This window comes from Rhipicephalus sanguineus, chromosome 7, assembly GCF_013339695.2.
Source record: "Rhipicephalus sanguineus isolate Rsan-2018 chromosome 7, BIME_Rsan_1.4, whole genome shotgun sequence".
NCBI classification, from domain to species: Eukaryota; Metazoa; Arthropoda; class Arachnida; order Ixodida; family Ixodidae; genus Rhipicephalus; species Rhipicephalus sanguineus.
The window spans coordinates 92422205-92494293 of NC_051182.1; the positions used below are offsets into that span (position 1 = coordinate 92422205).

Genomic DNA, 72089 nt, shown 5'->3' on the forward strand with positions numbered 1-72089 from the left:
CGATTCGAGCCTAGTTAAGTTAAATTAAGTCTACTTTGTGCTAATTAAGAACAAGTTTAATTAAGAATAGTTAGGTTGTGTGGGATGGAACCATGCCTACCCGAGATACTTGAGTTTTATGTGACCTGATTAAGCCTAATTAAGCCTAATTGAGATTGAGCCAAGCCGTGACTAGCTAGGAGACCACCAGCACCACTGTGACTCGGCTCTTCCCCTCTAGGGCAAGCAGCCCACATTTTTTGACGTTGGCGCTCAATTTGCGCTTTTTAGATGCGAAGCGTCTCTTGCACGGGGGTATGTCCCGCGGCATGGTAGTCCGCACTCACACTACGCATGCGCAACTCTCCTCCTTCTCTCTCTCCAAGAGCTGCGCGTTACTCTCTCCACTTCTCTAACAGCACCTGCTTGCGCTTCTTCTGCGTTCTCGCTTCTGCTTTCGCGGCGCATGCGCTGCTCTCCTTCTCTATTCTCCTCTCCTTCAAGTGGAAGAGCGCTGCGCGCGTTCAGTCCAGCGCTTGCTTCGGTTGGCTCCTCTGAAATGCGGGCTCGACATGCCGAAATTCTCTCCTTCGCAGCGCCCGATGAGCATCAGCGCATGCGCGTCCCCTCCCCCTGTCGACCGCGTTCCCCGCTCGCCCTGTGAGAATTAACGGCCAGGCTAGAGGGAAGACTCGACGCGTGTAGTGCTACTCTTCGCGTTCTACGACGCGAGGTTGGTAGCATGCCCGAGGTCTGTAGCATGCCCGACGAACGCCAACAGAACGCGATCGTGCAAGTGCTCCGGCTTCGCATCGCCTCATGATCCCCTTTAGCGGGAGATGGTGTAAATTTCTGTTCATGTCTTTTAAGAAATACCAGAATATCGCAGACTGTTGAGTCGACAAGACTTAAAGGGCTTTCTACGTAGTACGGTAATTAGACCATCCGCTAATAAGAGGAACTGCTGATTAGTGATGAGCTAAGCTACTTTTAAATGTGTGCATGAGATGACACGAACATGAACAAATAATTGTGCCACATTATTCCCTTGTCGAAATTCGCTAAACTTAGTGCTATTTCTTCCAGAAAAAACTACTTCGTAACGGCTACCATTTCACGAGGAGATCTTGCCGACAGTGCCCCGATTCTGCATGCTACAGCGCAAGAGCGTAAGATACAATAATTAAAACTTTTTTCTGTGCTAAATTACCCATATCATTCGCAGGACTGTTTTATCCTATTCCTTACGCAAGAAAACCCACGCTAGCTCTCATTTGACCTAACTTGTGTGAACTGCAAAATTGATGACACTGCTTGCCGAAACTGTTGGCGGTCTCACTAGACTAACATTTCTTAGAAGGCATTTTGCGTATGAGTGAAGCATACCTGTCGGTAACAGCCCATCATTTGTTTTTGTTTTCGCGAATTGTAATTGTAAGCACAATAATATTCTTTGCGTTGAGGTGATGCGCTCATTAGTTCAAACGACGCGTCATTTTACATTTATAAAATGTCTGCTAAAACTTAGACGAAATAAACTCTTCAGTTCACCGGTTGAAACCTTCAGCACGCTTTAGTGCAGTGTATAACTTAAGTTTAGCGAACAGTATTTTGAGGTAGTATGGAATGTCTTTGCCAATGATACAAGTTGACGTACAAAATAGCGCTGATGTAACAAAAAGGAGGCCCCTAAAGAACTACATTACCAAGTGTAAAACGCGAAAGAAGTCACCTCAGGGATACAGACGAAGAACAATTATGAATAACTCATACGCAGGAACGCTAGTTTACGTCACTGACTTTTCACGTGCCTAGCACTTCTTTTAATGCCAGAATGATGCGCACGGCATAGGTCGTAAAAGGCGGCGCATGCCCTTTCTTGTGTTGCAAGCGACATTTAAATCCGCCAAATCTTGAGTCAGCATCTCTGTACGTATAATGCTGACTCGCTTTACTTGAAAAAAGAAAACGATAGAAGCAACTCAATACATTTCGCAGTCCTTCAAGCGCGGTCCATCACACCAGCGCTGCAAAGCTAGTATTCGTGGTCATTGAATGAGATATTGCCGATGGAGGTGCGGTTGCTGAACGGCGAAATGCTGAAGATCCTCCGCTGTCGACGACGACACCACGACGAAGTTCCGAGCACCCGCCGCACGCCGAACGACGTCGACGTCCCGAGGACGAAACTTTGCGACCGGAAGCAGACCTGACGACGCAACGCGGAAGCAGCGGCGCAAACCGACGTAGCCGTGACCCGACGCCGCGACGTAACCGCAACGCAAGACGGCGGACTAGCGACCTCGACGTTCTGATCGACGGCCACAACGTCACCGCTCTCGTCGATACTGGAGCCGACTATTCCATCATCAGTGAGCCGTTCGCAGCAAAGTTGAAGAAAGTTAGGACTGCTTGGGAAGGCCCCGAGATCCGGACCGCTGGAGGCCATCTAATAACGCCGATTGGTGTCTGCACGGCGAGAGTCACTATCAACAACCGGACTTATCCTGCGAGCTTTGTAATCCTACAAAACTGCTCCAGGGATGTGATACTTGGAATGGACTTCCTAAGTGACCACGGCGCCGTCATCGACTTAAGAACCAAGTCGATAACCCTATCGTCGGAGAAAGCGACACCACCGGATACGAACCCATGTCAACATGCCCTGAACGTGCTCGAGGATCAAGTCACCATTCCTCCTAGATCCAGCATCATAATTCCCGTCGGCACCGAAACGGCTTAATGCATCGAAGGTGTCATCGAGAGTGATCAGGGTTTGCTGCTAGACCGTGACATTTGCGTCGCAAGAGGCATTGCTCGGCTGTATGAAGGGAAAGGAAGCGTGATGCTAACGAATTTCAGCCAGGAATACAGACACCTGAGCAGGGGCACGACGATTGCATACATCGAAGAAATCTTGGCCGTCAGCGATGCGTTTGCCTTTTCAGATTCTGACGAAGCTACGACGACGATCCCTGAGCCACCCTTCGACGTAAACCCAAGTCTTCCCGCTCGCCAACAACAACAGCTTAGACGCCTTCTGCAGGAATACAGGGACTGTGTCTCGTCCTCGTCGCGGGTCCGACAAACGCCCCTTGCTAAGCACCGCATCATAACAGAAGAAAATGCTCGACCACTCCGTCAGAGTCCCTAGCGGGTTTCGACGCGGGAACGGGAGGCCGTTAAGAAACAAGTCGATGGCTACGCGACGACATCATCCAGCCGTCCAACAGCCCGTGGGCGTCTCCCGTGGTGTTAGTGAAGAAGAAGGATGGGACCCTACGTTTCTGCGTCGATTATCGTCGCCTGAACAAAATCACAAAGAAGGACGTATACCCTCTCCCACGGATAGACGACACCCTGGATCGACTCCACAACGCGAATTACTTTTCGTCGATGGACCTCAAGACCGGCTACTGGCAAATTGAAGTCGACGAGAGAGACCGAGAAAAGACCGCCTTTATAACGCCGGACGGCCTGTTCGAGTTCAAGGTCATGCCCTTCGGTCTTTGCTCGGCACCTGCGACTTTCCAACGAGTCATGGATACTGTATTAGCTGGCTTGAAGTGGCAGACTTGCCTTGTTTACTTGGACGACGTCGTTGTGTATTCCTCAAACTTCGACGAACACCTCCAGCGACTTCAATCCGTACTTCAAGCAATCAAGAACTCCGGGCTCACCCTGAAGCCAGAAAAGTGCCGCTTCGCGTACGAGGAGCTCTTGTTTCTGGGTCACGTGATCAGCAAGACTGGAGTGCTCCCAGACCCGCAGAAAACAGCTGCCATCGCCGCTTTCCCGCCACCCACCGACAAGAAGGCCGTGCGCCGATTTCTCGGCTTGTGCGCCTATTACAGACGCTTTGTCAAAGACTTTTCACGGATCGCCGAGCCACTAACGCAGCTCACGAAGACCGACGTCGAATTCAGGTGGCAAACAGCGCAAGTCGAAGCATTTCATGAACTGAAACGACGCCTGCAGACACCTCCGATACTTGCGCATTTCGACGAATACGCCGATACGGAGATTCACACCGATGCAAGCAGCATAGGACTCGGCGCCGTCCTTGTGCAGCGGGCGGGTGGACTGGAAAGGGTTATCAGTTATGCTAGCCGGTCGCTGTCTAAAGCAGAGGTCAACTATTCCACAACAGAAAAGGAGTGCCTCGCCATCATCTGGGCTACGTCAAAGTTTCGCCCCTATCTCTACGGCAGGCCCTTCAAAGTTGTGAGCGACCATCACGCCTTGTGTTGGCTAGCTAACTTGAAGGACCCTTCAGGTCGCCTCGCACGGTGGAGCCTGAGGCTTCAAGAATTTGACATTACTGTCGTGTTCAAGTCCGGAAGGAAACACTCCGACGCCGACTGCTTGTCTCGTGCCCCCGTCGACCGACCAACGCCCGACGACCAGGATGATGACAGCTTCTTGGGAGCCATAAGTACCGAAGACTTCGCCGAACGACAGCGAGCCGACCCTCAACTGAAGGGTCTAGTGGAATACCTTGAGGGTCCCATCGTTGTCCCAAAAGTATTCAGGCGAGGATTGGCATCATTTTCTTTGAAAAACAACGTCCTCGTAAAGAAGAACTTCTCTCCGGCCCGAGCCAGCTACCTTATCGTTGTACCTTCGGGACTGCGACCAGAAATTTTGCATGCCCTGCACGACGACCCGACGGCTGGACACCTCGGACTTTCCCGAACGCTCGCACGAGTACACGAAAAGTACTACTGGCCGCGCCTTGCCGCCGACGTCACTCGCTACGTAGGGACGTGCCGAGACTGTCAGCGACGGAAGACACCGCCCACAAGACCAGCAGGCTTCCTGCAGCCGATCGAGCCTCCTCGGCGACCATTCCAGCAGATCGGGATGGACCTCCTGGGGCCGTTCCCAACGTCAACTTGCGGAAATAAATGGATCGTCGTGGCTACCGACTACCTAACCCGCTACGCCGAAACAAAAGCCCTGCCCAAAGGCAGTGCCGCTGAGGTAGCCAAGTTCTTCGTTGAGAGCATCGTCCTTCGACACGGCGCCCCAGAGGTTCTCATCACCGACAGAGGTACGGCGTTCACGGCTGACCTAACTCAGGCAATCTTGGAATACAGCCACACAAGCCATCGCCGCACCACCGCGTACCACCCACAGACCAACGGCCTCACCGAGCGTCTAAATAAGACCATCGCCGACATGCTGGCCATGTACGTCGACGTCGAACACAAGACGTGGGACGCCATCCTTCCGTACGTGACCTTCGCGTACAATACGGCCGTACAGGAAACGACGCAGATGACGCCATACAAGTTGGTCTACGGACGGAGCCCGGCAACGACGCTTGACGCCATGCTACCAAACGTGACCGACGAGGAAAACATCGACGTGACCACCTACCTACAGCGCGCCGAAGAAGCACGACAGCTCGCCCGCCTACGGATAAAGAACAAGCAGACGACTGACAGCCGCCGCTACAACCTTCGACGACGCCACATGGAATACCAACCCGGTGACCGTGTATGGGTATGGACGCCAATACGCCGACGAGGACTTAGTGAGAAGCTTCTTCGACGATACTGCGGACCCTACAGGGTACTTCGACGCCTCGGCGCACTCGACTATGAGGTTGCCCCTGACGGCATTACGAACTCTCAGCGGCGCCGTGCGCGACCTGAAGTCGTCCATGTCGTGCGCCTTAAGCCGTTTTTTGCGCGTTAGCGAGCCTGGGGACTCTATTTTTTCCTTCGTTATTGTAATTTATTTGTGTAAGCACTTGTTTTGTTTTGTTTTTTTTCTCTTCTATGTTCTTTCATAAGCATCGGGACGATGCTTTTTCAGAGGGGGGCAATGCCACGCCCACTTCTTGTCTTGTTTTGATGTATTCGGGTTTGACCGGCAGGGACGGTTATCAACACTCGACGCTGTCCGCGAAGTAGTGTTCTAGAAGCGTCGCGACTGTAGTAGATCGGTTTGTTAAGATTGCGCCCCGCACGCGAATGTTCCAGTTTTGTCTAGAGATAACGCCGCCACCAGCGATATTGCTGGAAAGTTCGATAGCGCCTGTATAAAAGCTGACGCGCTTGACCGCTTGTCAGTTGATCGACGGACGACGCCCGGTTCGCCGCTATCATTGTACAGCGTGCATTGCTGTAGTTCTAGTTCTCATTTTCCGGCCACAAGTTCGGCCAAATAAACAGTTTCATCCTACAAACGCAGACTGCTGTGCTCGTCGACGTCACGACCACGTGACAATATTCTAAGCCCGGAGCACTATGAGGGCCCGCGCTGCCGTGTTATGTCATCGCTTGGCATCACGCTAAAAGTACCAACACAGGTAGAAGTGGATGTTACAGGTTAAGCCAATACCGAAATAGCAGAAGACAGGGCGCAACTGCATGTCAAAATAAGGTTTTGACTCCCGCCATGGACGCTGAGCAGGATGCCCGTTTGGAACGCCAGTGCTTGCTTGCCCGTTAGCGCCAACGTCCCCTAAGGCTAATTCGTCTGTCCGAGCCGGCGAAGCGATAGCGAAACGCCAGCGCCAGGAGTTAGAGGCAGACAGAAGATAGAAGCGGAGGTGAAACGGCAGCGAATGCGAGGAAACCCTCAGCTTCAGTAGACTCAGGCGCAAGCCGAGCCCTAAGAAAGACAGGCGAATCCGCAGCTTCGACTGAGACAAACAGGAGCCAAGCGTCAACAGAGGCAAGAAAATCCCGAGCTCTGATCCGCAGTTAGTACAATTTTCACGGCGTGGTGGTGGCGCGAAATTTCATAGTTTACTTGTACGGGCAGTCACCACGCTGATTAGTTTAATTTGTAAGTGAATGCTCGCTTCAATATTCGCAATGCCCACGAACTATAGGTGGCGCGCCGTGCTTTTCAAGATGGCGCCAGGAGGAGGGTCAACCCGTTTGTTAGCATAGGAACAGATAGGACGTGCGGACGTACGGACCGTGCCACTTTCACCGGATGAAGTCATGAGCTGCGCTGAAATGGATATGAGACTAAAATACTTTCCCAAACCATGGAAAGTGCTAAGTACTCGCCACCTAATTATTTGCTGCGAAGTGAAAGGTTATATTTCAGCTCCGTTACCGTGCATAACGATGCTTTGCGAAATCCTGTGCGTGCTACATAAACCTGTATGAACTAGAATTGACGTATGAGCTGAACGGCACTCCGAGGTAGTACGTACCGAGCCTGCCTGATGGTTTTGCCGCAGTAGTAGGCCGCCAGCGAGTAGCGCCATCGCTGCTGCGCGTGATGATGGCTTGCAAACATAAAAAGTGTTCTGTGATAATACCCCGTCGTCATTACTTGCGCAGTCGAAAACGCGGAGTTACGTCTTCAACGGAACACAAGCATTTAACATGCCATTCAGTAGCGCTTGTGTCGCAGCCATGCTGAGACTCTAGCCGTGTGTACTTCACTCGCATGTTGCAGGTTCGATCAGCACGATCGAAACATGAATATCGAAAAGAATAAACACGTATGCTTTTCGCAACGTCGAAGAAGTTCGCCGAGAGGCGTGGATTGTGGCCGTGACTGCACGTTCCATCGCTCTAACCATTTCGCTTCGTTGGTCGAGCTCGAGCGTGTTGGCGGCATGCGGCGCTCCGTAATATCCACAATAATTGTGATACATGCAATGCACAAGAGGAACTATGCTTTTATTTTGATCTCGCTCAAGGATATTATACATTAAATACAATCAAACTGACTTACGAGCGTGAAAGAACATTAACGCACGGGGGGGACGTGAAGTGCAACTCGCTCCTCGTGAGTTAGCAGCTGATCGTTCACCGTCGCTGTCACTCTCGGTGCCTTCACAGTCTTCTACGTCCGGAAAAAAATCCTCGTCGTCAAGACGGTTTCTTTCAACATCACTGCTGAAAGCAATCTGAATAATTTCCGCCGCCGAACAACTTCGACCACTCCGCGTCACCACGTTTACAATTACAGAGGCGTCTGGGCGCGGAGAACATTTCGCTCTCAGATCGGTCAACGAGCAAATCGCTTGCAGTGTGCTGCCACCTATGAACAAACGTACAAAAACAAGCGGCGCAGCGGTGGCTATGAAACCCAACACACTGGCGAAGGACGGCGTGGATGGAAAGCGTTCGCTCCACGAAAGGCGTCGAGCAGACGCGTCCTCGAATGATTGAAACGTCGCTCGCACGATTCGTAACAGCGCTTCGCTGACAAGGGATAGAGGCCCTATTTTAATGCATCGCCAACTTGAGATCGCTCAGTTATACATGAGCACATCGCGAGCCCGCGCGACCTCCCTCCCGCGTGCAGTGTTATGGGACTCATGCACTACAAGAAACACGGACCAATTATATATGCAAGTAAAACAGGGTGAGCTTCAACTGAATATGTCAGACGATAACATTTAACTTACCTACGTGGCTACAGAAAGCCTCGCGAAGCTTTTGAAAGCGCGAGTTGCCACGTATTTTCACGAAAACTTCGCGTCTCGCAAGAACGAATCAGATTTCTCGTGTCACGGAGGGCCCGGTTTGTTCACTGATGCAGGGAACATGCAAAGTCGCAGTGTTCCTTTCTTGCCAACGCGTTAACAATGAGGCTAGCATAGCCGAACAAGGGAGCGACTGCATAGTGCCGCCATTTTGTCGTCTACTAACCCTCCTCGAGAGGACGTTCCTGAATTCCGCTCGGTGGCGCGACAGTCTATGGGCATTGCGAATACAGGGCCCATAAAATTACTAACATTTTTACACGAAAGCGTTTTATACCGGGCTCCACCAATACTTTCGCGACCTATTTCCGTCACGGAAATACGTCAGCAAAATGAACGCCACGAAATGGCAAAGAAAAAAAAGTGTAAGAAAAAGTTCACTTGGCAGGGGTTCAACCTATAACCTCTCGGTCCTCGACGATGGTTGACGGGTGTTTAGCGCAGGCACCTACCGCCAAACACATAATGGAGGCTACGTGAACGCGCTTTTTATCTTTCACACTTTCCTCTCACTGTGCTCTTGGATGTATGGATGCTATTAGCGTCCCCTTTTAATGGCGCGGTGACATGTGTGCCACCAGGCTCGAAAAAAAAATCACGCCATATACACGATGTGAATGATGATTGAAGAGCTGGCTCGAATAAGATCGGGAAAACCGGTGAATCTTCCGTACAAGTCATCTACCATCATATCAAGACGTGAGACACGTTGTTATATGTAGATATATACACAATGTTTCATTTATTTACAATTTAGATGAACTATATAAAAAATTTACAATTATACACACATTGATGAAGCATATATACAAGAAATATATAAGAGCGTCTGATTCTCCATTGTCGACACTTGCAGACGCAACGCTCCTAATGTTTTTTCACTTGAAAACTGCCCTCGAGACGCGCACGAAAAAGTGGCCCTAAAATAGCGGTCCGACGTTCGCCTCGTTGTCGACCGCGTTCTCCGCTCGCCCTGTGACAATTAACGGCCAGGCTCGAGGGAAGACACGACGCGCATAGCGTTCCTCTTCGCGTTCCATGACGCTTTGAATGGATGTATGCTGGTTACGGCGTGGGACTTCGCCCCAGCACCAACGCGCCCCAACTTAAGAACCTGGCGAGCCAGCTCCTAAAAAACACGGCATTGCTGCGATCGCCCCATTCGGTGCGTTTCCAATAGATGTGTAATTTCGTCAAAGCTTTAACACACCGCGAGGTGGTGGCTTTCGTTCAAGCCTCGCTCAGCACCCATCCATATAGAAAAATAGCTCTCCGAAGCTCGCCTGCCTGTCGCACCGCGTTCCCCGCTCGCCCTGTGAGAAAACGGCCAGGCTAGAGGGAAGACACGACGCGCGTAGCGTTTCTCTTCACGTTCCGCGAGGCTCTGAAGGAGTGCATATCGAGTATCAGTGTTTATTATGTGCTTGTTGATGCCATATTTGCTGGGCATTCACCATATGATGTGTCCACGCTTATATTAAGAACTTCGGCTACCGCAATAGTTAAATCACGATCCCGGGCGTTAGTCGTCGGTACGAAGACGTGTCGCTAAGCGTCAACTTGAGTGCGGCCACATCAAGCGGTGCTATGTCTGCCCAACAAAAGCAGACATTGTACGAGCTCTCATTAAATGCACTATAAACAATCAGCTACTTCTGTGACGATGCGTTCTACTTTCGTGTTATACCAATTCCTATGACAGAGGGATCAGCCATCTTTTTGTAAGTGTTAAGGCTTTGCTATTGTTATCAGCATTTCCGTTTGGGGCAAATATGTGTCATTCTTCACATGAGTCACAGCAGCCTGCCTGAGCTACTATGAATCTTACAAATGTCAATTTTCAGAAAGAGCTTTGCAAAGATACTTCAATTTTTTGTGAACACGTGTGGATACCTAAATATTATATATATATATATATATATATATATATATATATATATATGCAACATGCGCTCCACAAAACACATTTGTAGGTGTGTTTAATTCTATTTTACAGAATACAAGAGGGACTATTATTTTCAGTACTTCGATGGCAGTAGAAAGTGCGCAGTTATTTCATTTGACCATGAACAAGGTACGTTTAACTCCACAACAGCATTACGATCTACATGCGAGGTAGCTATGGGCACCGTGCATACGTTAGGAGCCGCCACAGTCGCGCGCTGCCTCCAGCACCAAAGCGGCCACGGCAGCAGATTTGGCGGGATAAGGGATCAGACGACGCAGGCGGTGGAGGGCCACTGCGCCGTGATTTGGTGCTTTGCTTGAGGCGTTTTCTTTCCCGTTTGCTTCCAAAATACGTCAAATTATTAGCGGCGATCAGATAACGTAGCGTTTGCGCGTGTGCTTCTTTTCGCCAGACCTCGTGTATCCTCAGGCGAACGCGGCAACATAAAATGCATGAGCTGGGGGAAGATAACGGAGGTGACGAGCCTGTTGAGCGAAACTGCGCACGTGTAACGCGGGCCGTCTCGCTCAATGAACAATCGCAGCTTATCACCCTCGTGCAAACGCGGCAGCGAACTCAGCGGCAGCTTGAAACTGGCGATACGAGCAATTCCAGTGTCACGGCCGCAGAATGAAAAATCGCTTTCCATCGAACAGCCATGGCACTGCATTCGCTGCGCCGACTTAACCAGTGCAGCCGAGTTCATCGTCGCGGATTGTGTTTTGCTGCCATGGCAGTGCAAAGCGTGCCAATTATTATTACGTTTGGATTCGGAGACCTACGTGACATAGATAGTTTCTTCCGAGGAGCTAACCTGAAAAAGGGCAAAGACCTCCTCGAAGCGGGGCACGTTCACGGCGTCGTGGAAGAGGTGTTGCTAGGCAGATCAACAATCACGGGCAAGTGCAAACCCAGAAAAAAAATATCCCATCTATTCACAAAACTTACTTTTGTCGTCGAACGAGTGCGATCCACCGTACACGCCGATGCTTTCATATCCCTCTCCTTGTTTTGCCGGATCATTCAATAAAGTTGTTCACTCACTCACTCTAAATGGAAACCGATCTTGCGGGTGTCATTGCACGCAACAACGCAGCAATTATTCCCGGAGTTCGGCATTCCTACGAACAGCGCAACCGACACAAAACGAACTGCCCGCGAAAACACCTCGCGCTGTCACAGCGGGAGCGTGGAGCGAGCAGGGGTGTCATCGCGGAGCGATGTTTTATGCCATATTATTTTTATCGTCCACCGCCTGCGGCTGAATGATCGCGTTGATAACGCGGACGGACCGTCGCTCTGGTCACTGGCCAAGCGCGCACAGCACGAAAAGTATGGTCATCGTAAAAGGCATCGTTCCTCGATTTCACCCCATTGCGAGCGCGTGAGAGCATCCCGCCAAATCTGCGCTTCTTCCCGCAGGGGACGCCTTCGCTCGGGCAGCAGAGTTACGTCTGCACGGAGCCTATAGAGACCCATGCAGTATGACATTCAAGCAACACAAATATATGCAAAAATGCACCTGATGCCCAATTGTATTAGACTAAAAGGCGTGCTTGGGCTAGTTGTTGCATGGTCGCAAAAAAATTCAGAGGCACAAAAGAACGAAGACAAGAAATGACAGCACTGGTGCCAAAAAACAACTGTTAGTTGGCACCAGTCCTGTCAATGGTTCTCCTTTTTCATTTGTTCATCCACATTTTCGCCAACCCAATAATAGGCACCAGGCATTATCATGTCGAATGTAATATTCAGGGTCGATGAATTTTTGCCCCAAGAGATTTTCTTGTCAGCCACCACGGCCTTCGAGCAGAAAAGTGTCAAGGTTTTTAAAAATTAATAGGCGCTGGCGTACCATAAAATTGCAGCATGCTATAGTTCGCCAAGAATGGATTATATCATGCGTACCACCCAGATAGAGGTATCACGTAGTACCCTTCGCTGACATCGACTACCATGCTCTGTCCTACCAGTCATACCCCTTTTTACAAAGGTCATTTGCACTCGTTATTTTATAAGGCATTCTCTTTCCACCTGGCAAAATTAACTTTTGCTTGAACAGCAATGAATCAATAAAGCTGTATTTGACAATGCATGTAAGATTTAGAAATGTGGCTTTAGAATACGGTGCGGCACGAATAACTTTATTTAAAGATCCGGAGAAGTGCTTTAGAATCAATGCAAACAATTGGTCTTCAATATAATCTGTGTAGGTGGTTGGGCAGCGTTCTGTAGACGAAACCTTGAACGGTTACCGACTGCGACGCAGCTTGAAATTATTCGCATGACGTAATTTACATGAATTGTATATAATTGTTCGCCAAAGACGTGTGAATGGTTCGAACGAGCATGAACGCTTGTTTAAACGAAATCTATATCTGCGCCGAGAGATTTATTCCTGAATTTCAAATTTACACTTCTAAACCGATGCTTGCGTTGTACCTTTGTAGTTTGGCCGCGCTTTCGGCTTCACAAATTTCATCGTTATTGAGCCGTTCCTGGCGCATGAGCTGAGCCTCCTCTTCATCCACGGCATCAGCACGATGCCATAGTTCCCATCTTCGTCGATTTTCTTTGGCGTTCCTTGCATATAGGCCGCTGCTCAGGTGTCCTCACAACACGCCTAACCCTCTCGCAGCACGAATCATTTTTTAGCTAAGTTAGATACGGAAGTGTACTTACGTCACTACCCGCTTCGTATACTGGAGATGCTGTTTCCCGGCAAGTGCTACTTACATAGCCGATACATTTACCGGGTAACACTCCCCGAACTCCTGCGCGAGCAGGAGTATGGCGAGCGGTGTCACCAGGGACCCTAGCCAACACGGGGGGGGGGGGGGGTTGACCCCCTCCCAAGCCTAGCCGTACATGACTTACCCGTGTCCGGGAAAAAGGGGATCCTGGAGGTTCAGGCGACGCCAGATGATTAGACTTTTAAGGCACCGCTGGCCCAGACAACTCACATCTTTCGCCGCGGCTTCACGTAGACGGCACCCCAGGGCTCACCCACCCAGGGAAAATAGGTGGTTGCATTTTTCCCTCCCCCTCTCTTATCCTTGTGTTGCATATCTTCTTTCCTTGCTGTATATCTCCGATTCCCTTCATTTGCTTCCTGGTTTTCGTAGGTGGCCTGGGTTAACCTTGTGTTCTATATCTAGCCTTGGATATAGTAAATTTGGTTAGAGGAGCTATGCATAGCTGGCGTGTTCATGTGTTACCCAAGCCTTGTACCGTCCCCTTGTTGGGCTCGATGGTGGGTGGCTACAGTAGCTGCTGAATAAGGAGACATTTAATGGGCACTCCTTTCCCCCACTTTCTGATCGCCCTCTCAAAAGAGTGCGTACTGAAGTGACAGCAAGCTTCCTCCAGCGGCACGAACATACTTTTCCTCGGTACCACGCGGTCCACACTGACTAAACGGACATACAAGCGAGAGGCGTTTCGCCTTGTCTGGTGGCTAGATGCCTTGAACAGCAGGTAGGACCGGGGTATAAAATCACTAAAATGTCAAGCGGAGATGTACCTCTTGAAATTCCCTACATGCGAAACTCCCTACGCTTGCGAGATTTGAAGGAATTTTCATAACTGTGACTGAACACAAATCAATGAATATCTTCCGTGGAGTAGTGACAGATTATGACTTGATTACGCTGAATGATGCAGAGCTATTGGGTGGATGTAAGGAACAAAATATGATCGATGTGAAATTGATCAAGATACGTAGAGATGACAAAGAAATACCTACTTAACACCTGATTTTAACATTTGGCTCAAGCAGCCTCCCATAACACATTGAAACAGCTTACATGAAAATCTATGTCAGAGCATAGATACCCAATACCAGACGGCCAACATGTGCAAAGTGTGGTGAGAACGATCACTGTCCTGATGACACCAACAACACTCCCACTGCCCGACCGTGATGATGGGCACCGTTGTAACTCTCGTTCATGTCATGCATGCAAAAAGAAAACTCACACCGCAATGTACGTGAAGCTTACATACGGAAAGATGGCGTCGCAAGTCTTGAGTTAATTGACGACCTACATTGCCAGCACGTCGGCGCGGGTTTTATTCAGGCACTCGGTGAAACCATTCGTCTGCGGGTGGTAGGCAGTTGTCAGTCGGTGACTTGTCTGGTGGTATACCAAGATCGGTTGCTTTAGGTGCGCCGTAAAATCCGTACGCCTATCGGGGATAAGAGCTTCCGAGGTGTTGTGGCGCACTAGGACGCTCTCGAACACAAATTTTGCCGCCTCGGCGGCACTACATGTAGGCAGGCCCTTGTATAGGTAGAGCGAGTGAGGTAGTCCGTGGCTACTAAGATCTGTAGCGAAGCGTTGGAAGCCTGTAATGGGTCGCCCTCTCGAGCGCTTACTAGTGGGTCGTCCTCTTCCGCTCTTCTCGGACAGCTCGCTCCTCGCGCTCAGATTTGGCACCCCGCCTTGACTGTCGCAGTCGTGTATCATCGCTGAGTGCCCGCTAATAAACGTCTTTATAATTTGGTGGAGGTGCTGGGCTTTCCCATCAACTTCGGCTCTCATGCGATGCCCCTGGCTCTTCGATCCCGTACCCTGACGCCTACGATTCCTCAAGACGCCTCCCAGCAAACGCCCCCGCCTACACCGACCTCATGTCCAGGTGTCCCTCGTATTCGCGACCCTCCGGTCTTCACTGGCGCAAATGGCACCGACGTGGAGGACTGGCTCGCAGTCGTGTATCCCGCCGAGTGCCTGCTAATAAACGTCTTTATAGATCCATTTGCTGCCGGGCGTGGATGTTGGAAATGGCCCCAGCAAGTCCATCCCGATTCGTTGGGGACGGTCAACCAGGTGAATCGATTGGCTGAACGAATCCAGCTGGCCCTGCCGGTGATGTGTTGTGTCGCTAACAGTCCCCGCATGTCCTCATGTAACGAGCGACCTCGGCTGTAAGGCGTGGCCAGTAGTACTTTTCTTGTATGCTCGCCAACGTGCAGGAAAAACCGAGGTGACCAGCGTCGGGTCATCGTGCAGGGCCTGCAGAACTTCTCATCGCAGTGTCGAAGGTACAAGAACAAGGTATTTGGCTCAGGCCTGAGAGAAGTTCTTCCTTACGAGGATGTCGTTTTGCAAGAAAAATGACACGAATCCTCACCAAGATACTATGGGAACAATGGTGGTCTCACCGTCCAAGTACTCGGCCAGGCTCGTCTGTTCGGGATCGCTTCGCTGTGGTTCGTTGAAGTCGTCCGTACTTATGGGCACCAAGAAGCTGCCAACGTCGCGATCTTCATGCGGCGGATCAAGCAGTGTGCGGGACGAGCAGTCGGCGTCAGAGTGCTTTTGTCCGGACTTGTAAGGGATAATGTAAAACCCTTGAAGTCTCAGATTCTACCATGTGAGACGCCCTCAAGGATCCTACAGGCTGCTAGCGCACACAAAGCGTGGTTGTCGCTCACGACATTGAAAGGTATGCCGTAACGATAGGGGCGAAAGTTTGATGTAGCTCAAGTGAGAGCAAGACACGTTTTTTTTGTCGACAAAAAGATTGATTCCACATTTGACAGCGAAAAGCTAGCGTAAGCGATGACCCTTTCTCTGCCTTCCGTCGACTGTACAAATTTGACGCCAAGTCCTACACAGCTAGCGTCGGTTTGAATTTCTGTGTCCGCGATTTCATCGAAGTCTGCGGAGTCTGGTGGATACTGTAGTTGTGGTTTCAGTTCTCGGAATGGTTTTTCCTGCTGGCTTTCCCACTTAAGCTCGAGGTCGCCCTTGGTCAGTTCAGTTAGTGGTTGGGCGTCGCAGGCAAAATATTTGACAAACCGCATGTATAGGCACACAGGCCGAGAAATCGACACACGGCCTTCTTGTCGACGGGTGGCGGGAATGCAGTAATGGCGGCTTTCTGCGGGCCAAGGCGTATTCCGGAGTTGCTGATGATGTGTGCTAGGAAGAGGAGCTCTTCGTACACGAATCGGTACTTCTCCTGTTTAAGTTCGCCAAATCAGGCCAGATGGCCTGTGTGGCGTCGGAGGTGTTCGTCAATGCTAGGAGCGATAACGACGACGTCATCCAGGTAGACAAGACAAGTCTGCCACTTTAGTTAAGCCACCACTGTGTCTATAACGCGGTGGAACGTTGCAGGTTCCCAGCAAAGACCAACTGAGATGACCTTAAACCCAAAGAGGCCCTCCTATGTTATAAAGGTAGTCTTCTCGCGGTCTTTCTCATCGATCTCAATTTGGCAATAGCTCGTCTTGTGGTCCATCGAATAAAAGTAAATTGCGTTACAGTTAAGTCAAGGCGTGGTCTATCATTGGGAGTGGATAAAAGTCGTTTTCATTATATGAGTTTTAGGAGATGTTGGCGCTTTTGTACAGCACCAGCTGCTCCTTTTCATGGAGAAGGGGATATGTGAAACTCACAGCAATTAAAAGATAAAAGTAGATAAAACAGCAGTGATACAGAGTTCATACACGTCCAGTCATCCCTCTTCGTGTTCTTTTTCAGGCGACGGTAAATGACTCAGATAAGCAGAGTGACATCCTTCTTGATAAATACTACTGGTGATGCCCGCGGACTCCTCGAAGGCTGTCTTATGTCGTCCTGGAGCATTTTGTCGAATTGCCCCTTTATAACTTCTTCTCGTGTCGCAACCCGGCAGGGACTCTAACGAAGTTGTCGAGCAGTTTCTTCCGTTATGATAGGGTGCTGATAAAGGCCAATTTGTTAAAACCTGGATGACAACGAGGAGCAGTCCTTATATTACAGCAGAATGCATCAGAGCTATTGCTGTTGCCGAGCTGGAATACTTGGTTTGATGTCGAAGGATGGCTGAGGTATTGCGGTCGTCGTTGTAGCGTCTTGATAATCTGAAAAGGCAAACGGACCACTGAAGGCCATGATTTCTTTGTTGTATGCGATCGTCGAACCACACGCTCAGATGACTATATTATAAAGACGATAGTCTTTCTTGGGATACTTAAACGGAGAAATTTTGGTCTGTCTGTCCGTCTTTCTGTTCGTCGGCACGTCTCTGGATTCAGCCACCCAGCCAAAGTTTAAGCCCGCGCCTAAAGACCGCCTAACTTGAACTGGTGTATGCGATCACACTTACAGCGTGGTCGATTAAAAACAAATCTTACGCATATCTCTGGCACAACACCATTACCTAGGTATTATGCAGTGTGTTCCTTTTTTACAAAATCTATAGATATGTAATTTAAAGATCCCAGTGCTCAAAGACGTGAGACGCAGTGCACAAAAAAAACCTCTTCCAACCGATTTCACTACGACGCTATGGTGCTGCCACCTGGTAGCATATGCCGGGTGTTCTGAAGCCGATGTGTCCCGGTAGCGCGACAGATGGCGTCCATATCTCACGCAGCGCCTCCTCTGTTTTATCAATGCGATGCGGCCAATTCAACGTAGAGGAGGCGCTGTCTGACGCAAGGCAAAAGGTAAATGGCCGCTTGGTGAAGTACAACCCACTCTGCTAGACATGCCCAGACAACGCACGAAAAGACCGACGACCAAATCGCAGCGGAGAAGCGCCGTCGTGCCGACGCCCGTCGTCTGAAGCGTGCCCAGGAAACGTTCGAGCAACGAGCCCAGTGGCTAGCGAAAGATCGTGTGTCGAGGCGTGCCCGGAAGCAACAGGCTACAGACCAGTTGCGCGACGCGCGAATCGTCAGCGACCGAGAGGCTAAGCGAGCGTAGCGGGCGGCAGAAGAGACGCCCGAAGCTCGTGCCGAACGGGTAACCAAGGAACGCCTGGCACAGCGGAAACGCCGGGAAGCGGAAACTCCAAAAGATGGCTCCCAAAGGCGTAAAAAAAACCGTGAAGCCAAGCGAGCCCGCCTTGAGACAGAGGAAACACCAGAAGAGCATGCGGCGAGAAGCGCCAAATACCGGGAGGCCAAGCAAGCCTACCGGATGAGACCAGGACTCATGTAGTACGGCCGGCCAAAGACTATCGTCTTTCGACGACATTTGCAGCGAAGCACGTAGATACGCGGCCAATTTTTGGCTGCAGTTCGTTAGCAGCAAGCGTCCTTTTCCTTCAAGCAACCGTCAAATGCCTCTTGCGAGGCAAATTTCACGGTCTAGCAACGCTGATCCCACTCGATGACATGTTCGATGTCATACAACTTATCGGTGCCAGCGGGCATTATGATGCTGGAGTTATCCTACAGAGTTATCAACTTGGTTTTGAAGTCGATGATGGCGCCGTGATTGTTTAAGAAGTCAATGCCAAATATGACATCCCTGGAGCAGTGTTGCAGGGTTACGAAGCTCGCAGGATATGTCCGATTAATGACTGACTCTTGCTGCGCAGTTTCAAGCGGTCCGGATTTCGAGGCCTTCCCAAGCAGTCTTAACTTCCTTCAACTACGCGGCGAAAGGCTCCTTGACGAAATAGTCTGCTCCAATGTCGGCGAACGCGGTGTAGTTGTGGCCATTGATGAGATTGTCGACGTGTCTAGTTCGTCATCTTGCGTTGCGGTTAGGTCGTGGCGTCGTGATCACGGCTACGTCGGTTTGTTCCGCTGCTTCCACGTGGTGTCGTGAAGCGTCCTTCCAGCCGCGAGGTTTCGTCTTCAGGGCTCCGTTCGGCTTGCGGCTTGTTCTTCCGCTTTCGTCGCGGCGTCGACCTCGGCCGCTTAGAAACTGCAGTACTATCCGCATCATCATCGGTTGCTGCCCTTAGTTTTCCGCATATGGGCTCGGGATTTGTCCCCTGGTAGGGCCGCTGTACTGCGGGTGTAGCGGTGAGAGGTCCTGATGACGGTGAACGCGACGGCCGTCGATGTCTCACTCAGATACGGCGACACAATCAGCGATGTTCAGTGGCCGTTTAGCTCGCTCTGGACGTGGAGCGCTGATGGCAAACCCACACCTCGCGGTCGCGGCAGCGGCGGTAAGTGGTACCAGCTTCTCCGCAGTGTTAGTACAGATGACGGTGGTCAGGGGGGCGCCAAACATCAGTCTTTCGCAGGGCCGAGCGTTGGTCGACAGGCTGGCAGGATGGCGTAGTCCGTGGCGGGCCTGGTGGCGGTGTCTGGCGACCGAACGTCGACGGCGCGGTTCCTTGGCGATTGCGCGGAGTAGCAACAGCACGGCGTGGGGCAGCAGCATAGTTCATGGCTTCCGGATCAGGCGGCGGCGGTCCCGCAAATCCTAGCGACTACTAATGTTCCTGACAAAGTATGTCGGCTATTCAATGAACCTGGGGTTACGGTCTAGGAAACATCTTGCGCAGCTCTTCACGCACTACTGCTCTGGTCGTCTCGCACAAGTCGTCGGGCCGGCTAGTGTACCTCGCGATTAATTGCAGACAGCGGAGAGTGGTTATAATGTATCGCCGCATCTCAAGTGTTTTCTTAATAGTTGTAGACTAGGCGAGGAATTCGGTGAGCGTCTTGGGCGGGTTGCGGACAAGACCCCGCATAAGCACGCGAACTTTTTGCCGTCGGGCATGGCAGCGTCTGCATGGCGCTAAAGTCAGGTCATCTCTTCTGTGAAGATGGTTACGTGTTCGTTTGGTAGCTGCACTCGTGTCTCCAGCAAATAAGCCATCCTTTCCTTGCGGACAACGCTCATGAACTTGTCAAGGAATGCTCTCCGGAAGAGATGCCAGGTTTGAAGAGAGGACTGCCGATTCTCGAACTACGTCCTTGCCGCGTCTTCCAGGTGGAAGCAGGCGTGACGCAGCTTGTCTTCGGTGTTTCAGTTGTTAAAGGCGGCGACATGGTCGTACGTTTAAACCAGGTTTCCGGGTATTCGAGTGATCCACCGCAAAAAGTTGGCGGTTCCCTGGGTTTCCGTAGCAGGATCTGTGCAGACGGCACAGAGGCTGTCATCGTTGCTGTCGTCGAGGTTGAGCTCTTGTGCTGCCTGGTGTTTTCGGCAGAGAGCCTGTACTCTGGCTGTAGTCCTAGCTGCCTGTGGCCAGTTGAATGACACTGGATGTCTTTAGTATCTCCTCCTTTGAGACTTGGATGACAGCTTCGCATGGGCGTCCGGAACAAAGACGAACCACCACCTCCACGAGATGTAACGTGGTCATGACGTTGAAAAAACGGCAGCAGTCGGTGAGTTCAAGCTGAAACTCTATTTTTCGGACTAACTTGCGCGCAGAAAATCTAAAGTACAAGCAGTACACGCTGTGAACTGATATCAGCGAACAGAGCGTCGGCTGTCGGTAATCTGATCATCCGCAGAATGCGACGTCTTTTGTACAGTGCTCAGTCAACGAACTTTCTCGCGTTATCGCTGGTGCTGGCTTAGCCTCTGGAATAAACTTGACATATCAGAATGATCTCGAACATTCGGAAAGCTTCCAAAAAATTGCGGCGCGGTCTGCGCTGAGCGTTGCTAACAGTTATTGCAATTGAAACTTCAACACACCAATAAACGCGGGTGGCTATATAATCCCTCCTTATTAAACACTTAAAAATATACATTTGGAAGGGGTAATTAATCAGCTTCTTGAGCCGTTTATCTTAGCCGGTGAATTTAATACACAAAACTCGCTATGGGACAACTGTCAGTGTGATGCAAGGAGCCGCTTGACAGAGAGGTATCCCTTGAACTCTGGTACATGCCTTCTAAATAAGAAAGAATCTGCATATTGCAGCACAACGCACAATCCTTACTCTGCTAGAGACTTAACAATCTGATCAGGCACTCTTTTGCCCAGCCTCGGTTAGGAGATAGATGAAAACCTTTTCGGTAGTGACCACATCCGAACCTACCCTAAAACCTGAAAGCAACGTTCTTTATCGTAGAACCCTCAGTGGAAATTAACATCCGCAGAATTGGAAAAGACATAACTCGTGTGCCTAGAAATGCTTTTAACGATTTTATCATAGACAATACTATTCCTCATTTTACTGCTTTTATAGGTGACGCTGTATCAGAGTGCATTCCATTGACAAATGGTTCCCCAAGCAAAAACCGTTTGACATAGTGGAGTCACCAGTGCACGAGTGCATGCATAAACGAAAATGAGACATGGAGCTTGCTACGGGATCACCCAGCGGCGCAAAATTGCAGAGCCGGCGCACTTGTCATAAGGCTAAAAAAGAGATCTAGGTAAAATACATCTCGAATATGAACTCATATAGGCAAGAAGCGAAAATGTGGAATAGACTGAGAAAATGATCAAGGCAGGCCGTTCCACCCTTTGCCCTTTCTAGACAGCCAAGGCCACAGCCTTGAAGACCAGGCAGATGCACTTGGTAAAGATTGTGAGCACTTGTCTAGCTCATAAATAGGGATGGTAAAATCGATGAACGATAAATCGATTAATCGATTAAAGGTCCACAATTATTCGATTAATCATAATCGATTTGTGTCTTTCGATTAATCGAATTAATCGATTAAAAGTATTCGATTAATCGATTACGGCATCCCCCACTCCCGCCCCCAACCTTGCGCCTTGGCCGGATCGCATGACTGCGAGGCGCGCTATCCTGAGACGCAGACCCTGAACGTTATCCTTAGACGCAGGAAGTTGCAAAGCCGAATACAACTATTTTTCTGGTTCTATTTGGGATGCCATCGATCGCGCACTTCTACGCAATTGCGTTGCACTGGAGTACGATCCGATGAACTAAATGTCTTCTCAGTTCAAGACATACTATAGTAACCCTGTAGTCGATCGCCGCACCAATCCGAACCCACTTGAGACTTGGCACAGCATGCGAACTGGCCTAGATCATGTGTTTGACGTTGCAATGGAGTATTTGCCAATTCCTGCAACGTCAGTAGCAACCAAACACCTTTTTTCGCATGCTGGATGTGTGGCTACCAAAAGTAAGTGTCGGTTGTCGCCCGAGCATCTCGGGCAACTGGCATTTCTTCGCTCAGTAGAAAAAAGCATGTGGTTCGGAGCAGCAACCCCATGAAACAAAACAAAAGGGGACTGTTGAGAAAATAAGCAGCATGTGGATTCGCCAAATTTCAAAAGAGAAGTTTATTATTTTCTGTAAATTTCATACGTGCCAGCGCATCGTCTTATAGCTTATTTTGTTCGTGTTTGTTTTTTGCCGCGCTGTTTCATCGTGTTGCCCCATAAACGCATGTCTGCCTACATTTGGTAAACGAATAGTTTTCGTCACCTGTAGTGTCAACCGTAACTTTCTTTGCATTTTATTCAACCCTCACATTTTACTCGTTTCTCGTGTAAGTGCGGCATTGTTATATGCACTGCTTATTTACTCACTGGTTCTTAGTGCCGTTCTGTTTTACTCCTTAGCAAATAAAATATTGTTTACCAATGAAACAGAGAGAGGAAATGTATTATAAGGCAGAGAGGGTGGCCTGAGCTAGTACGCCCTTGCCTGCTACTCTGCACCGGAGAAAACGCAACGGGGCAAAAAGAGTGATGAAGTACGATGATGAGGAGATGATTAGGTAATCCATATATACATAATAGAGAGTTTTAGTACTGCGTACGTATCGTACGTGGCGGCGTTGCGTACGTAAGGACGCCACGTTTTGCGCAGTGCGCATGCGCAGGCCGCAACGCGCACGTATCGCGTTACGTACGCGGCCGCTACGTACGCACGCATGCGATGCGTGCGTGCGTACGTGTGAGGTGGTCGCGCCGCTCTCGAACACGTTCGCGACAGCGCGAGACTTCGTTTCGCAAAATGGCGGCATCAAAGGCGAGCACCGGCCGGCTGTACTTTTCCATCGCCTATGATTTGGCACTTCTGCGCGAAGTAAATGCGCACAACCCATTTCAAGATCCCTCGCGGTGGGAAGGCATTGTGAAGAACATGAACTTTGTTCTGGGAAAAGTGTTTAGTGCGCGCGCCTTGCGCGAAAGGCTGGACCTTCTGTTGGCACAGTTCATCGCAAACGACCGCGCCAGCCTCAGAAAGTGAGTACTCAAGTTTTGATACCTCACGATGTGCTTCGTATGTCGCATGCGTACTTTTAAAGTGAAAGCTTTACCACGGCCGTGGCTTTACTGGCCTAGACGAGCGAGTTTTGCTGTGTATCTCTGCGTTGCGTTCACGGTGTAAGATATCGTGGTTGCGTTGAAGCGAAGAACGGATACCCCGTGACATGTCGCGGGAAATTTAGTTGTGGCGTTGCAATTGTGCGCGAACCTACAACGAACGCGTTCGTCGGATCCTCTGTGTAAACCTCTTCGAATGCCTTTACTCAGCGTCCGAGGTGAAACGCAAGGAGCGTTGCAGAAGAGTACGCGAGCGCGAGCGTTTGAAGTGTGTATCCACACGACGGACTTCTCCGCGGAAATCTCTTCCGCGGACGCGCCGGAGAAAAAAAAATGTCGGCACTGTCTGAAGCGAGAGCTGCCCGCTTCGAATCTTTAAGCGCTTCGTCGCGCATTGCGTGGGCTGTTAGTCCCAAACTGACGATTGTGTCGGCTTTAGGTTTGTGTCCTCAAGCTTCGCCGGCAACGTATTCATGACAATTTGGTACTGTTTCCGAGCGCCGTACTCGTTTTCTGAGAGCTGTAGGCTTAGCGACTGCCTCTATTGGCAGAACATGAGCTCGGTGATCTGCGATAGCTACCAAATCTCAGAGGTCATAATAATGTGCGAATGCTTGCTTGTTCCTTTTTTCTCTAGATGGCGCGAGCAGTGTGAAAGTCTGTGAAAACACATTTATTGCTAGCAAAAATATTGAAGGTTTTTATGCTTCCGTCTATGGCGCAGAGTTTCTGTTAAGTTGAAGATGGAGTTCGACAGAAAGCGACGATTAGCTGCAATGGCTGTTGCTTTATCAGAATTAGACGATGACGCGTTCTTCTTTCCTGCAAAAAGACCTTGTTGGCAAAAGGAATACATCACTAACAAATATCTGGGTATGCAACACCAACTGTACCGTGAGCTTTTGGTTAGCGACACCGAAGAATTCAGGAGGCTGCTGCGAGTGTCAAGAGAGCAGTTTGTTCAGTTGCTGTCGTGCGTGGGTTCTCGCATAGAACGACAGGACACCGTGATGCGGCTTCGTCGGCTAAATCTAGGAAACAAAACGAAAAAAAAAAGAGCAGCGCTTCTTGCCAGACCTATAACCTTACCATTGCCGTTTCGTTTTAAAGCTTTCGCTTGCATAACCGGGCCTAGCCGAGCTAAGCCGCAGCCATTTTTTTACGACCCTTTTACGTGTCTATTTGTACGATTAGGCGGGTTTTCATGTCAAAGGCACTGCCTTCGTGCGAAGCCCGTCGCGGCGATTCGTGTAAAACACGCGTAGGCAATGCTTGTGCCTCTATCATGTGCTCGCGGAGGCTCCACCATTGGTCAGGCGCTTTGCGCGCGCCGCTTAAAAGGCAGGTTTCCGGGCTCGCGTCTCAGATGCCGCTCCGCTGTTAGATTGAAATCGTTGCCATGTGAAACAGGCCGTCAGAGCCCTGATCGAAATGGGCGCCGAATATGTAGGTTACCCTATGTACAGCTGTGCTCTTTGCAGTACAAATGACGCAGAGTTTTATTAAATACACAGAAATAGATGAAGATGTCTACGTATTCGGATCTTCATGTTATTCATGAATCGCATAAATTGAATTCATACTGATCAACTTCTCGACGTTGCCACGGTCTTTTCAAATTTTAACAGCTGACTGTGTTACTTCTAGGTCTGGTACCGAAGAAGAGTACGAGGAAAAAGAAAGGCTGCTACAGGAGATATGCAGCCTCGCAAAAGACTTCGGCTACAAGGTCAAAAGCCGCAAAGCGCAGTCCTCTGTGGGTCAGAGGGTCAGTGCGGCTGTGACCCGCGACACTGCCGCTGCTACGTTGGTGCCAGCGTCGCAAGTCGCCTTCGGTACGTAATGACACAGACAACCGGTAGCTATTTTGAGCAACGGGATGAATACCAAAGGATGGCAAATGCAATTGAGAACGACAGAGTTCTTTGAGTTGAAGAAGTTAAGTTCGTAGGCACAATATTCAATCAGCACGCGCAGGACAGGGAGATTATTCGGAGGGGCCTTTCGTCCTGATTTGGACATATAATGGGCTGACAATGGTGATGCAAATGTCATATGTTCTGGGAAATGTTATTGTGCCGCTTATCTATAACGTCAGTCATTATACATAGCGCTGTGTGAGTGATGGAAAATGTACGTATGCGAAAGGTAAGTACGCACAGGGGTAGCTCCTGTGCACGCTTTTCGCTACTATCTACTGATAGCATGGTTTCGCAGCTTTCATTAAGTACTAAGATCAAATCTAACGTTAGTAAATGATTGCACTTCACATATATGCCCCTGTGAAGTAAATGTTGAATAGGAGCAATGCTTCTGAAACTGTATGATTGAAACACCATCTACTGTATCCCACTGCCCAGAGCCACTCAGCGCAGATGCAAGTTGTGACGACGCATCTCAAAGTGCTGCAGACCTACTGGAGAGAATTCTACAGGGCACCGACATAGCTGCAACACCTGGCCCCTCGGACGAAACCACGACCATTGCTAATAACCCGCGGCAGGAGGCATCAACGAATGCGGACGACAGGCCCGATACTGAAGGAGCTGCCCAAGTTGTGCCTAGTAAGTGCATAGCTGCATTTTACAACAAAATTCATTACTTTGCTCATTACTGTGTAATCATTACCATGCAGCGGAAAAAGTGAACACACTTGACTGGTACTCACTCGACCACTGCAGTGACATATAGCTGGGCTCACTGCAACTCACACAAGAAATCCCACTGCGCAGGCAGCCCGTGACTTGACGACAAAAAGATCACTCGTGCACGCTTAGGTCAACAACAGGGAACGGACTCTGTTATTTCTTTATTGGGACTACCTTACAATTATATCAAGTTCAACACATTCATGTTTCAACCACTCTGGCCAATTGACCGCTACTCTGTTTGAAATCGATGGCGCTGAGTGACTAGGCTAACGATTTAAGCAACGAACTAGCATTCATATTTCTGTCAGTATCAAAAAGCTTTTGTACACCTAACAAAATTTAGTGTCCATTTTCTTTGTCACTTATGCTCGTTGCCGCCTGGTTTGAAATAAATAATATTGACAACTAAATGCAAATAAATTTTAATTTTACAGGAAGACGCAGGGCTCAAGCAGCGACGGCTAGTGCGGACTATGAATTCATCGAGAAGAGGTGGAAACACGAGAGGGCCCTGAAAGAGAAGGAGCACGCGCTTGAGATGGAGCGTCTGGCCGTCGAAAAGCTCCGAATCGAGCGAAAGAAACAACGCTCTGAGAAAAGGCACGAGCTGAAACGAGAGAGAACTGAAAGAGAGCTGCAACTGAGAGAGCGGGAAATGGAAATTCGCGAACGCCAGCTGCAAGCACAACTCGACGAAGCGAGCCAAAGAGAGCAACTGTCGAGATTCCACAAGGCTACTCAAGACGTGATACTCAAAATTGTAGAAACGATTTGTGAAAAGTTGGCAAAGTAAAAAGCATGTAAATAACATTCGGCTGGGTTGACAAGAACGCAGACTAAATAATGTAACAGCGCTTGTGGCTGGGCCGGAAATCCAGCCCGCGACCTCAACCTTAATTTTATTATGGAAACATTTCAGTGTTGCTGAGAAGACACTTCGATATTGTACACCTGAATTATTACAGCAGAAGAACCGACATTTGGGCGAGTTGGATTGCGTTAAACATGATGAGTGGTTTTCAGCGCAAACGGCGAAACACAAAGAAGAACGAGGAACACGAACACCAGCGTTAGTGTTCCTCCTCCTTCTCTGTGTTTCGTCGTTTGCGCTGAAAACCATTCATCATGTTTAACTGAATTATTACAGTTGTACATTTTTGCAATAATCTGCCTTAAATGTGCTTCATGTGCAATACGTCTTTTTTTTCCTTTACTGTGTCAGAAATGGCGACACACAGGTTTCTGCCTGATGGCCACACATGTCACCAAACTTTTGACTCTACTATTCACTGGCAAGCAGACCTCGTCATTTTCGCATCACATTTGTTTTTAAATTGTTCGTGAAATTAGAGCTTCATAAGATGAAAGCCAGCTGCTTACTTCTTTCTCTTGAGTGTTTATTAAGTTTGTTTTTTTGTTTCATGTCAACAATTTATGCTTGACAATAAAGGAAGAGAAACATTTCTTTTATGAGTACACATGGTTTATTGCAGCGTTACAGTTATGTGCAAGGCCACGCTTGGCCTGGATTTTGAAACGTTCTTGTGGTGGTGGTCTCGTACCGTTACACAAAATAGTTAATTGAGGTTTATATAGGTCACATTGCACTGCACTTAATGACTGGCAGGGCTCAAGTAATCTTGCAGGCAAGGTGGCTGCACATCAAAATATGTGGAGACTTGGTTACCATACATACAAGCATGGCAGTTGGTCAGGATAACAGCAACTCTGTACATGCGTGGTACGGCCTGTAGTAGTATCTTTTGGTTTTTTTTAAAGTCCACAAATGCAAATTCTGAGATAATCTTTCCGAATCCCCACTCAACGGCCTGTCTGACCGCACTCATGGATGAATTGAACTCTTGCTGGGTGGCTGTCAATGCTGCTCCTCCGTAGGGCTTCATAAGCAGTGGGCGGAGAGGATAGGCTGGGTCGCCGTATATAACGAATTCCTTGTCCAGTGTCAATGCTTCCAGCTTTTCATACAACTGGCTGTCCCGAAGAATGCCTGAAAAGAATGAGTTCCATATAATTAATCATTCTTCAACGCATTCAACACAATTCAACTGCAAGAACAACGAGTACCCGCATACTTTGTATGATTGTCATAAAATGACTGTATCTGTGTATGTGGAACTGAATGACGAACGGTCCGAGCAGGTTTCCTTGAACGTCATGTATAACGTTCTGACGGAACATAACTCACCAGCATCATGCCTTCGTCCCGGGTATGGTCCATCCAGCTGGCAGATGAGCCCATTTGGACACATCAAAGACTGGTATTTGAGCACATGTAGCCTCTTGTGCCCGGAAAAGTAGAGGCGCTGGTCTTGCGAAGGTCGGCATATGGGGCGCGCTGTACCGTCGATAAACGCCCAGCAGTTGCTCAGAGGAGCACCTTTACGATGAACAGCCTGGGGCAAACAAATATCAACATGAGAACGCGCACTAATGTGTTCAACCTCGAAGGGATAAACAAAAATATAACTTACCTCGCTCATAGCTTCCAAGTCCGAATGTTTGAGCCACGGGTGAATGGTCATATTGCTCAGGAGGCAACCGAAGTTCTTTTCGATGTGGTAGAGTACTTTGTTCGATACGCTCGACACCACAGAATAGTGACGTCCAAAGTATTCTTGCAGGTCACACAGCCTGTTTGGATAGGCAAGCCTCCGGAGACATATGCATAGGGCTTCTGTGGCCGTTACCCTCACTCCTTGGGCACTAGTGATGTACTGCGGCATCTTCAGGGCACGCACGAGCACTGGAAAGTCAGCTTTTTCGAATCGAAACTGTCGTCGAAAACAGTGGCTCGACATTGAGTCCAGGTTCAGTAGGCCACCTCGCGATGCATACACCCGACGCCGCGGCGGTTCTTTCTCCCGCAGCATGAGTGCCTCTATGTCCTCCCAACTCAGGTACGCCAGGCAGTAGGGGTCCCAAAGAATACTTGACCTCACCATTGTCGAGGAGAGATCGCTGCACCTACCGCACGGCAGGTGAGAAAGCGCGAAAGTTTGGCGCGCGCGCGTTCACCGTCCGTTTTAAGTGGCTACGGCTACGGTAGCGTACTACAGCGGCTAAAAATATGGCCATAATCCAGCTAGCACACTTGGATTGGCTCAGCTTGGCCGTCAACAACACGCACTTCTATATTGATCTACCAGATGGCGCAACACGCTTCACGTTCGTTACGTACGCGGGTACTACGGCGTACTAAAAGCCCATTTGTGGCAAACGACGCCACGTAACGCAAGGCGCTTGCGTGATGCGTACGTAGCACCATTCCGCAGTACTAAAACTCTCTATTAAGATACGTTTGCTAGCGTAAAGAGGACGACGACGCTAGTAACGATCTTTTATTTGCTGTATACCAACTAGCCCAACTGTCCGTCTTATAGGGTATATATACCATTTTCATAATTGTTGAGCTAACCTTCCTACGATGCAGTTAGCCCAATTAATGACAGCTAGTCACTCCTTCAAACAGAGCGTTCAAGCGTGGTTTGCTTGCGCTGGGACGCGGAAAGTTTAAACTCAGCTCTTTTGACACGAACACGCAAAATAGACAAACGCCAGCACGTGCAACTACGACCTCGTCTTCTCTTGAAGCACGAAAGTTGCTGCCATTAGTTAAGAGAAAATGTAGTGCCGGAATGCGCACTCGCGAATTGTGAAAAGGCCCTTATAGACCCTTCATGTAATCCGCAACTTTACGCGTCGGTTTACCGAACGTCTAGCATCCAGTGCATTACTATTGAAGAAGTGACCTTGCAGTACTTAGTAATACTGTATGGTCGCATATTTAGGGAGAAATACAGCTTTCAGCTAGAGGCCCCCGTCTTCTGCTGTGACAAGAAAGGACAGTCGCGCAATTTATGTTGTAATGTCTGGTACACTAGATAGCGCTCACAGTTCAGGATGTACGCACAATTGAAAAGGTGTGAGTGGCGCCGTGTTACGGCAAAGATCAGGTGAAACCTGCGGAGTATACTGGCGCAGCTGCTGTTTTTTCTAGCCGGGAGGCAGAAACTCATGTCACTCTATTTCCCGCAATAATAATTAGAACTAGCAGACAATAATGCCAAGGAAAGTATAGGATGTTATTTGTAATAATTGGGATATCAATGTGAAGAAAGTAAAGTGGACGAAAAGATAACTTGCCGCCGGTAGGGACCGAGCTTGCGACCTTCGAATAACGCGTCCGATGCTCTACCACTGAGCTACGGCGGCGGTCACACCCCGTCCACTTCATAGGGTACACATGTGCATTTAAACCTAGGAGTGTTAGTCAGCGCCGATCACAGCCATGGCGGCGAGTGTGGAACACTCTTTTTATGCCTTTTGGCATCACGTAGCAAGTGACCCTTTTTTTTACGAGCTGGCAGCTGAAATAATCCCTCGCATACTACCTGAAGGCACCAAGTCTGCCGGAACGAGACCCTCGCTATGAATGAGGGAAAGAAGGTGACTTTTAAGGGCTCGTTTTTTTTTTGTCATTGACCCATAACCTCCCCTATACTTTCCTTCGCATTATTGTCTGTTAGTTCTAATTAATATTGTGTCTAACAAAGAAAAACGAGCCCCTGAAAGTAATTCGAAGGTCGCAGGTTATCTTTCCGTCCCCTTCATTTTCTTCATATTTATATCCCAATTATTACAAATAACACCCCCTATACCTTTTCTTGGCAATATTGTCTCTTAGTTCTAATTAATATTGTGTCTAACAAAGAAAAACAAGCCACTAAATGTCATCTTCTTTCCTTCTATTTCCCGCAGTTGCCTGTACGGATGGTCTGTTTGAGGCCAGTATATTTCTGTGTAATCGCTGCATAGGTGACCTCAAGAAAAAGATCGCGTCAGTCCGCACTTATATTATTATGTGGGGCTTCCACAATATCTAACCGACAAACCGAGAAAAGATGACTTGCTTACTAGAGCCAGCGTCTCATTTAATTTCTCCTCGTCTCTCTTTTACCTTTCTCGGGATTTCCTCACCCTCCGCCACACTGCATGTTTCAACTGCGGCTTCCCAACCAGTGTGGTCCCCGAACGCGCCTCCGGTTTTGATGAGCTCGAGTAGCCAGGCTTCGAGAAAATGCGACCTGCTGCCGAATAGTCCAGGGATGATAGCCACAGATGCTTGAATCCGCGACATCAACCAACGACGACGGGCCCCTTGTGTCCAGTGTGCGAAAGTGTGAATTTTCGCTCACTGCACACAAGGGGCCCGCCGTCGACACTTTCGAAAGTGGGAATTTTGGATCGTCGCGCGTCTAATGAAAAGATTTGGGCCCATATTAAACACGAACGATGCCTCTCAGACAAAGAGATATTGGTTTTAAAGCACCCGTTAAAAATGTCGATTAATCGATTAAAAGATTCCACCGAAAGCAATTAATCGATTAAAGGCTAAATCGATTAACGATTAACGATTAATCGATTAAAAATGTTAATCGACCATCCCTACTCATAAAGTAGTCAGCCAGCCTAATCTAAAAGTGCTTAACCGCAGCTCTAGTCGAAGCTAACCCTACAACCATCCTATTGGCATGACTGAGCTTAGAACCTCTTGAACAGTCGCCAGATGCCTTCGCCAGGAGCTGACATAATCGTGTACCCAGTGGTAAAATATCTGCATCTCGACGCGCAGATGGTGCTTTTGAGTCTCTATAACAGGATCTGGACCGCAGGATACATTACATTGGCATGAAAAGAGGCTATTGTAATACCGGTGTTAAAACAAGGCAAAGATCCATCTTGTGCACTAAATTAACGGCCGATAACTCTCACAAGTTGTATTTGTAGGCTATTTGAAAAGGTCATAAATCGCCGGTAGTTTTACTTCCTTGAAACAAATAAGCTACTCGATATCTCTCAGTGCGGTTTCGGGGAAGGCCGATGCACAATGAACAATGTCGTGCGTATTGAGGCTTACATTCGGGATGCCTTCATTTACAGTGTTTTCCTTCTGTGTTTTGTGACATAGAGAAGGCTTATGACACTTCTTGTCGATTTGCAATCTTGCAAGGCCTCTCGCGAATTGGATTTGTGGTATCATGGTAAACCTGATAAGAAGTTACCTAAGTAACCATACTTTTCGCATCCAAATGATCTGTCCGAGCCATTTATCCAAGAGTCTGGTGTACCGCAGGGCGGAAAGCTAAGTTGTACCCTCTTTATTGTAGAAATGACGTCTGTACAGTGATTCATTCCACGAAACATGGCTAGGCGCATAATGGAAATGAGTTCACCGTAACCTTGATTAGCTGATCAACAAGAAGTAGTTATGCACGGGAGCGAAAATACGAAGGCCCAAAGCGGTACTTGGAAATGAAATGTTGTCTTAAGTACGAGGCGTTCTCTCTCTCTTTTTTTGTTCCGTTCAAGTTGACAGTGAAGGAAAGGGTGGCTGCCTTCGTGAAGCGGCTCCCCTCCCAGCATTTGTACGGCTACCGTGTCCTCGTAGTGAAGAAAAAGAAGACTGAAACTGAAATCAGCCAAGTGAATTGAAATAAAACAGAAATTGTGAACCCTAAAGTCACGCCAGATATTCGAAGTGCTACAACGGCAGTACAGATACAGGGCGTGTCTTTTGGCGTCAATAAAGTGAAAAATGAAATCTAGGGGGACAGGTTTGGAGATGTCTTCCAGTTATAACAGCAAATAGACAACCAGCGCATTGCAAAGCACCCTATAAAGAAGACACAGTAAAACAACCTATAATGACTTAAGCAAGACAACTTTTATTGACCTACATAGGAAAAGGCATGCGGTACAGCGTTAATGTATTTATCTTGCAATGTATTTATCTACGGAAATATTTAGCATCAGCGTTGCCAATATGGGTATCTAAATTACCGCTACTTGGTAATTGTGCCTCGTTATTTTTTACGCTGGGCTCGTCAGGTGGGGTTACAAATGCTTTATATTTCAGACGCACCCAAATGCGAAATTCATATCTGGAAATTGACAGCGAGCAGAGGACCGTCAGTGAACTGCAAAAGAGTGTATGAGTATTTATGTCCCAGGCGACGTCATTACCAAGTTTATGAGTCAAGTTGTTTCTAATGCAGAAATCGTGAAGTTATATTTGAACGACACTAGAATACATCAACAGTTGCACAGTTTTGCTCTATAATGAAATTGAACCAACAGGAATAATTTTTCTCCAACCACCGGCTATTCGTATTTGTTCTCTATAGTTTCTCTTTGCATTGTCCTTTCTACTCGAGAATTCAAGAATAAACGATTTTCACTCTACTCCCATGACTTGATACACGGTCGTGACGTTATCGTCACACTTCGCAAATTGTGTGCTATTAAATTTCTGAGGAATGCATTTATATCCGCCACGGTGGTCTAGTGGTTATGGTGCTCGACTGCTGACCCGAAGACCGCGGGATCGAATCCCGGCCACGGGGGCCACATTTTCGATGGAGGCGAAATGCTTGAGGCCCGTGTACTTATATTTAGGTGCACGTTAAAGAACACCTGATGATCAAATTTTCCGGATCCCTCTACTACGGCGTCCCTCGTAATCATATCGTGGATTTGGGACGCTAAACCACTACACTTATTATTATTATTATTAGCAATGCATTTATATTCCATGGTGTTTCTTTTTTTCCTGCCGCATGCAGTGCTGAAAGCCGATAGGCACATACGAGCACTGTCTCTTGTGTTAGTCTCGTTCAGGCCCTATTTAACAAACTTTGAACATAGTCGCCCACGTGTGGCGTGCTGGCGGTGGCACTCGTCAAACATTTACCGTCATAATATACCACCACAAAGGAAATAACCATCGCATTAGCCATAGCACAAACACAAGCGGGCCTGATCATCAGTGATTCGCAGATGGTGATATGGAAATTCGCAAACGGCCGAATCGCCCCAGAGGCAATACGAATTCTAAAACTCGGTAATGATAAAAAAGTGTGCATCTTATATGGAGCCCCGCTCACACACTATCAGACTGTAGTAGCAATGAGGCGGCGCACCACGTGGCTCAAGTGCTTACATACCGAGCATCGGGTAGTCCCGCTTTAGGGAATACCGACGAGTGGGAGTGGGAAGATAGAATGACCACATTTCACGAACTTACAGTACACCATAGATTACAGCGGCGTACATTTCCACAGCCTCACCCGAAATGGCGAATAGCGGCAGTTACAAACCCAATCCTACCCGAGTCTAGCTATCATGCACATAATACACCCATATTTTTACCGACAGACAAGTGCGGACATTGTGACTCTAGAGCCACCTTAGAGCATATACTGTGGAGATGTCCAGGTATATTAAACAATAGCCGTTATGCAGCCTTAAACAGCGACAGCCTGCGCGAGCGCTGGGAGTCTGCGTTGCTCAGCTCGGACCTGGAACACCAACACTGGGGCGTCCAGCGAGCCGAGGAAGCCGCCAAGGGCCAGCAAACCTTGGCCGAAGCGTAGGCGCGATCCAGGCCCATTCCACCAATTCGCAGGGCACTCAGTAAAGTTACTTGATTGAACACACACGCCCAAGACAAAATGCTGCCAACTTCATACCAGTCAAGACATTAGACATTTTTATAACGCAGATAACTTTAATTGCTCCACAAGAGAAACATGACAATTGGCACCACGTGTTTTGCATATCAGTGCATCAAGAACGACGTAGTCAAGCGCATACTTTAGTGACGAATGTGGATAAAGTCTTCAGGGACACAGTAAGGTAAAAAGTTGGGCGAGTTGGTGTTGGTTCATGATAAACGGAAGGGCGCGATAATACGGTACACAATGAAGAAGATGGACACGGGACGACGCGCTACTAGCAACTGAAAATTTTTTATTGAGGAAAGAAATATTTATACTACTATGCAATCATACCTAACCCAACGAGTCGACACCAAAAAAACCTTTTGGTGTCGACTCGTTGGGTTAGGTATGATTGCATAGTAGTATAAATATTTCTTTCCTCAATAAAAAATTTTCAGTTGCTAGTAGCGCGTCGTCCCGTGTCCATCTTCTTCATTGTGTACCGTATTATCGCGCCCTTCCGTTTATCATGCTTCAGGGACAGTCGTGACGATGGCCGGCGGGGCCGTGCTGCGGTCTCTATCTTATCGAAGGACACGAAATGGAGAGGGCAAAGCGGAATGGCTGTGTCGTCCAGCTCGGCCAAGATACGGAGGGCTCTGTCTCGCGCGTCACGAGCTAGGCGGCGTACGTCTTCCTTATGGCGAGGCCACCTGAACGCGACTGTCGCGCCGTTGCACATCGAAGTACACTTCAAGATATCAAAGCTTCATATATAACAAATGGTATGCGCTATCGCTCGAGATAACCACGTCTTGTCGCAACGAATGTTGTCGCTAAATGTGGCGTAGCTGCTGATGTATGTGTATGAGCAAACAGAACGTCCACGTGACACCAAAAACAGACCGTAGGAACAAAAACACGAGCGAAATTTAGCTCCAAAAGGACGCACTTCAATGCGCAAGGCGTTCTTATGTTTCTTGCGAGTGTTCTGAGTGAACATATATCAATATACAATAGCAATCTTCCTCGAAAATCATCAGGCGCCATTGTGGCCGTGCTGCTCAGTTCAGAACTCCAAGACCAACTACGGGCTGACCAGCGAGCCGTGGAGGCTCTGCGGGAGCAACGGTGTGCGCACGGGCTCGAGGCGGCGGGATATATTGCTCAAATTTCAAATTTATTAAATTGACAAATTTCAAATTCGTACATCTCTCAATAGACTGGTAAACATTTTCCGACTGTCACACACTCTACTCAGGGACTGTAAGCAGCTAAGTGAAAAAAAACTGGCAAGACCAAGTTGCGAACGAATGTAGTATGACAAAAAAACGCCAGGCCTGCGCTGAAACCGCAGCACAGTCACAGCGAAAGCTGGAAGAGCGGCGTTTCTAGAGCCCGTTGAGCTCTCTTGGGGCTACAATACAAGTACACTAGAAAGGTACCCACTACACTATAAATCATAATTTTTGTGAAGTTGGGAAGCACCTACTAAGCCATTATTCGTCATTCTGCGGAGAAGCGAGGCACCAGCTACACGTCTGTAAGACATTCCGTGCACTTTGGTGACGCGACGACTGATGACGATGAAGAATTATGGCTGAGCCCTTTGTAATGGGTTCGAAGCTTTAAACGGCCCACCAGTTATGTAATTCGCATTGGGTGACGCCCGGTCGCTATTTCCCTCTCCCGTCATGCTGTATAACATATGTTGACATGGGAGTGAGACGGTGGGGGGGGCAAAGAACTTTACTGAGACCCCGAGGAAATGGATCATGCGCTTATGGGCTTCCTTGGCAACCAATACAAGAGCACTTGCGAGGAACCCATCATCATCATCATCATCATCAGCCTGTCTACGCCCACTGCAGGGCAAAGGCCTCTCCCATGTTCCGCCAATCAACCCGGTCCTGTGCTTTCTGTTGCCACGTTATACCTGCAAACTTCTTAATCTCATCTACCCACCTAATTTTCTGCCTTCCCCTCAGGCGTTTGCCCTCTCTTGGAATCCAGTCAGTTACCCTTAATGACCACCGGTTATCCTGCCGACGTGCTACGTGGCCGGCCCACATCCATTTCTTCTTCTTAATTTCAACTATGATATCCTTAACCCCCGTTTGTTCCCTGACCCACTCTGCTCTCTTCCTGTCTCTTAAGGTTACACCTATCATTTTCCTTTCCATCGCTCGCTGCGTCGTCCTCAATTTAAGTTGAACCCTCTTTGTAAGTCTCCAGGTTTCTGCTCCGTAGGTAAGTACCGGTAAGATGCAGCTGTTATATACCTTCCTCTTGAGAGATAGTGGTAGACTACTATTCATGATTTGATAATGCTTGCCAAATGAACCCCATCCCATCCTTATTCTTCTAGTTATTTCACTCTCATGGTTCGGCTCCGCGGTTACTACCTGTCCTAAGTAGACATACTCCTTTACAACTTCCAGCGTCTCGCCACCTATCGCGAAGCGCTGTTCTCTGCCAAGATTGTTCCACATTACTTTAGTTTTATGCATATTAATTTTCAGACCTATTCTTCTACTTTCCGTATCCAGTTCAGTAATCATGAGCTGTAATTCGTCTCCCGCGTTACTCATCAATGCAATGTCATCAGCGAATCGCAGGTTACTGAGATATTCTCCATTAACTCTTATCCCTAATTCTTCCCAATCTAGGGCCCTGAAAACCTCCTGTAAACACGCGGTGAATAGCATTGGAGAGATCGTGTCTCCCTGTCGTACGCCCTTCTTTATTGGGATTCTGTCGCTTTCTTTATGAAGGACTATAGTGGCTGTGGATGCGCTGTAGATTTCTTCCATTATGTTTATAAAGGCTTCGTCGATGCCCTGATTCCGCAGTGCTTGCATGACTGCTGATGTCTCCACCGAATCAAATGCCTTCTCGTAATCTATGAAGGCTATGTATAGGGGTTGGTTGTATTCCGCGCATTTCTCTATCACCTGATTGATAGTATGAATATGGTCTATTGTTGAGAAGCCTGTACGAAATCCTGCCTGGTCCCTTGGTTGATTAAACTCTAATGTCGTATTAATTCTGTTAGCAATTACTTTTGTGAATAGCTTGTAGACAACGGACAGTAAGCTGATGGGCCTGTAATTTTTCAGGTCCTTGACGTCCCCTTTCTTATGGATCAAGATGATGTTGGCATTCTTCCAAGATTCTGGTATCCTCCCTGTCGAGAGACACTTCGTATACAGGGTGGCCAGTTTTTCTAACATAATCTCTCCACCGTTTTTCAACAGGTCTGATGTTACCTGATCCTCACCAGCGGCTTTGCCTCTTTGCATTCCATTTAGGGCTTTCTTTACTTCTCCTGTTAATACTGGTGGGATGTCAGATTCCTCTGGGATATTTCTGCTTCTTACGTTATCATCCTGACTGTCTCGGCTGCTGTACAGATCTCTGTAGAACTCTTCCGCTACCTCAACTATTCTATCCATATTGGTTGTGACCTTGCCATCCTTGTCCCTTAATGCATACATCTGATTTTTGCCTATGCACAGTTTTGTCTTCGTACATAGGAACCCACTACGCTATAAATCATTGTAACTTTACTGAGACCCCGGGAAAGTGGATCATGCGCTTATGAGCTTCCTTGGCAACCAGCCAATACAAGTGCACTTGCGAGGAACCCACTACGCTATAAATCATTGTAATTTTTTAGAAGTAGGGCAGCAGGCACTGTGCCATTCTTCGTCATTCTACGGAGAGCGTTGGTACCTGCTAAACGCTTGTAAGGCATTATGCGCACTTTGTTGATGCTGTGCCTGATGACGATGAAGAATTATGGCAGAACACTTTGTAATGGGTTGGAAGCATTCAACAACCTACTCATTGCGCAATTAGCATTGTGTGACGCCTGGTTACAGAATTCGCGTTGTGCGACGCGTTGCGCGACGCTTGGTGCTTATTTTACTCTCTACCACGCTATATTGCATATGCTAATGTGGTTCGTTCCCGACATGTGGCCTGTATAGGGCCTTTTTGCAAAGCAGTTTCAAGCACCGGCATGGCTCAGAGGTTGAATACTGGGCTCCCACGCAGAGGGCCCAGGTTCGAACCTCGTTCCGTCCGGGAATTTTTTTCTTATTTCGAGCGATACTGGTTACGGACACCGGCGGCGGCGGCGGACAACTACGGCGCCATAAACGGCCGGTGAAATGATCTCATAACAGCTTTCGCTGTAAAAATGACTCGACGATGCGTATTCAGAATGCTAGACATGATCCAATTAAAACTGTTCACAGTACGCGCGTGCCTTAAGAGAGAGCCAAAGTCAGACAGCGCTGTGCTCAGTCAGTGTTGAGAAAAAGAAAACATAAGGGTCCTGCGTTCCAGAATATTAGCCCTCTTTCTCTATGCCTGCTCCTCTCGTTAACGATATGTGCGATGTTAACACCTTATAGATTATTCCTTACTAATTGACAAAAATTTCAGTCTTCGCACCCTTGAGACGTTCTAAATGTATATTTATTTATTTATTTATCTATTCAAAATACCTGGAATTACTGGAAACGGCGTTGAGCCAGGGGAAGAAACAGGACGCAAATATATATATATATATATATATATATATATATATATATATATATATATATATATATATATATATATATATCTTGAGGTGTGTTTTCATATTCATAGAGCTGGTCAGATGACTTGCTTTACAAAAGTGTATAAGTGTATGTTTTAAATCAAGGAAGCATTTGCACAAACTGATTGTGTACGATACGAACATACGAGCGCTATGGGACGGGAACATAGACAAGAGGCACACAGGACAGGCGCTCAATTGTGTAGGCTGCGCCGCCCTATACCGTGACAACACAGGAGTGTCTAGTCACAATTTGGAAATATTACCGTCAAGTTTAAAAAAGTACACCCAAATGTAACCTGATCATCTGAGCATTGCATCAGCAAACTTCCCAGTCTTAGTTTGGCGTTGTCGATACGATGAGTATGAAGAACCTGCTATGACCCTAGTACCCTAAACTCTTACCTATTAAACAAAACATGTAGCTGGCAAAGCAAGGTACTTCGCAGAAGTCTTCAGGATAAGCCCAGTGCCAATTTGTTTACTGTTAGAGCCCTCTAATATAAAGTCTTTCTTAAAAACAAGACGAAGTTCACTCGAATAATATTTAAGGAAACAACCTTGAGCTGGTTGTGTGTAGTTATAAGATTATAAATGACTACGGATTTATAGGCTAGGTGTCGTTCTTCGGCCTCCCTTTTTTCCCAGCTTGTGTGGGGAGCGGACGGGAAAGCAGTGAAGTGGCCCTTTACCCCCCCTCCGGTTCCTCCCAAGTAAATAGCCTACGGAAACTGTGTAACCTCAAATTTTCCTTGAAAATGTGCGATTATACCGTTAAACTACCCTGTATTGTTTCCTTCCGTATAGATCGTTAGCTGTTATTGATTGGTCGAAATTTTTGTCATGTTCACAGCACCTGCTCGTAAAACGACGCAACAAATGACGCGTATGTGATCAATCGCATAATTACCACTTACGCATGACTGTGTAAAAAATAATAATAATGAACTATTTTCAATACGGCGTAATTGGTTCTTCGCTATTCGTCAAAAAGTTTCAATGTGCCATAAAATTGCCTCCTTGTTACGCGACGTCACAAGTCTGCGAAAAGTCGCGGCGTTAAAATGAAGTGTGCACAATGAGCAGCACATTACTATGCTGAACAATAACCCTTTCTTTTCTTTCGGAATAGGCAGACAGTGTCTCTTTCTGAACCTAAATTAAGAAGACTGCCCGCGAATCACATTGGCAGCGGCTGCATATAGCAGCGTGCGAGATGGATTCATGTGTGTAATTGTGTATAGTAGATACTTTCAGTTGTAGTATAACGATGCTGAGCTGCTTTTGCGCGTGTACAACTCTCCCTGAACTCATCGTTGCTGACAGAGAGGTAGAGAGAGAAATAAACATTATTAGAAACAGACACAATCATTTGCAGGTGGGCAGCCTTCTTAGTCCAGAAAACCGTGGACGCTGATCATCTCCTTGGTGAGGTAGATCAACTAACGGGGCAAACTTGAAAGCGGTGCTTCTGAATGTGCTCGAGTCCACTGCCTTGTTACAAGCAGCCGCGATCACTGCAGGCTACCATATGATATACAATTTGATGCAGGCTAGTCGGAGACTAAAGTTGGAATCTATTTTAGTTGTCCTGGCTAGGCACAACTAAAATACAGGACACTTCTGCACACTCATCAACTCACAGCAGCTTGGATATGGAGCAGTGGCGGTGCTATTCGTCTTCAAAGAAAGAAACCGAATTTCCTGAAAAAAGAGAGTGTTTGATCGGGCTATAAAACGTTTACTGGTAGCCGCCAATATTTACGTCGCCGATTACTTAAATTTCAGGCCAGGCAGAACAAAATAAAATCATGACAGATTGCTGTAATGTAATAGAGCCCCTGCTGAGAGATAGGCTCCTCTGCAATACTTGAGCGCAAGGCGCGCAAGCGTGGAATAGGCAGCCCGCACCGCAGGTAGCCTACAGTGCGTTGTCATGACACACGGAGGACAGTATGTCACAGCAGAATCGTAGTACAAATTTTATTACATAATTATGGTATTGCTGCGTTCGAGTAAAGCATTGCCTGGCTTGTTATTTTCCCAGTCTGCAGCCGACAATAAACACTGTGAAAAGTGGGGGGTCTCCGCCCGCTACCATTTCTCAGTGGGGGGGGGGGGGGCTAGCGCCCCCCTTGCCCCCCCCCCCTGATAGATACGCCTATGCGTCTGAGACTACCGCCCTAATATCATAGAATGAGGCTGGGTGCTTAGACGCCAAGGTTCACATAAGCCCGCCAAATGAGACGAAATAAAGTCGCTGAGCTTGACGTAGAAGAGCAAAATAGAGTATGACTAATCACAGCAATAGGTCACGTATGAGGCCCTCACTCAGGCACTCTCATCTGAAAATTTCGCAAAAAATAATGCATTGGCTTGAGTTTTCCAATAGAACAGCTTGGCGAGAGCAGTCAAGTCCTTCGAACGCAGAATTTTCCTTCTTGCAGCCAGGATAATTAATGAGAACACATAGAAGACATCGTGTTGGGTGAACTTTCCATGCTATAAGCTATCACGGCATCATAAGTTCATCGCGCATACGAGATGATCTTTGCACGGCTGTGTGCCTGTGCCGAGGAAAAAGTTCGCTAATCACAAACTTCGGGTGTCGACATTGTGAAAAATGTTTTTACGTGATACTTTTCGAGTGTGAATCTCTAAGAGAATGCGCCAACTTTCACCGTTTGCATGCTTCACTTTCGCAAAATGGCGGCGGTTTAAAGTTCAGGAAACGAGTAGGAGCATTACGGGTTCCGTCGTTTATAGAATCTGAATAAATCAGCTTTATCATCTTTAGTCCTATGCAGAAAGTCGTTCCCTCATATTTGTCTTTCTTGGCTGCAGCGCTCTGCAGCGTTTTACGTTCTCGAGCCTGATTCTTTCCGGAGTTTAGTAGGATTTCAAAAATTCGAGTTATTAATCAGATCTCACATTAACCAAACAATATAACGATAGTTGGTTTTGTTTTAGTCTGCGCTGTAGCGCCCATGCACTTTTTCATCTAGGTACCAGATGTCTGCGTCCGAAAAAATTATGATGGTTATGGAATACATTTTGCTAGCCATCGGCTTTATTAAACTGTCAACGACGCCCAGAAGGTGGGTCGTAATCACGGATTCCCTGGCGGCTCTTGCGTGTGTGGAAAATGCCACTTCAGGAAAAATAGATATACGTATAGTATACGCGATCTTGAAAGAGCTTTCAGTGGCTACGAAGTCAGGTCATCACGTGGCATTTCAGTGGATTCCCAGTCACTGCTGAATCAAGGGCAATAAAATGACAGATGAGTTGGCAAAAGCCGCTCATCAATACACACAAACCCTTCTCATTCCTGTATCCCAATATGACATAAACCGAATTTTACGAAGAAGAAAACCTGAATTATGTTTATCCACCTGGTTCCCAGACAGCTCAAAGGAATCGATCTTGTACGCTGTTGACCCTAACCTTGAGTGCCAATTACACCCCAGCTCACAAGACGTATCGACACACATATTCATCGCCTAAGACTCGGAACCATTTACACAAAACACTTCTTATTTCGGGTGCATCGTGCATCATCGTCAACATGTTCGTGCGGCCACGACGACGAGGATGTGCATCATCTGTTGCTCGACTGTCCCAAGCACGACACACACACACAGTGACTCGAACAGGAACTTCACACGCTGGACTCTGAGCGAGCGTTTTCCTTAGCGAAAATACTAGGCCCATGGCCGACTAGGATAAACCGTAAAGCAATGAAAGTGCTCCAGCTTTTTTTTTTTTTGAGGACACTAATATTTGCGATGGCTACTGAGTTCTTGAACTTCTACGACTGTATATATGTATATATATATATATATATATTTTATTTATTTTGTTATCCTAACAACCATGTGGAAAGGGATAGCCGTCACCAAGGAATGGTGACATCAACTCCTTCATTTATTTTCTATTTCAATAACAAAATGGCAAATTTTCGTGTCCATAGCCCTGCGGAAATTCACACGCACAAAACAGATTTCCAGAGATGTTCCTCCTTATAAATGTTTCTCCGCAAATGTTTCCTCCGGCGCAATGCGTTTTTCAGATACCAAACGTATAGTGCTAGAAGCTTTCCATGCATTCATTACAGGATAGCGGTAATCGCACACCTTCTCTTTCCCTTATTATAATTCGTCTTTGTTGAATAATTTTAACATTTTGCACGCTCCTCGTAAACTCGTTCTTGTAAACAGCTGCAGTTTTTAACAGATAATCTGTAGTGTTATAGGAACTACAGTTTCTTCTATTTCACGCAGCACAATTAGGGGTCTTAGATTGTTTTTGTGTTATGGAGTTAGCAGAGTGATTTCAGTGTCATATTATGTGCGTCTTCGTGTTGGTGCATTTTTATTCCTTTCTACAGTAGTTACAGTTCCAAACTTTCCTTTCTATATGTGCTTGTAATAGCTTAAGGGCGTCTGAATAATGTTTTGTTTGTGTTTTGGCTTATGTAGAAATCTGTCCAGAAATTTATCTACGCCGCTCCAGAAGAAAATCTAACATCCTAGTTTAGTTCCACAACAAAGAGAAACAAGTGAAATAGAATAAAGGACGAAGTTTATCCAGGACCGAAGCTCAGTTCTGACAGTGAGGCGTGGCGAAATTCTCCCAGGCCGAGAACCATTATCATGAATAATACACACAGTGGCTGTCAACGTGTAATGTAATATTAAATGAAAATGGGCACTTTTAAACTGATGTCTACGCATCAACGGCCTCCTCCTTGCATATAATTCCTGCTTTTTCAATTCAAATTTGAAAAGTTTTATCTGCCACAGCATCGGCTGTCTCAAAATAATGTCATTTTCACAGAAGTACAGTAGCAAGCCAGATTGCTTGTATCGTGTGCATTAAAATCTGATAATTAAACTTTTTGCGCACGATTCTTTTTTGTACAGCATTAAATTTTGATTAACAGCCAGTGTGAATGAGGTTACAATGTTAAAGGCATTTCAGGCACGCACATCATGAAACTGAAGAAAAGCGTTCCTGTGCGCCTCATAGAAAATACCAACTAATGCGTACTAGCCTTCGTAAGCAAAGGCCATGTACAAGTACTTGGGGCATTTATACTCATGGTCTATCTTGTGTGGATGATGTTGACAATGTATGGTCATTATCGTTTAGTTAATTTTGTTGAGTCAGACTGAAAGTTCGAATCGCCTCGACTAGCGCGAAACAAGTCATTTTCTGGCTGCACTCTGAGTAGGCAGGTCTTCTGAAGATTTTGTATACCACGCTGGGCAACAAAATCTAGAAAAATACAGCTTTTCAATTTCTCTAATAAAATTTTTGTGATTCAGTCCGCTGCCTGCCCTAATATACACGGGATATATGTGAATCGATGCTTTCACCTACACAAGCTTTCTGCAGTACTCAATCATTTTGCTGTTTGACAATAAATATACACTGAATCAAAACTGCGATTCGGCCTAGTTGGAACATATTCATCTTGAAATATTTGCGCAGGCCGACGAGGACACGGAAGAGACGCACGCACGGGCCCAATCTAACAACCGGTTTATTTTTTGAAAAACGTTCACTCAGCAACCATCGGAACTGCGCACTCTGATCACAAAAATTCATTTTAATTGCGCACATCGCTCATCTTGTCACATGCTCATTGAACAGCAGACAAGAGCGAAATTTCCTTCTCAAACAGGGCAACAGATGGGTTACTAACACACTTTTCTTTCAGCCTGTCAATGTGATAGGCCTCCATTATTTCTCTTGATGTTCGGTTCCGATGCCTGTACTCCAAAGTAGTGTTATCAAAACAAGGCGAACATGAGCACTCACTGCAATGCAGTGCTAAATGTGTACTGGGGCGACCTTTCAGACTCGACATATGCTCCCTTAGCCTCGTGTTAATGCATCTGCCACTGTGCCGCACATATACATGTCCACACGTCAGAGGTATACTATACACCACATTATTTGCACATTCAACAAATTGGAGCTTGTATTTAATGCTACAGTCCTTTCGTGCACTGTTCACTCCGTCACGTTTTTGGTTAACCAACGCGCACATTCCTTCGATTTTCTCCTTGGCCGAAAACAGCACCTTTACATCGTAACTTCCAGCTACCTTTTTGATCCTATGCGATAGCCCGTGTACATAAGGGATTGCGACCGCCTTAGAGCTAGAATCAGTCTGCCCACCCGTTTCCAAAACTGGTCCCGTTCCCTGTTTTAGCTTCTTTAATAGCCTGATACCTACAGCCAACATCACGGAAAACGGGTACCCTGCATCCAGGAGCCGAGCAACCTGTTCCTGAAACGAACTATGAGCAGTGTGAACACAAGATTTTAACAAAGCAGACCGAAAACACTTTGTGACAATGCCATTCTTGACCAGCCTTGAATAATTTAAAGCGCAATTCATGAGCGGTTTCGCAGCCCTAGGCGAAAAGGTCCAACACACGTGGTCTGCCAAAAACTCTAGCTTCAAATCTAAAAACTGCAATTTCTTTCCAAACGGTACTTCAGATGTAAATGCTAATTCCTTTCCTAGAGAATTAAATGCATTTAATACCGTTTTCCTGAAGTCCTCCTTGTGCACATAGCACCCCAAAATTAAGTAGTCATCAACATATCTGAATTTTGTAGACTACACCTTGTAAGCACATTGCCAAGTCTTGATCTACGCTGCCCATGAATATGTCATTGAGGACCGGGGCTACCTTCGACTAGATGCAAACTATCTTTTCCTGGACGTACGTTTTTTAGATGTGAAGCATCTTATAGCGGAGTTCAATCCGGTGGTGGTGGTGGTGGTGGTGTGCGGCGTGACCACCCTTACTGCGCATTCGCAACCCCTCACCACTTCCCCTCTCCCCCTCCCCTCTCCACTTCCCATCTCTCCTCCCCCTCTCCACTTCTCGCTCCCACTGCCCTCTCTCCTCCCCCTCTCCCCTTCCGCTCTCCACTTCCCCTCTCCTCTTCCCTTTCCGCCTCCCCGTCCCTCTCCCCCTCTCCACTTACCCTCTCCCCTTTCCCCCTCACCACTCCCCCTCTGAAACGCGGGCTCTACATGCCGAAACACTGCTTCGCATCGCCTCATGGTCCCCTTTAGCGGGAGATGGTGTGATTTTTTTCCCTGAATCTCACGTGAGCGTTCTCTCAATAAAAGTGCAGTAGCTCTAGAAAAGACCCGACAGGCATCCCGCACATGTTGCGAAACATCACTTTTCGTTATGCACTCTTCGACGCAATGCATTAAAAGCACGTGCGGCAACGAGTAATATAAGTCTTGAGCATCTATTCTGACACCCCAGCTGTTTCTTCTGTTCTCTGATGCCAGAAAGCTGGTAAGGTCTTCAGAATTAGCCAACAAAAAAGGATAATTCACTTTCAAGGATTTCAACATTTTTTGCAGATACCCAGCAACAAGGTACTGCCACGCCCCTTTCTCTGAAACAATAGGCCTAAGAGGGACCTCTTGCTTATGGGTTTCGGCTGTGAAATACGCCGTCAATTCCATTCGCGTTTCTGTAGAGTTACACGTTTTCATGCTAACAGAAAAGCACAAAGTTCTTCATCTGATTACGCCTAAACACTGGCTCTTCTTTCTCTCTTTTTATTGTATTCGCAACAGCAAGAAGTATATAGTTAATTGGCTCAGTCGAGCAAATATATTTATACTGTGGTATAGGCAGAACACAAGTTAAAGACGTGCAAATAAACCAAGAAAAAAACATCGATCACAGTGCAAAAAGAAATTGTGATCGAAGGCCAGCACCACATTGATTGGCAGGTTGCGCTTCTCTCACACGTAACAGGAACGGCAGACCGGCTTCTTGCATTATTGAGGGAATGGAGGGCTTATGTATGACCACGAGGCCGCAGTCAACGCGCTTTATTCGTCGATGCTCGGCTCAAACAGCTCACAGCAAAGCGCCGCTGTGTACATTTGAATGCGTGCCGCCGACTGCCTATACGCACTAACGCGGCAGCGGTGCTGCCACCTATAGCCCGCTCTCGCGGCGAATACCTGTTGGTATAAGCATTTTTACTGATACAAAGGTTTCGTCCGCCTCTTCCAGGATAACGAAAGACGCATCACATGTACTCATACATAGCAGTTTAGCGACTGAACGTGGACGAAATACAACGATTCTGCAGCGTACCTATGAGTCCGTTCGTACAGAGGGCGCAATCTTCTGCCGTGTTCGCGCGCAAACAAACTGCGCCAACCTGCAAGGTTGCTCTGGTGCGTGATTACGGAGCACGTAAAGAGCTTGACGTTAATACTCATGATGTTAGTTTTACCCGTGAAGTTTACCAATATTGCAGTCTGCCCGATAGAGCAATCTTGTGGTCCCTAGCTTATTAATGCGCCTATTTTCTAGCGGCGACGGTGGCGGTGCAGGCGGCTTAGCGCATGCGCCGTGGGTACAAAGGCCATGCCAGGGTTGTTTTACTACTTGCTACTCCCCTACTCATGCTTCCGCTTCGCGTTTCTCTTCTTTCCTTCTCTCTCTCTCTTCATTATCATTATCATTAAGTCTCCGCCGCATTCTGCTGTCGCTCCCTTTCATCTTCGCTTGTGCGTTTCTACCGTTACGTCGAGCAGGGTAAGGCGAAACCTACGAGTGGGCGCATAAGAGATATGTCCTAAATACTTGTGCCCTTGACGTTCTTTTGTTTTGGTACTTGAAGAAATGTCAGAAACCGCTCAAAAACAAAAACAAACAAACAAACAAGACGGCGGCACCTGAAAGAACGTCTTTGTCCGATAATGAGTCACCAATGGGAACATCTGCCAATTTATGTCGATGTATTTGTATGCGTCCATTTGTTACTTACCTTCCATGTTTTTTCTTTCAGGTTGTCCTTATTCTAATTTTCCTTTCTTTCGTTTTATTACTCTTAATATATTTCGGCCTATTTAACAACAGAAGTACTAATGAAGGAAAGTAAAAAAAAACGCGACAAGGTGCTCACCCAAGAGTTCCCCAACGACGTGGAAAGCTCATACACACAAGGTGTCGCAGCTATTGAGCACCATAACTTTAAAAACGAGGAACCATGCTAAGCGAAGAGAGCCTACAGTTCATTTTAGTTGACAATTTTTTTAAAATTACATTTAATTAGCTAACGATAATAACTTTCGGAGCTCGCTAAATACTCACGTAATTGTCAAATTGTAAGCGAGGCATATGTAGGCAAGCTTAAGTGGCGTCAGACTTCGCTTTAGTATTGGTAATGTACTAATAGTGTGCCCATTTTTTTTTTTTTTTGAGGCTGATAATGCCCACTAAATGTGGAAAGTATTACGTCACTACGCTCCCACCCGCATAATCAATCCACGCGCAGTAATACACGCAGGGCGAGTAAATTATCTTAAGGTGGTAGGCCACTCAAAAAAAAATTTTTTTTCAGGAGCAGCCAGCGTTGAAATAACTTTTTCTTCAATACAAGCATGTCTTATTTAACTTACCCAGCCATTTATGATGCAAAATATTGATTATTTATTTTTTGGGAGGTGTTCTTTGTCAAAAATTGCCTTAAAAGTGGTAGTCACGCCAGCAGTGATAAGTGACTAATGGGTGGCTTAATTCAGTAAAGCTTTGGTATTTGTGTAACTAAATGTTAGAGCTATGCAATGAACTAGGATAAATATTATGCAGCAAATATCAAGGAAGTAATGTTAAAAAAACAAAAAAGATGGAAAAAAAGAGCCAGTTTAGACAGAACGTTTTTGCAAAATTGGCTGTGAATTTAAAAATATTCCATCAATTTCATTTATTCTAGTTCATTGCACAGATATATACGTTGTAAACTATTATACAAAATTTCAGTTCGAAGTACACACTGAGAAAAAAGTTATGAATGTTGGTGTCACATGACTTGGAGCAAATTCTCATTTTGAGAAAAACGCAAAGAAAGATTTCTGAGCTTGCAAGAGGTGTGCGTCCCCGTGTGGCCGTTTTTAGAGATTTAATAACAATTAGAAACACAAAGTTATATTTATTGACATCCTCATATGTAACAGTCACATTAAAAATTATAAAGTATTTGAATATCATTAATATACACGAAACAACACTTACTTTCGAAAAAAACACAATGCGATTTCGGTTTCGCTATACAAGCATGGGCTATGTAAAAGTTGATGTAACTTGCAAACTAATGACGATAGGAGGATACTTTTTGTTACAACATATTTTTGAATGTTTGGGCGTCCACAAAAAACAAAAAACTAAAAATCGACCTCGTGAAAAAAATTCGATTTTTCAAGGTGGCCTACCACCTTAACTGTCGTGCGCCGCCACAGTCAGTGCCTAAAGAATGGTACGGGACGAGCGGCAACAACATGCTTCGCAATTTGCCGAGGATTGCTTCACCTCGGTTGTACGCCACTATCATATACATATCTCAAGGCCGACTGATCCCATGGATCACGCGGTCTCAGCGCTGTTGTGACCACGGCGACGTCAAATAATAACCGGTGTTTTAGATGCCAATACCCCAAGATGATTATGAGGCAAACCCTAGGGGCGAGAACCGGACATTTCGGCCATCTGGTGTTCTGTATGGTATAAAGGCATCGGGCGGTACACGGGCCTCTAGCCTTTCCCCTCCATCGAAATGTGACCGCCGCTGCCGAGATCAAAACCGCGACCTTCGGGTCAACAGGTGAGAACCGAGCCAGTGTACAACCGTGGCGTTCGGGGTGCATGTTGAGAGACAATGGGGTAACGTATACCTGCTCGCATACTGTTCTTGGAATTTCGACCTTGATGTTGCGCTGCGTGTGGTGTGTTATGCTGAGGTTTTCGAGCACGTGTTGGCCCGTGCGGGTCTTGGATAGGTGCTCGAACTGAGACGTTTGTTGCTCCTCCACGAGTTCCACGAGCGTGTTATGCCAGCCTAGTTCTAGGAGGTGGCTGGTGCTAACTCCAGGCGCAAGTCCCAACGCAAATTTGTATGCTTTACGCATGAGGCCGTTAACCTTGTCTTTTTCCGCAACCGTCCATTTGTGAAACGGTGCCGTGTACGTTATTTGAGAAATGACAAAGGCTTGTACGAGTCGTATGACGCTGCTACCACGCGTACCCGCGTGTTTGTTCGCGGTGCGTCGCGATGCAACATCGTAAAAGCAAGGCGAATTGCTGCTGAGGCTGGCGCGTGGCAGAGGCGATGAGCGGCCGAATTCACAGTTCTTTTTCGTAATTGCGTTTTCCCGTTGGTCAGCCGGCTTCACTTACGATATTTCCCGAGTCGCGATTGGCTGAAACATCCTCTCACGAAAGAAACGTTTTAGCGTAAAGCGTTTTTGTAAGTATAGACCCGTTTTTTCCCTTTTAGAATTCTTCCCGATACTGACCACCTCGCAGTCACACTGTTTGAGGGCACTTTTTCCTGGAACGCGTTCAATTAAGTCATGTAATATTATTGCGACAGCAATTATATGGACACTCTCGGCGGATTTTTGCCGTCGCCGTCATGTCCCGGATATATATATATATATATATATGTGTATATAAAAAGGCACAAAGGAAAATAAAGGAGAAAAAAAATTCCGAAGCACCCGACCGGTGTGCTTCGGTGAACCAGAGACCCCTCGCTCCCCAGCGCTGCGTTAGACAACTAAACCATGCGTCATGCATTCGCGGGCGAATTAATGGCGAGCTATTTATATACACCATCTACCGCTGGTGGTACGCAAATCTCAGAGGAGCTTGAACTTGTTTTCTATCACGTAACGCTCCTACATTTTCTTTCAATTTTAAAACTGCCCTTAAGACGCGCACGACAGTTGCCCCTTTCTGTACCCACTCATGATGTGGAACGAAGAAAAAAAAAGAACACCGGGCACACCTTGCATCAGAGGCCCCCTGTGGCAGGAGACGCAGGGGGGTCACTCCACGCACCGCAGTTTAAAAGAAAAAAAATATCTAAGAGCGTCTGATTCTCCATTGTCGACACTTGCAGCGCGTTGCTCAAGCACAAGTACATAACAACTGCGACAGTTATTAGTTCACGCTTGTCCTTTGTATACCTGTGCGTCAGAAGCGTAGCCAGAAATGTTTTCCGGGAGGGGTTCAACCATCGTACGTGCGTTTGTATGTGTGCGTTGATATATGCACATGCAAAATCGAAAAAATTCTGGGGGCTCGAATCCCCAACCCCACCCCACCCCTGGCTACGCCCCAGCTGTGCGTTCTTTTCGGGCGTCTTTCTTTGTGCATCAGCGGCGCGCTGCAAGTATCGAGCTGCTTGTCGTTCTTCGTGTGACATTCCAATTTCTTCCAATCGCGTTGACTGCTTCGTGCATGCGACGAAACTGTGATTTTTTTATTTTGTGCTGGCTTGTCCTTCCACTAGAAAAAATGAGCGCACAATTAACGCGTCGCTGAAAATAGTTCAAGTAGGTGTCACTTAAGCAACTGTCATTAACGAAAAAAATACTGGCGGCTATGTCAGTACTCTGGGACCAAACTATGCTAGGTTTGCTTAGCGTTATTCCGCTAATATATTTTAAAATATCCTTTCTACACGCGCTTGATAGCTGGAATACCCTGCAGAAATTAAAATGGGAAGGCTAATCGGGAAGGAGGTTTCGCATATAAGAATCGAATGTGCTACGAAATTCCGAAAGTCTTTATGAATTTTCTTTGTGGAGCGATGATTAAGTGGCCTAAATGCAACCTTTTGCGCACTTCGTGCAAATGTAAGAGCTCCACTTTGACGCATGAACGCAGTGAGCTTAGACCCGGTGCCCTAAACCCGAGTGTGTGTCGACATTTTTCGCCAGCGTCAGTTCTATTTGCAACGCTCTTTAAAGGTTTCAGCAGCTTCAAGAAGCGATAAGTTCAAGTTCTTGCCTCTTAAACTTTAATGCTTACAGGAATTGAATTATTCCGATGGGGCGTGTATACTGTGCCTAGTAGGAGTGCCACAGTGTTTTCTCAGCTTGGGATCCTTTAGATCTCGAAAATGAAGAGCATTATGCTCATTGTTCTTGTGGGACTTGCTAATTCCAGTTTTGATTACACTGGCAGGCCTACCATAAATGAGTTGTTGCACGTAAGTAGCTTATATTTAGGCGTCACATCACATACAATGGCGTGAGCAATAACATGGCTTACCTTATAGAATATGAATTTATGCTCAGATGAGCGATGATTTTATTCCTCAATCAATACAGCTTTTGTAATTAAGTTCGGGTTACAACAAAACTATTGTTGCTGTTAAACTACGGAGAAATATTGTTACTATTAAACTACAGAGAACAGGAGGTTGCGAACTCAGCGCTTCTATCCTAACAATAAATCTTAGTATTTCATTACCAAGTCAATATGTTCGCCCTTTATTGCGTAGTATGCGTAAGCAATTGTGTATATCTTTCATGGTGCCAGAAACGCGTAAGGCTCCTTTTTACTGTTTTAACGCGATAGCGTTGATGAGCTCGTATTGCAGAAATTCCGACGCCGGCGTCGGTGTCGGCGCCGTTGGTTGGGAGCGAAAAATCATCATCTTGTTCGTCACCAAGAAATCGGAAAAGCTGCAAATTAAATAAATAATAAATATGTTGGGTCCGAGTGAGAATCGAACCTAGGCCGTCTGCGTGGCAAGCAGGTGTTCTACCACACAGCCACGCCTCTGCTTGGAGCTGCACTGAAAGTAACTTTCATGCTTCCCAAAAATACGCGTCCTGTATACGGGTGTCACAGTATGAGATGTAATATCGCAGTAATATTGCGTGGTACAAGCGTACATTGCCATCGGGCGTCACACCATGTCAATATCATAACGACTTGGTGGTTTAAAGACAGCCACCCATTACAAACGGCTCACACATTACTGCGCGCACTCCCTTAAGACCAAGTAGTGGGTGCATCGCAACTTCGAAAAAGTTGCTCGCGCATAATTGCTCCTGGTTTAAAGCATGGTACCCATTACATAAAATACACACCTTAGTGCGCGCATTCTGTTAAACACTCGTAGTGTTCGAAGTGCGCACTAGGAACAGGATATCGCTATCGCGTTCAACTCCTAAAGGCGAAGCTTAAGCGTCCCCCAATTTTTTTAGCAAAAGTTACTTTTTTTGTACATTCTATTTTATCTGTTGGTCTGTATTTACGCAGAATGTTGCACATTAATATAAGTATACAATGATTCCCCTGAGTGAAATTTGCTGCCAGTCGTTGCCATTCTGTGATGAAAGCAATGACCCTGACACCTTTGGATGCCAATACAGCGTCCGAGAACACGTAACAGTACGTAACAGTACAATATTTCTGTGCTCTGTACGCGGAAAACATATCCACGGAGTGAATGATGATGAGGGGGCGAAGCTGCGGAGGTTCATCGGTAAACCGTGAATCTTCCGTGAATTCTGCCCAGTACATCATCACCGACGTGAGATCGGGCGCGTTTATACTAAAGGTTCGATGATTTATGGCGACTTGCAGCTCACTTTAATTTTACATGTACGCTGTGAATTTTCATTGTTTAGAAAACCATTGCTTTAGAAAACACCTTGCGTCTTTCGTTAAGCAGCTGGCGTCTTTTTCGTTTTGCTTTAGAAACATCTGGCGTTCTTTCGTTTTGTTTTTACAAAACATCTGGCGTCTTTCGTTGGTTTATTTCATCAATCAACGGCGTTTTGAACAAAATTTTTATTGTTTAATCACGCACAGGAGAAATCTCACCAGGCACTACCTTGGAGGTAAACAATGGCTGCTAATGGGAATGAGAGACAGAAGAAGTCGGCTTTTAGCTAACACTTACACTTCTACAGAGACAGAAGAATTCGGCTTTTAGTTAACGCGCACGCTGCGAATTTTTTATTGTTCAACAACGCACAGGAGAAATCTCCCACCGGCACCACCTTGGAGGTCAAAGGGTAAGACTTGTTACTCACTACTACGAGCACGACGAGGGACGAACGGGTGCCGCCTTAAGGAGCTTCGCCCCTAAAAGCACGTACATACGAGGTGAAGACATACGAGAAAAAATTGGCCGCGTATCTGCGTGCTTTGCTGCAAATGTCATGTAAAGACGATAGAAGAGGCGCTGTGTGAGATATGGACGCCATCTGGCAATACGTCGGGAAACATGAGTGCTGTGTTGCGTGCTGGTAGTCCTGGCGCAGCAGCAGGCGAAGACCTTTGCAGAGAAACGTCCGCACTCAACGAGTACTCTCCACACACTCTTTTATTTACACGTCGCCTGGGTAAAACAGGAACGCCAGAGCGGCGCCCACAACCGGCAGCCTGAAGGCCGCCCACAACGCTGCTTTTTCATTTTTTAAATATTTTTTTTCACTTTCTTGGCCTTCTCAAAACTAAAGTTTTTCAACACCAACCCATGGCATTCGTACAGTGCAATACAGAACCGAAACCGAAACACAACAATGAGCTCGTGCGAAGGGCACGGAGGAAGGCAAATTTCAGCGCAGTCGCATTTTCATCTTTGTTGAAACAGCGCTCACTAGACGACGAGGAAGTAAAAGAAGGCACATGACAGGCAGCGCCTGTTCTGTGCCTTCTTTTACTTCGTCGTCGTCTAGTGAGCGCTGTTTCAACAAAGATGAACGCATACCAACTCGCTCAAGCTTCCATTCTTATGCATTTTCAGCGCAGCTTAAGAAACTAGGGTCCTTAAAATTACGTATGTATGCATTTTCTATTAAAGGAACACGCCACCTAATACTTACCTAGTGATGTTGTACCTCAGATATGCATGATATTTACTTTCTGATCGACAACGTTCACAAGTATGAACAGCCGTACCAGTTCAAGACGGCTGGCCCTTGGGCAAGTGGTTTAACTTTGGCCGAGTGGCTGAATCGAGGGACGTGCCGACAAACAGAAAGACAGACAGAAAGACAGACAGACCAAAACTTCTGCGTTTAAGTTCCCCAAGAAAGACTATCGTCTTTAAAAGCTGCTTCAGCTCCAACCTACGGCTGTTTCATCCTACAGCTCCATAATTGTTCTCTATTCACGTTATTGGCACGTTCCTTCCTGAACAAACACTGGTAACTGACGACTACTCAAAAGTACACATCTCAATGATCACAGTATTGAAGGGGTCCTGCATCACTTTTCCAAGTAATCATCGAATGATCTGAGTATGCGAGTATCGCAAACAAATTCACAGTTTCGCCGCAAGGGCGAAGCAATGAATGCGATAGAAACAAATTTAGTGTTATACGAAGTGACGCTGGCAGCTAACTCTTTTTACAGCGAAAGCTGTTATGAGATCATTTCACCGGCCGTTTTGGCGCCGTAGTTGTCCGCCGCCGCCGCCGCCGCCGCCGCCGGTGTCCGTAACCAGTATCGCTCGAAATAAGAAAAAAAAACTAAATAAGAAAAAAAATCCAGGATGGAACGAGGTTCGAACCTGCGCCCTCTGCGTGGGAGCCCAGTATTCAACCTCTGAGCCATGCCGGTGCTTGAAACTGCTTTGCAAAAAGGTCCTATACAGACTTCATGTCGAGAAAGAACCACATTAGCATATGCAATATAGCATGGTAGAAGAGTAAAATAAGCACCAAGCGTCGCACAACGCGAATTCTGTAACCAGGCGTCACACAATGCGAATTGCGCAACGAGTAGGGTGTTGAATGCTTCCAACCCATTACAAAGGGCTTTGCCATAATTCTTCATCGTCATCAGGCACAGCATCAACAAAGTGCGCATAATGCCTTACACGCGTTTGGCAGGTACCACGGTTCTCCGTAGAATGACGAAAAATGGCACAGTGCCTGCTGCCCTACTCCTCAAAAATTACGATGACTTATAGCGTAGTGGGTTCCTCGCAAGTACACTTGCAGTGGTTGCCAAGGAAGCCCATCAGCGCATGATCCATTTCCTCGGTGTGTCAGTAAAATTACAATGATTTAGAGCGTAGTGGGTTCCTCGCAAGTGCACTTGTATTGGTTGCCAAGGAAGCCCATAAGCGTATGATCCATTTCTTTGGGGTCTCAGTAAAGTTCTTCGCCTGCTCCCCCGGCTCTCTCCCACGTCAACAGATGTTATACAGCAAGACGGGAGAGGGAAATAGCGACCGGGCGTCACCCAATGCAATTACATAACTGGTGGGCCGTTTAAAGCTTCCGACCCATTACAAAGGGCTGAGCCATAATTCTTCATATTCATCAGTCGTCGCGTCAACAAAGTGCACATAATGCCTTACAGACGTGTAGCTGGGCCTCGCTTCTCCGCAGAATGACGAACAATGACTTAGTAGGTGCTTCCCAACTTCACAAAAATTGTGATTTATGGCGCAGTGGGTACATTTCTATTGTACTTGTATTGTAGCCTCAAGAGAGCTTACAATGGGATCTAGAAACGCCGCTCTTCCAGCTTTCGCTGTGACTGTGCTGCGGTTTCAGCGCAGGCCTGGCGTTTTTTTATCCGATCTCGCGTAACTACAAAACGCTGGTGTAAGAGAATACGGCCGCTCCATGGAGAGATGCTCTTTCCGCGTAGTCACTTGGCGTTGAGAGCGCAGCACGGAGAAGGGGCATACGAGCCGCCAGCTGATGGCTCCTGAGATAGCGCGCGTGCTAGCGATCGCGGCCGCGCGCTCGAAGTTCAATGTTGCTGCTCGAGCGACACCCCCCCCCCCCGTCGCGTATTTAGATTTTCATTCAAAACGGGCGGGGCGCTTCCTGTTTCCTGTCTGCCTCGACGGCGGGGTAACGTTATCGCAGGCACTATGGTCAAGCTGGTCTGTTGTACTGGTAGGATGAAGTATGTTTCTTGCTATCTTTTACTTCTTTTTTTCAATATCCTGCATAGCCGAATGGGGAACAACTACTCACATGAACTGTCTCGAGCCTTTTTCACGCGTTTGAGCTATTTTAATCATTGGACAGAGGAGAGAACCTTTTTTTTTTCTTAATTAGTCTAAAATATGTCCCTAAGCGAAACTGCCGTTCTTCTTTAGGGTTCATCTTGAACCAGACGTGACTCAAATGCTGCTCACCTCTACGTCTTCTGAACTGAGACCTCATGTTCTTACATTCGGTGCCGATAGGAGACACTGCTAACAACCAGATGAATAAAGCTCTGTCTCGCAGACAGAAACACATGTAACTTTTCGGGCTAAAGGCGTCAACGAAGACTTCCGTATAGCTTTGGTGTCCTCCAGGAACATGCAATACCAGCGCAAGTACCAACACACCTGCATAAGTAAAAGTGCCTCGATAGAGCCGCTCCTGCAGGATATTGGTATTGCCTGTCTTAGTTTCGATATAATAAAAACACCTTATAGCGACGTAAAGAAAAGATGTGAATTCCTTTAGCCTACTGAAGCGTTATTGATGGATCCAAATCGGTTATCTTTAGTTGAGAATGCGCGCAGCGCATGGTATAATTTGACAGCTGGTGTATCATACTGACCTTGTGTCAATTTTGTGTACACACTAGAGATGTGGTTCCTCTAGGTACATCTTAAATGCGAAGCACTTCTCATCGAACCCAAAGAACTTTGAATCTATCTATCTATCTATCTATCTATCTATCTATCTATCTATCTATCTATCTATCTATCTATCTATCTATCTATCTATCTATCTATCTATCTATCTATCCGCATATGTCTGGGCGCTCTCGGCATCGTCTCCTTAACTTCGCGTGTACCAAAATTGGCATACGAGGTCAGGAGTGTATTATCACGTTGTCGGGACAGTGAAGAAAGCAGAGAGCAGTCGGTAAAGATGAAACGTTTTATCGGGCGCGATTGTGCCGAGTAAAAGACCAAAAGTACAAGCAATAGTCGCTACACAATGATAACTACGAACACGGACCTTGGGAGTTTTCTAATCTCTCGCATGTGGGATCTGTTGGCTTTTACAGATCCCTCATCAAACTTTTCAGCGTTCTTGCTGGTACCCGCGTTAGCTCTAGAAATAGCTCGGCTGCTAAAGTCCAGCGCGTAATCCATAAACAAGATCCTGAAGCAATCGCGAAGTTTCTAAACATTGCGGCGTGGCCTGCGGCGAGTGGTGGTAACACGTTGCGGTGCGTGAAGCCCGATAACACTAGAATTAAATAAATAAGCGCGTGGTAGTTTGACAGACACAATTTACACGTCATGGCATGCACAACGTGACTTGCCGGTCGACCACGTCGTGAAATCCTTTTTACCATTCACGCGTGCGGCACATACACGCATACTTTACTATAGGCCGTGTTTTGCAAGTACAGGGTACAGGTGATTCAGTCTATATGAGGGGTCTCGAACACGCCGCCCGCGTGCGTTTCGCCCGCACATGACTGTCTTAGTTTCATTTTTTAACACGAAAGTGTTTTATGCCAGGTTCCACCAAGTACATCCGTCACGGATATGACATTGATAAAATGGACGCCAACGGGTGAGAAAGAAAAAAAGCCCAAGAAAGAGATCAGCCGCTGGGAATCGAGCCCACGACTTCGCGACCACGACGGCAAGCGTCCGACGCCCTACCGACTAAGCTAAGTCGGCAAATGGTGGAAACGGCGCGAACGCGCCTTATATCTTTCACACACTCTCTTTCGCACGGTGCTCCTTGTTGGCGGTGTAGGTAGGCGCGGCGGAGCGGGGCGGTGTCGCCGTCTATGAGAGGTGAAAAGAAGTAATGCTTCACGATCGACACTTACTAGCGCTACTAGCGCTTACTCCGAGATTGCGCGCGGTATTGAAGGTCATGGTTAAAACTAAAACGCGTCGATACCCGCGAGGTACACTTGCCGCGCTGGCGTCGCCGAGGCACCCTTGACGCAGTCACGTTCTTTGCCTTTCGCTTCGTGTTAGCGTGCGTCAGCTCATCGGAGTAGTGCAGCATCTACATACACCAACGGGATTTCTCCGCCGCCGACTGCTTCGATTGCGAGAGCACCGACTAACAAAACTGCTGCAATACGCGTTGCAGAAAGGACGCGATGTCGATGGGCGAATGTCGTGCCTTGGTTCTGCGAGACCAGCGCCTGCGAGACAGAGGCCAGCGGAACGCACGCGTTTGCGGCTCAGGCAATGAACCTCTCCGTGTTGCTGAAGCGCAGTGTGTGTTAGTGTATGCATGAGCGCAGGCGTCGGTCACCCATTGTTGAAAGCGCACACCGTGCCGTTTCTCTCCTTAATTGACGACGCTTTGAAGTGCATACCGGGTACCAGTGTTGATTATGAGCTTGTTGATATCATTCTTACGCGGGATTCACGATTCGCTGTGTCCAAATACATGTTCACAACGTCAGCTACCACAATGGTTTAATCATGATCATGGGCGTTAGTCGTCGCGATAGAGACATGCCGTCAACATGGGTGCATCCACGTGAAACGGTGCTATAGCGGTCAAACACGAATAGACATTGTACAAGCTCTCATATACTAATACACAATAAGCACTACTGTGAAGACATGTTTCACTTTCGTGTTATACCGATTCCTATGACGGAGGAATCAGCCATGTTTTTTTTAAATATTTTTAATAAGTATGTTCATGTGCTACACTAACATGGTCCCTAGTATCATGTTCGTCATGCATGCCATCCGGTCACCATGTGTTAAAACGTAACCGTCCAACAAAAACTAAAGATTTCAATATTGGCTTCGAGATGTCAGTCGTTCTGGCGATCAGTATCGATATGTTTCTCGAAACCTGACGCTGAATCACCTTCAAAACTGAGCCATATAACACAAATGAATTCCTTCGAATGACAACCGTAGCTGAAATGTTGCTCAAACTGCACACCTCGCACCCTCACCCGCTTCAACCCACTGGGACACTAAACTTCATCACTATGGCTCGCTAGCTCATATTGAACTTTATTTTGAAATTGAAATACAAGTGATAAATTGCATGTGTTATATAAAAATACAGAAGGAGGTCTCAAAGTCGCAAGACTGTGAGTGAGACCTCCTCTAAAATCATTAATCAGAGATACAACGCAATAGTAAACAGTGGTAAGTTTGACACTCCTCTATATCATCCCATACTTTAGAAATCTTAACACAACAGCTTGAGGAAGTGACGTGTCGCAGGATATCCGCTGCCGGCGTCGGCATCTTGGTCGGTAAGTGAAACAACTCCATGAAATAAAAGAATAAAAAGAACGGCTCGAGCTGGAAATGAGCCCAGGCATTCTGCATGGCAGTAAAATATTCTACCACAGAGCCACGCCAACGCTGCAAACTTGCTGGGAAAATACGCTAAACAAGCGTCATGTCGGGTAAACGCCTATTGCGGTTGCAGTGTTGGCTATCGACTTTAATGTTGCAAACATTAAATATCCACTACGCATGCTCCGCAAGCTACGTAGTCAAGCGCTGTTCGAATACGCTGAAGATACCTACCTATAATATTCACATCACCACACCGTAGCCTGGATCTTCCGGCTATAAAACTCACGTCTCGCTCTAGCGCTAGCGTCGAGGTTGCGTTGTACCCTGAGCTACCTTTTAGATGCAACTGTACTTCCCGTGCTTGACGAGGCCACGATAAGCGCACTACTACTCAATTTACACAAAGACCTGGATCCACTTCGTAACTCTTGGCTCAAAGCTACAAATGTGGCAGAGGATGACTCGCGGACTGCTCGCTGGAAATTCGGTCCCGCAATGCATGGCACATAATGAATTTTCTTGTGTAGAATGTACAGGGATATCATTCCCTTTAAGTACAACATTTTCATCTCTGTGCGCAGCGTCATTCTTTCATTGCACTTTCACTTCGCGTAAACGAAGCTCAGGCTTTCGGACCTAAAGATGTCATCACGTTTCTGATATTCATGCGTATGTTGCAGTTTTCAACGCAGACGTTCCTTTCTTCTGCAGTTTTTTAGCACCCAAGGAAGAATATATGTCTATGTAAGAAGTTACGGCTTTCGTATAGCCGGAGATGAGCCGACATGTATTTATAACGAGAAAATGTACGCAAATGCTACAAATCTCCAGCTTCAACAAAGCTACAAGTATAAAAACGGAACGTAAGTGTTCTAACCTGTTGCTTTAGTGTTGCAAGATGTAAAATCTTGAACATGCAAAGTGTGAAACTCCAATGTGGTCTGTACGCAGCAGGTGGCTCTATTTTTTAACAAGGTATTCCAATTTATTGAGCAACAAACATGACTACATTAAGAATATTTATTACACAAAAAACTTTAATGAATTGTGTACGAATTTACTCGTCCGCAAGGAATATGTTGAGAGTGGTACAAGAAATGTGCATGGGGTCATTCATCGTTTTCTTGCCACGCACAAAAGCATGTTGGGATGGTGCTAGGCAACTGTCTAAAAAGCTTCAGTTCTTGGTGCTTGCGTATTTTTCAATTTCAGGTGTCACTTTTATTTGAAATGTGTCACCTGTTCTGGGTTAGTTCAAAGAGTTTAACAGAAATTTCTGCAGAATATTACCATGCGTGCATGTATATTTTCCGTACCTAACCGTTTTTCATTAACTATATGCTATTACTGAATTATTCCTCACTGCAAGATGCTAATTTCGGATTCCACAGCGAAGCCATACCTGTAATCCGAGCATACACGAAGACCCGAGCAGTAACGCACATTTTGGCTGTATGTGATCTTCAGCGATTACTCGTAGCACCAGCATAAGCCATGACTGATGTATAAATAACCGATGCTAGTGCCCAGCTTATCTGATTTCCACGACCGACGACTGTTCTTGCTGCTTTGCCCGTGTTATTAAGGCCTTAGATGCCTCATGAAACTCGACGAGTGACCGTCGGCAGCGTCGGCGACAACATGAGCGATGCAAAAAATCATCATCATGCGAGGCGTTACCTCATGAAGCCATGAAGACGTGACAGGTCGCCGAAATTTTTGACCTCATCATGATGTCACTTTGACGTGTCATAACGTAAGTTCATATGATGACTTAATTGCGTGACACCGTCATTTGGTCAAATTGGGCCGATCACGGAAGCACTGTGAAACCGCGTGAGGTGCAGACAGCTTTGAGTGTCTCCGATGCCGGAGGCAGTGCCCCGAACCACCGAGCGCCCCGGCCCACCGAGGTTGCTTCTAAGACTTTTAGAATTCTTATCGGAACGCAAGCGCCTGCCCGACGCAATCACCAAGACCACACAGATCATGTCTGTCTCAGCAACTTCAACGAGAGCCCCAGAGTCTCTAGCGCCCACCTTGTGGAAGCAGCCTATGGAGCAACATTTGTATTAGGAATTGCGCAAGACGGCCCCGAAAGTTAGCTGGAGAACTTTGAACGCTATGGGAGTTCAAAATATACAAGCTGCACTAATTAAACTTTTTTATTCAAGCTGCGTGCAGGACATCTTTTGATAACAGGGATTAATCCTGAGCAGCACCAGCGGCATAAGGGGGTTCACAACGCAATATAAACGGAATGGCCTAAGTGCTGGAACCGAGAGGGTAGACGCCTAGCAACAGCGCCATCACAGAAGAAATGACATGGCTATTTCATATGGCGACATGGAGATGATAGTAAAAACGAAAGTTTGTTGTTTGATGCGGAGAAAAAAACAAATCCTCTAAGCAGAATCGGTTTGTAAACCACCAGAGACTGTCGTAGAAGATGCAATGAACGTTTGTCATTGAGAAAGCGCTTAAATGAGCAACATGCTATATAACCACCAAGTTCCTGCGTTGCAGTGCGACGTCCAAGCCCTATTACTCTTACAGCCTCAAATGGCTTCCGTATCTGACATGGATAGAGGAAAGATGCAGTAGTCACGAGGAGTCCTTAGAGTACAGCAGGCTGCGCCAGAAGCGATCATCTCTACCTCTGGCTCACGATTCAACGCTCCGTGACATCGGTATATTGTCGCCATCTGCCGATCCTGCCAGCCTGCCGCACTATCAGCGCCACTAGACACCCCACAAGGTCAGTAATAATTGGCTCAGCCTACGAAACATCCCTGTTGACCGCCTAAGTAAATCAGAGAGAAATAACCGGAGCCATTTCCGCCGTCAACACTGCTGTGTTGACGTCAAAAAGGGTCATAGGCAATGAATGGATAACCGTGACTACTGATTACGTCACTAGGTGCGCTGAGTACTGTCTAATTGTTGCGTGGCCGACATGAAGAAATTCTTCGCTTCGCTCATGCTACAATACTGTTCCCCAAGAGTAGTCGTAGCAGACGTTCGTTATTCTTAGGTAAGTAAAAATTCGAAATGGAAGAGCCACCCCGCACCATATTTATATAGCAAGTAAGTTATAACAGGCAAATGGAGAATTCCTAACACACATACTATTCATGCTGCAGTACAATCGAATATGCCACCGGAAGACAACCGCGTATCTTTCGCAGGAGAATGTTCCTGAGAAATGCCTGATGTCATCATGACCGACACGTTATCCATGTACATACGTTGCCGTGTAGCGCAAGACTTGGGCTGTTATTCTTCCATGAATAAGCTTTGCCTAAAAGCGCGGCAGTACAAGAAACAACCCACATGTATGCTACTCGGGCTGATTTAAGGAAGAAACCAACAACGGCACTTGACACCACGCTACTAAACGTGAGCTATACGAAGGTAACCTGGATGCCACCGCCTACCTCTAAGCACGTCTAGCACGCTTACCACTCCATTAAAGCGCATTTATCCCTCTGGGGCATTAAAAAGAGTCACAGTTTCGCCTCAAGGGCGAAGCAATGAATGCGATAGCAAGAAATTGGCAGGTCACAGGAAGAACGGCAAGCAGCTAGAAACTTTCTGCGCGTCGCTCAAGCACAAAGAACGCAGGAAAAGAAAACACACAAGGCGAGTGCGAACAACACTCACACCTCGACATTGGAGAGCGCTGTTCAAACTCAATCAATTATTCACAAAACGAACGCATAGGTACACATAGGACGAGTGTGAACTGTCACAGCTGTTATTTGAACAAACTCCTACTTTGGCTCTTCTAGCTAGCAGATCACTCCTTTCGCAAACGCGGCCGCTGCAGCGAGCAATGTGACCTTCGTGCGCTCAATAGCTTCAACGCAAACTTTGCGGTGAAAGCACAAGACGCACAACACTCCCCCTGAAGGGAAAATCGGGCGAGCACGGTCGACCACGCCCTGTATGTCAAAGTACAAGTCGAAGCCGCACAGGCGCACATCACAACTCCGGCAAAATACTTAACAGTTTTAGAATTGGGGACCCAAGAAATTTGCGAGCCGCCAGGACGCATGCGCAGATTGTAAGCCACTTTCCGACTCTTGCGCTCGCGTTGTCCCAAGCCCCTGCAGCGCCTTCCTTTGGGCGGCAAACAAAACTGCAGAACACACGACCTCAAGAGAAGGAAATAAAAGACAGCGCTTGGCAGTGGCACGTGAAGCAACGGCTCGCGCTCCCTGCGGTCGTCGATTCTAATCACTGAGATAAATCTTCATTTGGCTCTAGTTGGTACATACCCCTGAGGCTAAAATTACAGCACAAAGGCACTTCTTTGCCCTTCTTACTTCTTTACTTCATTGTCCCTGAACATATCTGAATATAATTTCATGTCCCCGCATATCTAATATACTATCATCATTGATACGCTCTTTTGTTTAGAGCTATTGCTGTGTGCACATGTGCGGTAAGTTCGCCTTGGGCTTATATTTGCATTGGCTTATGAAAGAATAAGGCAGTTGTTATTCAGCGCTTGTGTCGTACGTTTCTTTTCTTCGTGGGTGTCTTGTGCGTTCGCGCTATTATTTTAGCCTCATGATTCTGGTCGCGGTGTACAGCTATTGTTGTGTGCGCAGGTGCGGTAAGTTTGCCTTGGGCTTATATATGGATTGGCGTATGAAAGAATAAATCAGTTGTTAGTCAGCGCTTGTGTTATACGTTTCTTTTCTTCGTGGGTGTCTTGAGCGTTTGTGCTGTATTTTGAGCTTCAGGATTCATGTCGGGGAGTAACATATATATCGCGATTCTGTTTCAGCCGTCTCGTTTCTTCGCTCCTGTGGCATAAGTCTACAAAAGCCAATGCTACTAACTAGCTCGTGCCACCATGGGCCACGGGACACTCTTTTTCCCTGGCCGACTGGCCACAAGTGGCGTGGCGCTACAACCCCAAAATGAAAAAAAATAGCGTGGGTCGCCAGCAATACGACGCAAACGCAGCGCGGGCCACGAGGCAGCATGGCCTGCGTCTCATATACTTCTAATTTCGCCACGTGTGGCGTCCCCACGTTTCACCCAACGCCGCGTGCGTTTGTATTCTGCCGTTAGTATCATGGAGAAGAAATGGGGCATGACGTAATTGTCGAAACCTGCAGGGGTTGCAGGTTTCGGGCGCTTCGGATTTTTTTCTTCTGAAATATTTTTCTTTAGGGCGTTTATTTATCTATGCACACATATACATATCCGGGACATGACGGCGATGACGACGGCAAAAATCAGACGAGACTGTCCATATAATTGTTATCACAATAACAAAGTACACGACGAACAGCGGTCACTACGGCCTTTGACAATGCAGTGTAGAGTGATAGCCTGAGTGATAAACCGCGCTACCACTGGTTTGAGCAGCGGAACTTAAAACGAGGGGCACAAAGAAGACAGACAAGAACGTCACCGTGCTTTGCTGGGGTATCACAATGAGCCGATTTAGGCTCAGTGAGAAAATCTGGAGGCGATATTTATGGCGTGGCCTCCGCGAAGGGCACGCTGCCGGAGCTAACCGCGGAGACCACGTTTCAGGGAATAAATATAGATTTTCTTATGGACCGGGCGTACAGTTATTTTGCTGTGGACTGTATCGCTGCTCCCTCCAGCAACGCATACGTGCAGTGGCACCGCTCACAACCAGCAGTCGTCCACGCAGGGTACCTTCAAGAGCTCTCTCACAATTTTCAACCCCAAGTTCTTTATTGACGGCTTGTAAATTGATGGCCGTCCAAAATGATGGCTGCGTAGTCCAATATTCTCGAACCTAAAAGCTCAAACTACGAGAAACGTAATGCCTGCCCTAGCCTAAATTTCTGGATGGTCACTTGTTACCATTTATATCACCCACCAACGTAACGCCTCGCGACCAAGGACAACAGTTAGAAGCTCCTGCGTAGCGCCTTTTTAGACTCCGCGGTTGTCTTTATACAGGCTACTGATGACGTCGTTACCATGCTTATAAACAACGTAGAGCTGCACCCTAGAGAAAACCTTGTAGGTACAACAGTGCCTGCGCCGATATGGGAGAAACCTGCACTGATTTAGCAACGCGCACGAGTGTACGGCACCTACAAAACAAGACTTATCAAGAGCCTACAGAACGAACAATAGAAGCTTTCGTATACTTTACAACTCGCGTGCGGATTTCTCTGCAACGAAGATCAGTGTTCAGACGCTATTGGTTAAAAAGTAGCCAATAGTCATACCGCGCTTTGTTATCAATGTGTTTTTCTTACAAGATCTGTTTGCCATAATATACAATGCACAACATATGAATAAACATATGAATAAATAAAAACATATTAGTTATGCGAAATAATGTTTCAAAGGCCAGGGAAAATTGGAAATACGTATCCGCCGTATTTATCACTCGCTTGACTCAACAACAAAAACACACAGGGCGCCTATGCATTCGCCTAAGGCGACTTCAAGGCGACATTCATCTTCCTCCTTTTCTTCTCAGTCGATGCATTTATCCTCCCTCGCACCCCTCGGTAAGATTTCTGCACATAACGTGGTTTAGCAATGTCTACAAGTTCGAAGGAATCGCAAGCTTTCTGCCCCACGTGCATCTTAACAAGCGCTAAGCAAGAATCACCGAATGAAGGGACACTTAAACAAGACAGGCGCTAGTAAATACGCCTAGCGCCTGTCCTGTTTACGTGTCTCTTCCTTCCGTTGGTCTTGCTTCGCACTTGTTAAGTTCAGTAACCCCGAACTAGCCCAAATTTCTGCGCTGAATTTCTGTACCTGACCTGATTTTGCACTGCCTCCGTGATCAGCCCACCTTTGACCAAGTGACAATCACATGTTATGACGTGACGTAATAGTGACGTCATCACGTGATGATTTTTTGCATCTCTCATGTTGACGCCAACGCCACCGACTGTCAGTTTTTGCGTTGTTTCATGAAGGATCTAGCGCTTTCGCCTTAATAAAAATAAGAAAACAGAACTTCCTCCAACTCTGAGGGTGGCATCGCCAGTACACGAATGGCGGTTATAATTGTGTATTAACTACCACAATAGTGGCGAAACGTCTATGTTTTCCGTTTTTTAAACGCGAAGCTTTTCTTAGCGCACCCAAGGCACTTTGAGCCTTTCTATCTATCTATCTATCTATCTATCTATCTATCTATCTATCTATCTATCTATCTATCTATCTATCTATCTATCTATCTATCTATCTATCTATCTATCTATCTATCTATCTATCTGCCCTGCGTTCGGTGCTCTCTTGATCCCCTCCCTAACTTGGTGAAGACCAAAATTGGCATGTGAGGGGAAGATATTTGACGAATATGACTGTCTGGTCATGACATGAATAACGTGAAAATTCTGGCGCGTACGTCGTCAAAACCTTTGCTCCTGACACGCATGGCATATACCCGTTTACTACAGGCCTCGGTGTCCCGGTATGCGCCACAGTTGATAGGCAGTTTATATCTGCTCAGGAAAGGCGAGGACTGACATTGGTAATTTAAATGCGAAAACGTTAAGAAAAACCGACATCGGCAGCGTTGATCTCACATGGAAATTATAAAAATTAGAAACCCAGCCAAGCATTCTGCGCGGCAGAGCCACAGAGCCACGACAGGTCTAGAAACTGCTTTGGAAAAACACCCTATGCATGCATAATGTTGGTGCCATGTGCGTTGTGGTTGGGGTACTGGCTACTTAATTTAGAACAAAGCAATAAACACTATGGATGTATACTGCTACAATACAGGCGTCATGTCAGGTTAACCGCAATTGCGGTTCTAGTGTTGGCTCCGCTTTAATAGCAGATTATGAAACGTTACATTTGTATTGCTATGATTATTCAAGCTATAGTCAAGCGTTGCTCGACCTCGGAACAATACACTAACGAATGTTACGTATGATAGTCACATCATTGGACTGTGAAGCGCACTTCGTTTCGATAATACTGACGTCTAATGTGAGTGCTGACGTTACATCACACGAGAAGTTACCCTTTAAACACCAGTTTTGTTGACGTGCCTGGTAAGGCCAAGATATGCACACAACTACTTCACTTACAAAGACACGTCGATCCACCTGGCAACGCTCAGCTCAAAGCTAAAAAATGCGGCATAGAGCTACTCGCTGACTGCTTCGCATGAAATCGATTGTCACAAGGAGTGGGATCTGCCGAATGTTTAATGTTGAGTCAAACCAGACATAAAAACTGTGAATTACATAACAACTATATTGGACAAGCAGTACAATGGTTACCTGCAATGTTGTCTTTGGTTGATGAAGGCCCGTCCTGATTGATTCTGGCAAGCATCTCTACGTGCTGGTAAGATCGACAGCGATGCCGTGATGGCTTTGCGTGATTGTGATAATAAATATTTCCTTACCGCAGCTTTGACCTACGTCAAGAGCATGTCAATATTTTAGTATACGCAACCCCCATACAAATCTAGAAGAAAAATATTTACGCAGCTTGCACTAAGTGCACTAATTAACGCAGCTTGCACTTAACGTGCCCAGCAGCTTTCAGATGTTACATTGTATTTGCTTTATCCTGAAATTTAGCAAGGCGTACATAGACGGACACAAGTGAAGCAAACCATACAACACAAATGCTGATTATAAATCGAAAGCGAGGAGACTGGCGGAAATGAATATAGAAGATATACTTATCTGCGCATGCGTAAGAATGGCAGCGTTAGCCATCGATGAGGCCGTCAGTGAGGCACATGTGTGGGTCTATGTGAGAGACGACTTATTGGGCGGTTCATTTTTATTATGCAGATGAGTTCCAGGCTGATTCACGCATGCGCTTCCACTACTAATGGTACACCAACCGTCAACAAGTAGACGCGTTCGTTGCTCTTGTGTCTCTATAACAACGTGCATTCGTGGAATTTGGGCGTGTCTTACCAATCGTCTCAATAATACGAAACATGTCACGGCGAATCCATGGTTAACGATATTTCATGCTCCGTAAATCTCTAATTAACCCGACCACCTGTCTGCCCTAAGCGGCAACAGCCGAAAGGAACATTATATACCACACCCGTGCGGCGGTCTATTGGTATATATGTGTATTTTAGCCATCTTTGAACATTGATTCCTCTTTAGTGATGGCAAGGTCTCATTCAACCAACGTCTCAGTTATAAAAGCATTTGACTGCCTCCCTGGCTTTGCCTGCATGTAAACATTATAAAATCAATATGACCGAAACTATACACTCTTCGTGCACATGACAATCAGGACAACGTGTTCCCTGAGTTGCAGCGTTGATTAAGTTGCAAGCAGTGCTCGCTTTCAAAATTTGACTGGTACAGAAAACATCAGGAAATGACATTTGTGCCGAGTTTCCATACGTCAACATTCTCTGGAAGTCTTTTTTTTTTCAGGAAACACTACTTCGTAACGGCTACATTTTCAAGAGGGGATCTCGCCGACAGCGCTCCTATTCTGCATGCCGTTGCACAAGCGAGTAAGATACGACAGCCTTAATTTGGCTTTTTTAGCTTAATTTGACTGAAACAGCAACGAAAATGCATGTTTTACTGATCCTAACGGAAGAAAACGAACATATGTTATTATTGGAACCATGACGCTATATATTAACTGCAATGATAATGACAGCTTGTCTGTGGAGTCCGTTTGTGAACACGCCGAACTTACATTCCTTAGAATGAATTTGCTTATTTATTTATTTATTTATTTATTTACAAATACTACAATCCCCTTGCGGGATTTTCACAGCATGGGGATACAAATTTATAATATCACTTGCAAGGCAAACAAAAACAATAATAGAATAAAAATATAACAAGTAAGTATTGGTACAAAGACAATACAGATACCATGAAATAAATATACACCTTAAGTAGAACTGCAACAACTCGTCACGTGCAGGTGCAACAGTAACAGAAACAAGAAAAATACATAAGTTACACAATATGAGTTACGCAATATGAGACATAAACAAATTCAGAGATGGAGGAATGCGCACGCTAGCAGCCTTCTCTCTTTTTCTATGTTTTGCGACAACAATTTTATGCAAAGGTTCCCGGTGGACGTCCCCCAGCCCGCGCCGTGATTTCCTGGGAGAACGAAAGTGGTGACGTACGCTTGTTGGCATTGGATCGCTACAGCGATGGAATTGTCAGGTGAAGGGACATGCGTCTTCACCAGCTCAGACACCTCCCTTGTATGACGTCAGCGGCACAACTGTGAAGCTAAGCAAATATACAAAAGAGGGTGAAAGCTGCGAACAAATCACCCATGATGCTTTTCACTATGATGTACATACATTTGGAAATGCGACTTTGGGCAGTTACGCAGGTTATTATAATATGCCCAATTAAGATTCCCTATTAAAGCAATCAATGTTACCCAGACAATTGAAATCTTGCTCTCAGTGGTCACTAGCCAAGCACCATTGATCCGAAGGTAGGATATGGCGGCTCCTGTCTCTGTTCTTTGTTTTTACAGTTCAGCTTAAAATGGCACACCTCTTTCAACTTGCGACTTCCTTCTGTGTATCCGCGTGCAAAAGAAGGCCTAGCGCCCCCTAGGAAGCAAAGATGTATTTTGAAGCACTCAAGTGGAACCCCTGCTGCTCTCTATGGAGTGAGAGCACAAACAAATTCATTAGAATAAAAGAAAAACAATTGGGTGCATGTTTCGTCTGTGTTTCACACGGCAGTGTTTCAGGGCCCAATAACTCCTCACAAGACAACCATAAAGACTCCCTGATCACATTTCACGAAATTTGCACACACTACAGACAACAACGCTTAACATATCCACCTCTTTCCCTGCCTAGCACGCGCCAGAGAGAAATATTGTGGCGGTCAACTACAAACTCGCACATTTCTTACAGCGCGAACTCTGCACTTATTTTTTCCTGCCACATACCAGTCACCCAAATGTCGCTTCTGCCCTGTCCAGATAGCAGATCTCTCGCATACCATGTGGCAGTGTCCCATGAAATCTCCCGCCCGCACTCTCAAACCATTAATTAATAGTGAGGAGCTGTGGGAGACTGCCCTGCGCAGCTCCGATCCCACTCTCCAGGACAGAGTCCTGAGGTGGGCTGAGGAGATAGCGGAGGCCTACCACGACTGGTAGTCTGACGTTATGCCACACGAAGTGGTGACGGACGCTTACTGGGACTGGATCACAGATCTCCCTCTCTCCCCTCCGGCTCCTCCCCTTTCTTAAAAAGGGAAATAAAGTTTCTTCACTCACTCACTCACTCAGTGGCGAGCGTGCGGGGGCAAGTATGGGTGGAGCACGCATTGTGAGAACACGTGAGGAGCAGCGCCCTTAAAAACACCGACGAAAGCAGACCATAGCAGAACTTGATGCTGGTTCTAGTAGGTACACAACTTTGAGGAAGAAATTGCGATGCATAATCACCACCAAAAGAAAGACGAAAACAAGGTGCACTATTTTCTTGTATTTCGCTTTTCTTCTAATGGTGCCTAGGCGTCTAATTTTTTTGCTCAAAGCAGGCAATCCAGCTCCGCTGGTCAGCCACCTTCACCTTGGACAAGTGGAATGGTCTCGATTTTATTGTTGGCATGGTCCGAGTAAGCTGGGGCACTATATATGAACAACGCACTCCAGAAAAGAAATGTTTTACCAACATTTTACTGTTTTCATTGCAGAATATCGGAGGAACTATTACTTCCAGCACTACGATCGCTATAGGAAATGTGCCGTTATTACATTCGACGATGAAATCGGTAAGGTTAGCAATACTTCCGGAAGAGCACCATATTTGCGTAGTTTCTATGCAGACGCGTGCTGCAGAATATTCGGTACCTTTTTCTATATCGCTAAAAAGAAGGAAAGAGCGCTTGCTACCAAAGCT

At 46.7% G+C, this 72089-nt stretch overlaps 2 protein-coding genes and 1 long non-coding RNA gene across 3 annotated transcripts; 2 read left to right on the forward strand and 1 right to left on the reverse strand.

The window, feature by feature from the left end:
- The first annotated feature begins 1065 nt into the window (after nt 1–1065).
- LOC119399595 (uncharacterized) lies at nt 1066–33245 on the forward strand. The gene is made up of 3 exons (XR_005184907.2): nt 1066–1148; nt 10443–10520; nt 32940–33245. It is a non-coding gene; the product is annotated as an uncharacterized LOC119399595 (long non-coding RNA).
- On the forward strand, nt 25452–26812 carry LOC125759324 (chromatin assembly factor 1 subunit A-like). Its single transcript, XM_049417781.1, has 2 exons — nt 25452–25915; nt 26437–26812. Exons 1-2 carry the CDS (start codon nt 25675–25677, stop codon nt 26793–26795), a joined length of 600 nt encoding a protein of 199 aa, XP_049273738.1. The 5' UTR covers nt 25452–25674; the 3' UTR covers nt 26796–26812.
- Nucleotides 27490–29024, reverse strand: LOC119399594 (uncharacterized). Its single transcript, XM_037666399.2, has 3 exons — nt 28495–29024; nt 28209–28416; nt 27490–28010 (listed from the first exon to the last, which is right to left on the reverse strand). Exons 1-3 carry the CDS (start codon nt 28963–28965, stop codon nt 27616–27618), a joined length of 1074 nt encoding a protein of 357 aa, XP_037522327.1. The 5' UTR covers nt 28966–29024; the 3' UTR covers nt 27490–27615.
- Nucleotides 33246–72089: the final 38844 nt, after the last annotated feature.

Bases quoted from the DNA above. Each gene is read 5' to 3' on its own strand.
- LOC125759324 (XM_049417781.1), top strand. From the start codon at position 25,675: ATGATTGAAACACCATCTACTGTATCCCACTGCCCAGAGCCACTCAGC. The intron at 25,916-26,436 runs GTAAGTGCATAG...TTAATTTTACAG, and splicing joins AGCTGCCCAAGTTGTGCCTA to GAAGACGCAGGGCTCAAGCA.
- LOC119399594 (XM_037666399.2), bottom strand. From the start codon at position 28,965: ATGGTGAGGTCAAGTATTCTTTGGGACCCCTACTGCCTGGCGTACCTG. The intron at 28,417-28,494 runs GTAAGTTATATT...TGTTTGCCCCAG, and splicing joins ACTTGGAAGCTATGAGCGAG to GCTGTTCATCGTAAAGGTGC. The intron at 28,011-28,208 runs GTGAGTTATGTT...CATTCTTTTCAG, and splicing joins GGGACGAAGGCATGATGCTG to GCATTCTTCGGGACAGCCAG.